Raw genomic sequence first — 72089 nt, 5'->3', positions numbered from 1 at the left:
TCTGAAGAACTCAGGAATAGATTTTGTTGTTGCATGTACTACAATGAGGGCAAAGATGAAATGATCCTGAATCAAATGTAACCTGCTACATATGTGGGGACTAGTGCTGTTTGCAAGCCATTGTAAACAATGTGAGCAACAAGTGTAAGGCACATGGGCAGAGCTGAACGCCTCCTTCCTCCAGGCCATCTCTATTATATGAGCAAGGCTGCTTTCAGGGAGAAGTCTGAGTTTTGGCTGAGAAATTTGGCTTTCCACTGTGATCTCCATCTCATTTTCCTAAATTTATGTAGTTTAATCTCAGATAAAGTGAAGTGTGAGAGAAATAACTTGTTTCCGATGCAGATGTGCACTGTGTTTGTCACGAAGGAATTTCACTTGTTCTTGTTCTGCCAGCTATCCCATCTTTGTAGGTTGGAGTAGAACGTGTACATATTATTCTATTGCTATTTTTAATTAAAAATTCTAAAAGATAAATATATCTCCTAGATATAGATTTTCATATATATAGATTCTTGTTTAAGTAGTTATTAAATACCACATATAATGGTATATATGTCTATGAGATATATATCCATGAGATATATATGCCGTTATATGTGGTATTTAATAACTATTTAGCCAAGAATAAAATACGAAAATGACTTAGGTAAGATTTCTGTGAGAGCTGAGGATGGCAGGTGTAAGCGAGTAGAAAGGCCTGCTCACAGTACTTTAATTATGGATCATTCAAGAGAAGAAGAATCAAGCTTGACAGTTTATTACTGTTCTCTTGGTAACGTGCCTGCATAATACACCAGGTAGAAATGTGAGGATTATTGAGTTAATATGGAAATTAAGAAATCTTGACAGTTTACTCAATTTCCGTGTTCCTGATTTCTAATGGAAGTGATTTTTCTTTTCTTTTTTTTATGACACCAGAGGGCAGCAAATGACAGTGCTGTTCAAATAAGGGCACGCTATTACTTGAATAGAATTGCATGTTATCTTGCAAAGTTCCTCTGAAAGGAATAGATGGGTACTTTAAAAAATGGCTAAAACTTACCAGTAAGCAGAAATACTGAGCTTTTTCCTAAGGTTCAGAAATTATATCCTACCTTTTATTCCAAATAGGTAAATAGAACAGTATGAAAAACCTAGTACAGTACTACAGCTCTATAGTTTTTAGTACTTGTTTTCTGATTTATTGGAATGACAGCAGGGCCTTAGTTAACACTTGCAGTGTTACAATTGCACTGGTGAGTTATTTCCTCCACAGGGTCCACCTTAGATCACTTCTCTCACTTCTTTCTCCTTTGTTATATTCAGCATATGACTCACATTTGTTTTTTTCGGGTTCATTTAAATAAACATTCCTGGGTGATAACAGTTTGTAAACATCACACAAAGTCAGGAGGTGGCGTTTAAACAGGCTTAAAGCCTGACTGTGCATGATGTTGGCAGAGCTGAATCACGTGAGCTGCTGTCAACAGGCTGAGATTAACCAGCTGGAAGCAAAACCATTTGAAAGCCACTTTTGCTAAAAGGAAAAAAAACCATAACATGTTTCATTTTGAGCCAGAAGTTGTTACAGACTGTGTGGAAATGTTGAGGTAATGGCCTGCTGACTGCTGTGCAATTGGATGCATGCATTGCTAAGCAAACATGTGTAAGGCTTGGAAAACTAGAGTGCTGCTATTAAACTGGGAGCAGTGTTTGAGAATAGGCTCTTGTTCAATCTATAGAGTAGTAAAAGCTGTAATAACGAGGGAAATGTTTCTTTAGTATTGTTTCCTTCTGTTACAGAATCACAGAATCACCAAGGTTGGAAAAGACCTTAAAGATCATCCAGTCCAGCCATTCATCTATTACCAATAGCTCCCACTAAACCATGTCCCTCAATACAACATCCAAACGTTCCTTGAACACCCCAAGGGTCGGTGACTCCACTACCTTCCTATTAAGTCTGTAAAGCATCAGACTTATGAAAAACAAACTGTGAGACATCACTGGCTGGACCTGTGGAGCTGGACCTCCACCAGCTGCCCTGAGAGTGTGACAGGTCCATCCACAGGCTGGGAAAGTGGCTTACACCCACACCAGGGCATGGTGGCATTGCTGAGTGGGTGCAGCAGGCCTTCACACAAGTGGCACTAAAGCCGATTGTTTAAGGAGTTGTATCCTACTTTTCATTGCTTGTTAAAATGTTTTCCTTCTAAGTGATTGGTTCTGAAGCAGCTATGTACAGACAAATCTGTGAGCAATTTAACTTGTTGTGTCGCAGAGCTAACTCCAGCTGTCCTGGGATGACCTGGGAGAGCTAGAGTGAGCCCTTTGGCAGACAGCTCCCTCCAGACTCTGCTTCATGATTGCATTCCCAGTATTCTGACCAGTTGTTTATGAGGAGGCTTTAAGAGAAAGAAATGATCCATATGCTCATCAAGCAAGCTGCAGAAAGCAATGAGGCCTGTTGTATCCCAGCAGCAGTGTAGGATGACTGACTTGGAGCAATGTCAAGACATGGGGCAATGCAGGCCACAGGCTGGCCCTGCAACACTGCGTACTTTCAGTTTAGGACTTCCCAACCTGAGCAGAGCACTTGGGGTGTTCAGTCTATTGGGCATCTGGACCCAGATTGTACCCAGATTTCAGCATCTCACCTGGAGCTTCCCACTGAATTCTAGAGTGGGTTTCAAGTCCTCATCATCAGTTTGGGTTGGGTCTTCATGTGGCCTCTCATCTCTGCTCATGAAGTCTTGTATCCTGTTGCTGAGCTCCAGTCTGTGGCACCTGAAAGACCTTGTGAAATTTTGCAGTTGGGAAGAACTTCACACTTCAGAGAGTAACTGTAGCCTTTTCTGGCCTATTTCTTTCCCCTGCCATATGAGCCCTCTCTGATTTGCTTCCCAATGAGCTACTATTGGGTGCATGAGGTAAGTCAAATGACTGACTGTTTTTTCTCCACATTTCCTTCTTTCTGCTTTGCCTAGGTATAATTTTCATGTAATCCCTTCTCTTACACTGTCTTTTGCCTGTGTTTTTCATTTTTTTTTTTTTTTTTTTTTTTCTGTTAGCAGTCAGTTAGCATAGCATTCCAGGCATTAGTAGTGTTATGCTACTGCTTGATGTCTCAGCCTAGCAACAGCTCCTGGTGCTGATACCTCTGTTTCCGTCTTTCAGTGATGTTAGAAAAGAAAGAAGAAAAACAAAGCAAACTTGCTTTGGCCAAGCCTGTTAGCCTATGATTAATTGCTCTACTTTGAGCTGTCAGCGAGCAACTGTTTTGTATCAGATGCCCAGAGGAATAATCTGGGGAAGACTGCAGTTCCAGGCGAATTCCCTGTATATGTTTTGAGATACACATGCACAAGAATCACAGAATCAGACTGGAGACTCCAGAGCTGAATTTTACTCCGTAGTCACTTGATGAACAATGTGCAGCTCTAATTGCTTTTTGTGTTTGTGCTGTCCCTGGAGATCATCCCAAATCCTCCAGTCAGCCCCCCCAGTCCCACAGAGCTAAATGCAGATTCCACGATGGCAGGACTATCTGTCCGATCCTCCCAGAGTCATGACTCATTTGCCCACACCTCCCATCTTCTCCAGCAAGGAAAGCATGATTTCACAGAGAAAGGTGGCCTTCCCTTGAGACTGGAGCAGTTAGAAGATGTCAGTATGAGAACCACTGAGGCTGGTTAGCCAGAAGGAAATATTTCTCCTCAACATGGGTCTGCTGTGACTAGGAGAAGGAGTGCTAAGTGAAGGAGTGCTGAGGGCAAAGCCCATTCCCATGACACCAGGCCGTGTAGCCTGTGCAATGTAATGGAAGACAGGCCCAATGTCCCACAGGGTGACTGGATTCATCCCTTCTCCTACTTCCCCCCCCCCCCCCCCCCCCCCAAAAAAAAAACACATCCAAATTGCTCTTTGTATCAGTCTAACTTTCATTATTTTCTCTCTCACAGCATAAAATAAAAACAAAAACAGAGCTCTTGGCCTTGGAGAAACAGCAGGAAAAAAATCCTCATGGTGAACTGACACTGTGTGTATCTACATGTACATTATACACAGACTGGGCCAACAGTTGGATAATGTATTTTTAAGTGCTACTTCTTCCAAGCGTCATCTTGGCACACCTCAGATATTCATCTTTCATTTGCTAACTGAAGGAAAACTGGTTTGCCTTGAAAATCTGTTTTCTAGATACTATAAATTGTGGCTCGTGAAAACATGCTGTTCCCAAGGATGCAGCTTTGTTTGTCATTTCACACTGTGTGGATGTTCTGTGGATGTGAAGAGCCTACAAACAACCCCCCTCACCTTCTTTAAGAGCACTGCAGCAGCATGTTAGATGTGCCAGGAGCAAGCGTGTGCCAAAAGCCAAACTTGAAAAGGACAAGGATCAGCACTGCAGACAGCAGAACTCAAGAACTCTTAAGCAACTGTAGCTCTTGTCATGCTGTTTTTTACCCTGGTTTTCCAACCAGCCAATATAACACATTAAGATTGCTGTACCCACTGGGAAGGCTCCTTTGTTGTCCTGTGCACCTAGAGGAAAACCCTGTCATATTAATGTCTGCTTTCTGACTCCAATCCCTCCTTAACATATTCATTTGCTATAACGTGAAAAAGAGCTGCACAGTTCCTGCTTTCACAAGCTTTCTTCCCTGTACATATGCACAGCCCCTTTCTGGGACCTGTGGAGTAAGACCACCTCACTGATGTTTACTGTTTGTTTGCTGATGAGCCAGAAAACACCACTTAGGGCTTGGGGCTATGGAGTGTTGACTGGGAAGCATTCACTCTCCTTGGAGAAACTTTTAACATTTCAATGTGTATTTTTATTCACTTTAACAAAATAGAAAGACAACATACTGAGAGGTTTTGTGCAGCAGGGCATTTCAAATCGTTTTGTTTAAAATAGTTGAAACATAAAGTTTGTTTTATAGCATGATAGTTTATACCAAGTGATGAACATGGAATGTAAGGCATTAAAACCTCTTGAAAGAAAACACTGTGATGTTTTTTAAAGCCTTCTTGTTAACATTTTGGTGGAAATCAGTGTATTTACTTAAGGCATTTTATTACTTGAATACTATAGTCTTGTAAAAATTCCCTTATTTTATTTAACCTAGAGCCATATCTCATCCTGCTATTTAGCTATGCACCAGAAGGTGGGGCTTAATGTCTTTTAAGTGTTCTAGAATTTTAATTCTTTTTACTAAGTCCTTTGGATATGAGGGCTTGAAATCTGTCTTCTCTCCACCCTGTTTTACAGAGGAAATCCTTCTGGATCATCATTTCACTGAATCATTAAACCTCAGACTCAGGAATCTTAAGTAGTCCCAGTTTGTCTAATCCTAATACAATCTGTTTAAGCAAAGATATTATCACCTAGGATATATTGAAGTCCAGAATCTTTGTAGCAAGAGCACAAACAATTGTGTTGCAGGAGATGTTACCAATTTTCTTCAGGTTTTCTGGGAAACTAATGAATGGAAAGAGAGGAGGTTTGCCTCATGTTTGTGCACCAGTGTTAGCAGGCACTGGGCACACTGTGGTTCTGTGGATCAGGAACTGGTTGGCCTGATCCCCACATGGCCAACTGTTACGTTATATTTTGCATGAATCTTGGTGGCACATGAACTCTCAAGAAAGCCCTGTCTAGTGCTCACTGCTGACTAGCAGTGGGAAGAGCTCCTGTACCAAGGCATTAACTCATCAACTTCAGTCACACTGCAGCAGTGGAAAGTCTGTTGTTTAGCATAGATCCAGATCCCTCAGTGCCTCAGGGGTAAGTGTCTCAGGCATTGAATGTGAATCAGTTCTCTGTGGGGCTATCACAGAGCAACAGAGGATGGGTGAGCGTATCTACAGTGAGCTGTGTTACTAGGATACTGAACAGCAACAGTCTGTGCAAGAAGGAGCTTTCTCTGTGCTTTCTCCTTACTTTTTAACTCCTTTTGTTAACCACCAAAGTACTGGTTAGTAAATTGATTAGTAAAGATCTAGTTTTTCCAGTTTTCATCATTCATCAACCACTCACTTAAGACAGCAAAAGCCAGAAATTCAATACATTGAATCAGAATCAATGCTTCAGCATCCTCTCATGAAAAAGAAAAGAGCAATCGTTTTCTGCACATTTTATTTCCAAAGTTCTGGTCGACCACAGTCTTATCTCTGTTACAATTAGTGTGTAGTTGTTAAAATGTGAAATCCTATTGGATATTTAAAACACTGCTCTGTTTTTCAGCAATCAATAAACTCCTAGCAGTTCTGGCACTTAGCAAAGTAACCCACAACTAAGACTGAAGTTAACACACCAATGAACTTGCCCAGGAAGTTCTTGAGACAAATCTGAAATGCAGTGTTCCTGTCTGGCAGTAGAGGACAAATTAAGCATGTATCTTTGCTTTTAAAATGCATTTAATTGCCAACATTCTCATGGGGGAAATGGGTTTATGAGAAGAATTTACGTCAAAATCATCTTTGTACCTATTTCCTTAGAAGAGAGTTGATTGTCCTTTATTTTCATAACTTCTGTGCCAAACATTCCAAGTATGAGGAAATATTGAGTTTTGTATCCCTCTTGCAACAACAGTTTCCCTTCAGGCAGTCTCTTCTCCTCCTCCCAGAAAATTTATGCCAATTGCCTTTGCAGTGCTGTTTGGATGGAGCACTGCCACCCAGTTCTGGTGCTGCCAGAGCCCTGCTGAGAGCGAGGTTGTGTTCTTCTGGCTGTTGTACAGCAGGAGAAATGAGATGAGCCCTGCCAAGAAGAGCCTACAGGCAGAAAAGAGAAAGACATACAATAGCTGGGCACCAGAAACTGCTAAGAATCAACCATCATGTAGTCTTTTTATTTTTAAACTTGGATGCATGCAGAAGTATTTTAGATTACCTGGAAGTATAAATGCTGTGGAAGTATAAATACTTAAATCCCATCTCCATCCATCTGCATAGGTGTTCTCCATCAAGGTGAGGATGACTTAGCTGTTGTTATCAAGCCAGTTTCACTTCACTGGCTGTAATGCAATTCTGTTTCCCAAGCGGGTGCTGGAGGTGGGAAGGAATAGGAGTTATTCTGCTTAGACAAGGTGAGAAACAAGATAGTTGAGTTCCTTCTTCAAGAGATGAGGCTTACACAGGGAACAGCTCTTCACAGCAAATTTTCACATGCAGAAGTTTTATATGGCAGAAAGCAAGGAAATGTCAAAGGCTCAGGGATGAAAGAGACTAAAAATGGTCACCTAGGGAAGAGTCTGAAAGGTGAAAAGAGGAGCTACTGTTTGATGAGATGGAGGTACTGGGAAGCTAAAGGTTAGAAATGGAGAGAAAATGATTTAGAGAAGCATTCTGAAGGGAGTACACAAAACTGGGAAGGAAGAGGGCTGTGAAACGATGGGAGTTAAGGAAGATTTTAGAGATACTGCAGAAGGTGTAGAAAACTGGGACACAGAAGCAGTTTTATAAAGAGGTAGAAGCACTCATTTCATGTAAAGGAGTGAGGGGAGTTAGTGAAATCTTTTACTGACCTGCCAGACACAGGAGGTAGTGCTAAAGCAGGTGTCATCATCTCAGCCAAGCAGACCAACAGCAAAGTAGTCCATGGCAAAGATCTGTTTCAGGGAGTCTAAAACATGCAGATGCAGGGCAAACCAGAGGAAAAGGGCAAAGGTGCCAGGTAATCAAATGGGCATCAGTGTGAAGGTGAGAGTTGGTGAGTTAGGAGGTAATGAGGTAAGGGAAAGTCAGAGCTCAAGAGAGAACATCAAAGGGCTATCAGGGCACAGCAGTGCCAGGATAGGGCCCAAAGAAGTATTCAGTGAGTGGTGATTATGGGAAAAGGGTGAAGAAGAGAGAGCAGGAGCTGCAATCAGCTATAATGAGAATAAAAGTCCAGCAGCTTTGGTCTCCCTGGGGTAGAGTATTGAACCTGGTTGCTGAGAAGGATGTAAGAGGGAAAAGGAAGAAGTAGAAGGAAAAAGTGATATAGTATAATCTGAGAAAGAGAGATGAAAACCAAAAAGTAAGAACATTTGATTAAGCAAAGGAAAAATGAGATATGACAGAATCACAGTGATGGAGAAGAGCCTCTGAAACTGCAGTGTCATCACTGGCTCCTGTTACTAGGCTGAACTTCAACTCCCTTTACAGTACCTGGATACCAATAGTGTGCAGTCCACACTCCCAGCCCAGGTTTCTTAATAAAAATACCTAATTCCTGAAGCAGAGAAAGAATTTGATCCATGCAAAGCTGAAGGATAAAGCACCCTGAATAAGATAAATGCTGCAGAAGAGTTTTGTCAGGGTGACCCTGTGTCCTGTTTCCAAACCAGCCCTTAAATCATGTGGAGGTATTGCTTGTTAGGAATATCTTTCTCCAAAGACAGTAACAGCGGGGATGTCTCCAGTGAGCTCAGGGAACTTCACATGCCTGCCAAACATCCCTCTTCTTCCTGTGACATGGGCAGAGCCAGAGCCTGTGGCAGTGCTCTCCAGACCCACCCTGCATCTCCAGCTGTGCCTCTGGGGTGTGCTGCCCTCCCAGCTGTGGATCCCATGGTGACAGCACCTCTTGGCCAAAGAAACCTTAAGCAGTGCTGAGCTCTAACAGATGAACGCCTGCAGTGCTTGCTGCCTAGCACTTTAGTCAAACACCCAGCTATTGTAGGGTGGTAGCCAGGGCTGGGAGTGGGAATCTGGCCTTCCTCATCGCCCTGGTGACAGAGAGACCATTCATGAAGGAATCGGACACAACTTGTCAATGTTTGGGGGGTTGGCTTATGCAATAGCAGCATTGTTTCCAGTCTCTGACACAAAGATTTAGGCAATGGAGCTTCTTATTGTTTGCCCAGGGGGACTCTTTCTGAAGAATAAAGGAAGGCACAATCATCTTACTGCTGCAGAAGATTTGCCTGAATTGTGTGAAGAATCAGGGGCACTATGGCTAAGTCCCATGCACAAACTACATGGAAGTGAGAAGCCTTGGCCAGGATCCTCCTTTAAAACAAGTGATACTCCTTATAGAGCTAGCTCCTACATAGCTCCTTCTGTAGGACTTAGGGGGAGCTCCCTTGGAGCTGTGATGGAAACCATTTTATTTTGGCAAAGTGGCTCATCACAGAATCACAGAATTGTAGGGGTTGGAAGGGACCTCTAGAGATCATCGAGTCCAACTCCCCTGACAAAGCAGGCTCTCTACACCATGTCACACAGGAAGGCGTCCAGGCGGGTCTTAAATATCTCCAGAGAAGGAGACTCCACCACCTCCCTGGGCAGCCTGTTCCAGTGCTCCGTCACCCTCACTGTAAAGAAGTTCTTCCTCACATTTGTGCGGAACTTCCTATGCTGTACTTTCATCCCATTACCCCTAGTCCTATCCCCATGCACTACTGAAAAGAGACCAGACTCACCACTATGGCTCCCACACCTCAGGTATTTATATACCTGGATCAAGTCCCCTCTCAGCCTTCTTTTCTCAAGGCTAAACAGACCCAGTTCCCTAAGTCTCTCCTCATAGGGGAGATGCTCCAGGCCCTTCACCATCTTAGTGGCCCTCCGCTGGACTCTTTCCAAGAGATCCCTGTCTTTTTTGTACTGGGGAGCCCAGAACTGGACACAATATTCCAGATGAGGCCTCACCAGGGCAGAGTAGAGGGGGAGGATCACCTCTTTCGACCTGCTGGACACGCTCTTTTTAATACACCCCAGTATGCCATTGGCTTTTTTGGCTACAAAGGCACACTGCTGGCTCATGGTTAATCTGTCGTCCACCAGGACGCCCAGGTCCCTCTCAGCAGAGCTCCTCTCCAGCTCATGTTGGGGTTATGTGTAGAGCCCTAAACTCTGTCTCTCCTTGAGGTTTTTCTTCAGAGTGTTGTCTCAGTGTCACCACCAGCTTCATTGTGGAGATATGAAAGCCATTCTAGAACCACAGCCTTGAAAACTGGAGTGCCTCTCCAGTTAAGTGATCTTCTGTTGCTGAGGGTTCAGTGGAGAAGTACAAGGCATCTTTCCCCATTTTAGCAGCAGCTACCATTGTGTTTAATTTGGAAGAACACACAGTAAGAGTGGCCAAGGTGACACATTTTTGTTAGACTGCGGCTTGCCAAGACGATGCTTACCAGACTCAATGCTTCTTTGTGCTGACTGTGAGTTTCAGCAGTTTAAATAACCTTAAACCCAGTTAGCCAAGTTTGATTCTCTCATGGTGCCTGTCATTGGATATCAAGTCAGTTAGCTTTTCTCCTGATAGTCCCCAAGTTGTGAACATTCCTCCCCAGGCATCACTCTGGCATAGGCCCTATACCACTGAGCATTGCATACTCCAGGCTAGGAACAGCATTGCTCAGGTTTGATGAAATTTAGGGCTTGCTGCATTTACCCACTTCGTTTTTGACTGAGCTGTCAGTCCCAGAGCTAGACTTGGGTTTTGTAAAACCTTGCCAGAGCAAAGGAAATGTGTTCTTGAGGCCATAAGCATAAATTTTGCCAACACTTTCAGAAACAGATCTTGTGTATTTTACTGCTGACTGTAGTGCTGAAAGGTGTCTGGTGAAGTAGTAAAGATTACAACTCTATATCATTGAATTACATTAACAAAATCTCGTAAAGAAAATCACCAAGAAATGAGGAATAGAGAACCATGTCATCACATTACGCTCACTGTTATGACAAATCACATTTTAGAATAATACAGTGCTATCTCCATACTGTCCATAAACACTCAAAGGAAACCAATCAATTATTCTAGGAGCAGAAGCTGTTTAATAGAGAGGAGCAGCATGCTCTTAGCACCACTCACACTCATCGTGCTGGATAATGAGTCTCTGTGCAGATAGAGCACTAGGAGGGGAAGGAGAAGAATTGGGATTTGGGAGCAGCTGCAGCAGTAACAGATACGTCTCCTTAGGAGGGTTGATAAAAAGGACCAAATGAAAGAACCTTAGAATAAACAGACTGATATAATGAACTTCAGGAAATATACTGAAGGCAGAGTTGTTTTAGACCCGTGACTGGAGTTTGGGCTGGGTCTATGGCAATAACTAATTTTTCAGTTTCTTTGTCAATGCAGTAAATTGGAATTTGTTCAGATCAGCTACAGAGACACACTTTCTGGATCTCTCTTTCCTGGAAGAAAAAGACAAAAAAGGCTGAAAGGAGATGCTGCAAGAAAGTGCTTTAGGAAGGCAAGACGAGAGTCAGGGTAGAGCTGTAAGCTGTGGGAAGGAAGAGCGTCCAGTGGAGCATAACTGCAGCAGTGCCAGGCATTTGAGCCCTGCATAAAAACATCGGGGTTTCCATGATCAGAACAGCATGGAAAAGACACAGTTTCAGACACAAACAACCTAAAGAACAAGAAATGCCAGCTCCACTGCTGTCTGAAAAGCCTTGCATGCTGTGTGTCCATGTGCAGACACTGTGTAACACAACCACCTCTTCTTTCTTCTTGGAAGAGTCTACCTGATGGGCACAGGAACCCCGACTACACTGACATTCCACTGATCACTTTAACATTTTGCTTTTCAGTCTCTTTGGACAGCTTTTCTTCTTGAATGTATCTACAAACCTCATGAACATCACCTGAGCCAGTTCATTATTAAAACAGGGAGAATCTTTATTTTGGTTCAGGTGAGAGCACACAAATTGGGGTAAGCATATAAATGGAAGCAATTAACAAACACATTAAGAAGCTGTTAGCAAACATTGATCACCAGAAGAAGAGACAAAGTTCAGCAAATTAATTATTATTATATTATGGATTATTATGTGTTCCACATTGCCATCTTTTTCATAGTTCTAACTCAAAATGAACATAAAATGCATTTTATGTGATGCAGCTGCCTGTGCTTCTACCACCTGTGTGTACACTGATGCTGAAGGAAGACAATCTGCAGGGAAGGATGTGGTTACCAGGTGCTCACAGGAGTGTTATGTGGCTGGAAGGCAATACCTGGCTCTCTTTCATCCTGTTTCTCTCTGCTGCAGCTGCTGGCCTCCAACACAACTGTACACTGCAACTGAAAAGCATAAGTGATTAACATCAGTTTTCTATTCATCTTGAAGTGAAATAGGTGCTTAGGCTTCATACGTACAGGTAATTCTTGCATTTCTTGCAGGTTTCAAACAATTTTCTCAATGCTGTGATGAAAACCATTAGCAAAACTGTTCAGAAACTCCTTTATTGTAGCAGTCATACTTTCATGTGTGTAAGTAAAGGAAACGTTACTGCATTTCATGAAAGCTTCTGTGTTCTTACCTGCATCGAGAGATGAGACTGCAGCTTGTGTGGAAGCCAGCTCTCAGACAATTGCCACAAGCCAGCTGCCCATCCCACAGCCCACACTTCCACCTCCATATCCACACCAATGCTGGGGCTGAAGCCTGCTTGGTTGTTTCCAAGTCCATGCTCTGGATTGCACAGGAGATAAACTGTCCAGAACCCTGCTTGATGCAGGAGTTATTCACCGTCTCAGTGCAATTCTGCCTTTTAAGAGAAAGACTTCTCTGATGCACGGCACATGCAGGTGGGCTGGAAGGGCACTTCCTTTGGGGATGGGTGGCTGTGCTGCTCCATGCCTCAGCCCTCTGTCTGTGCTGGATGCACTTGCACTGGGCAGGCACTGAAGAAAGATGGGAGAGAAATGCAAAGCCTTTCAGTGGGTATGTGGGTGCTTGAGGAAGTGCTGAGGCTGTATGCCTGCCTTGCCAAGTCCTGAGGGTGAGTATCTGCCTATCCATGCTACCCATACCCATAGATCTGTGGGGCCATGACATTCATAGTGGGTCCTCTGCTGGTGGAAATAAGGAGAAAAGATAAACCCAACCAAAAGGAAAATGGGGGAGAGGGGTGTGGGTGTCACAGTCCTTGTCTGCTAAGCACAAAGCAAAGCAAAGCAAAGGCTCAGTTCTGTGCAGCAATCCAGCAGGTGCAACTCCCAGATGACTGCCTTCTCCAACAACACCTTCACAGACAAACGTTTTTGATGCAGGTCTCAGGCAGGATCTGGTCTTTTCCAATGCTGAGATCCCAAACTCTGGAATCTGGATGGGAGTTAGTACTTGTGTCTTACCTCCAGCCACCTGAACCCTGTCATCTGGAGGCTCCTTTCCTCTTTGGTAGGCAGTTTTGCTTCTAAAAGTCTCTTCTATGTTGAAGCAGTGAGGTTCTGAAGTGTTTCAATACTCCAGGAGTGTTGAAAGGTGTTTTTCTGAAGACCCCCACAGCTGAGGGCTAGGATCAGGTCCCTTGGCTGGTCAGTACTGCTGTGCCTACACTGCCACACAGTCTGGGACTCCAGTTTACTTTTCAGCTACAGCCCCCACTTCACCATGGCCGCATCAGGGCACATGAGTCACTTTGCTGGGAAGCAAACTGGTACGTTTCCTTGGGGGGGTGCCCCCAAACCCAGCAAGGATGAGTGGGCATCACCCCCAGTACGGCAGTGCAGCGTCAGCAGGGCATACAGCCCGCAGTGCTCTGCCATAGAACCACAAGCTGCTGTCTGGACTTACTTTCTGGCATCTGGGGCTTAAGGAGAATAGAGCTCTGCTGTCGGCCGCACACACCGCGCCGGGGCGCTTCCGTGGGCAAGGGCTGCGAGTAGCTCGGCACTGAGCAGCGAGCAGAGCGGGGCCCTGGAGCAGTACCCCAAACAGCAGAGGTGCGGGTGCGCTTTGGCAGCGTGGTCCCCGCAGCCGCCTCTACGCCCGTCTCGCACACGCTGCAATAGTAGTGGCACTCGGGGCGAGTGGCTGCACAGGAGCAGGTGCGAAGTTGGGCGTTTGGTTTGGTTTGCTTTGATTTGTGCTTAGCAGACAAGGACTGTGATGTCCGCATCCCTCTCAACCATTTTTGTTCTGGTTGCTTTATTTCTTTTCTTCCTTAGTTCCCCCCAGTAGACGACCTATTACGAGTGCCACGGCACTACAGACCTCCTCCGGGCGCAGGCGGGAGGGATGAGCACCAACCTGCGGGTGGGAGAAGAAGGGGTTGGGCAGCCCGCACTCACCAGGGCGGGACGGGACGGACCGAGGGCCGGGGCTGGGGCTGGGGCTAGGGCCGTCGGGGGGCGGAGGGCAGAAGCCCGCCTCCGTGAGGCCGCCCCGCTGCAGTGTCCCGGCAGCCCGGGAGGAGGAGACGGCGGGGCGCGCAGGAAGGAGCGGGGCAGCCCCGCGGAGACGGACGCCGGGCGGGCGGCAGCTCCGCGCCCCGCCGCTCCCCGGCCCCATGGCTGCGCCCCCCGCGGCCCCGCCGCATCCCCGGGCCGCGCTGCTGCCGATGCTGCTGCTGCTCGCCGCGCTGCTCCCCGCCGCCACAGGTAGGCAGCATCCGGGGGCGGCCCGGGCACGGGCGAGGCGGTGCCCCGCGTGGAGCCGCACCTGTCGCCGCCCCGCACTTCTCTCGCTCCTCGGCCAGGTCGCGTTGTCGCAGTCCCGTAACTGTGCGAGGGAGCCGCGGGTGAGCGGCCCCGCGCTGAACGACCCTCCGGGTGGAGAGGCGAAGGAAACGCGGTGCGTTCCCTCGGCCCCGCGGGTCGCATCTTCGGGCAGTGAGCGCGGCTGGGAGCATTGCCGCGACCCTCGGGCTCCTGGTGTGTGACCGGCCGCGCTCCGGAGGTGCGCGCTGCGGATCCCCTCCAGCCTTCCCCCGGGGGTGCGCACAGCGCTGCGGCTCTGCCGGCACCGTCGGCCCCGCGGAGCTCCTCATCCCGTGCCCGAAGCGGGTGCAGGGGTCCTCAGGGGCGATCCGTCACCAGGCTTTAGCCGCTGGGTTCCCGGGGCGGAGCGGGGACGGACGCTACTCTTCGGCCCTGCTCCCTTCCCTGTCCTAGCTCGGTGCGGCTGCAGGGAGCCGGAGAGCTCTATGTGACCCGAGCCAGGGTGAGGGTCCCTGATGGGAGCCCAGTGTGCCGTCCCCGGGACTCCTGAACGTGAGGAGAAGGGGATGGAGTGGGGAGTTGGTGTGCTGGGACACGGGCGATGTCTGCAAGAAGTGTCACAGCCCGGGAGGGGAGGCAGCCAGCTGCGAACTCTGACTTCTGTTCGTCCGACTACAACGTCTGAAGTGGTTCTAGGGGAGGCTGAAGACTGTGGAAATAAATCCATCCCTGTTCCCCTTTCCTCGCCTTGGTGCTCCCCTGCTGGGAGCTGGTCCCAAATTCTCTCTACGTTTGGGAGCCTTGAGATGTGCCCGGGGGGCGGGGAGGCTGGCTGAGCTTAGCGAGGGGGGACGGTGGCAAAGGGAGGGAAGGAGCCCTGCGTTTTTGTCTGGATAGAAAGAAAAGGCTTTCTCCTATGAGCTCTGGCCTTGCGCTGGCGCCGCAGTCCAATTCGGGCAGCCCCTCGGGCCAAGGAGGCGACAGAGAGGGGCGTTGTGGCAGAGCCGGGCTGCGGGAGATGCGGCTGTGCGCTGCCCAGAGAGACCCCTCGCTGTCAGCTGCCGAGTCCCGTGTGTGGAAGGGTGGCCAGCTCTTACTGATAGGCGGATGGAAAGCTGTCCTCCTGTGGGAACAACTCCTCCTTAGTTGCTCTCATACAAAGAACGCTGAAGCACCGTCTGTGGTGGACGGCGAGAGAAAACTGGGAGGAACCTTACGAAGCTGAACTCAGACTGAGAGTCTTACTGACAGCAGAAGCAGCTCTCGTGCTCCCTCCTTGTCCAGACTGTGTGACACACACACAGAGCTGTGGGGTCCCCAAGGGAACTTTCCACCTCATTTGACTCTATGCAATGTACTTTCTCAGCTATTGAGGATGATGCTGTAATGTAATGAGGATGATGCTGTAACTGTGTAGCTCTGTACCAGCGTCTGTGTGTGCAGAGGTATGAAAGCCCTTGTGCTGCTGAAGTGTGTAATTCCAGCCCTGCAGACTGCACAAGGATCGTGGCTGTCTTGATGTGTGGAAATACTTGCAGAAGTTGGGCTACAGAGAAGGAGTAGATCATGGCACAAAAGAAAAAAGACATGTTGTACGCTGCCCGTGCCTGCAGAAGGAATGGGATCCTGTCTGTATGACCCAGTGTACTGAGTGTGCATTCTTATAGACAACTCCCTCTCGTACATGTGCAGTGCCTGACGTTGGCATTTCTCATGCAGAGCACTGAAGTGGTAAATGTGGCTTCTGAGCTCCTGAGGTTGGATTTATTGTCTGCTCCAGGTGGTACGGAGCTGCCTGCAGGTGCTCTGCTGTCTTCAGGTCACTGAAGCAGGGCATTATTCTTACCAGGCTCCATTCCTGGTGTTCTGGGGCAGTGGCTTCTCTGGCTGATAGCTGGTCCCAGTGTCACCCAGCTCTTGCTATTAGTGGGGACAGGAATGTGGCTGAGGTGGCATGCAGATGTGCTGCTACCAGGTGCCGTGTCCTTTAAGCTGGCACTGGTGCAATTCCCTCCCTGAAAGTCCCACTCATCTTTTCTACTTCAAGTGCTGTGAAGCAGCAACTGTTTTGCAGATATGTTAAACCACAAAGTGCTTTTACTCCCCTGAGGAGGAGTGTGGCTCATGTCTTCAGGGCTGGAAAGGAGCAGTGGGGCTCCTGAAGTAACAGGAGGTGGCCTGGGAGATTGTCTGCTGTGCATGACCAGCGTGAAGCTGCTGATCTCAGGTTTACATTTTTGTCTATGTGATTGCTATACTTTCTCTGTGCTGTTGGCTCAGCTTGTGTTGAATGTTCGCAGGCTGCAGTGCCAAGATAAGCATTGCCAAGATCAAGACAGTGGCTTAGAAAGCCCAAGATTTAAAATTGAGAAGGGCTGAGATGTTTTGCTTGCTGTCTGTTCTCTGGGTCTCAGGGACACACATTCCTGTGCTTTTCTCCACACCCTTGAATATTTGGGATCTAGAAGGCTGGCAGCTTAGCCTGCATCTCCACAGCCTGCCTCTGCACTAAAGGGGCATTTACACCAGCAAAGGGTTTTGCATTGGCTTGGTGTCTGTCTGAACTCCATGAAGCTCTGATCCCAGTCCTGATTTATTCCCAGCTGCAGTGCTTGTTGGCAGCACCCTGTCATAGGGTAGTAGGACTCAGGTGCTCTGGAGACAAACAGGAACCTGGGAAGTGCCAGACTTCCAAAGTAAACTTGAAAGTAGCCTATAATAAAGTAGACCATGTGCCTGAGCACTCAGCTGCTATCAAGGACAACCTCAAAGGTGTTTTCATGGTGACTACTTTGTTCTGTGGTATAGGCAGCCTGGGGACTGGGGAGGTTGTGGTAGCTGCCACCATATCCCCAGTGGAACCTGTGATGGTATCTGATGGTATCTCTACCCCTCCATGATGTGGGTCGTTTTCTCTCTGGCACACACATCTCTGTAGACCTCTCCTCCTGCATCCCTCTCTCCCATGGCAGGCAGCTGCTGGCTCTCTGACTCATGCAGTTGAGCCAGCTTCAGTTCCTCTTCCCCATCTTCCAGGGTTTGCTTTCAGAGATGTAACATGGGGCCCTCTCTCTGCTGTTCCTCCAAACTTCTGCAAATGTATGCCCAGGTTGTTGCTATGGCTTGTTGTGGGGATAACAATCATATGACAGTGGCAAGGATTCTCCAGTGCAGTGGCAGCAGGACATAAACAGCTACCACAAATGGAGGTGAATGATCCCTAAAAGCAAGAGCCTTTAGGATACCTGTTGGCTCTGTTTTTCTTGGATTTCCATGTTCTCTAAGTCTTTGTGGTAAAGGAGCCTGTGTAACCTGCAGTGCCTCTGCAATCAGTTTGTATACATAGCTCTTTTTCAGCACAGGGCTTGATTGGCAAAGTTGGTCTATACTGGGAGCAGGCATCAGCCCTGAGTAGTGGAGAAATGAAGAAAGGTGAAGGAATGACCCTAGTCATACAGAAACTGTATATCCTAAGTAAAGAGCTTTTCCTAAACTAATGGATTAGTATTGATTACCACAGATGAAATACTGAAATAGTGCTAAAAGGAAGTTAATCCATGCTTCTCCTTGCTCTGGAAGGAGATCTAACATGTGCATTCAAATTACATATGAACCTGTTTGTTAGAATGGAGTCTGGAGAGGTAAGCATTTTACATCACCCCAATTCAATGAGTAACTTGATCATCAAATCAGTTCTTCATCAAACAGAGCAAATCACCCTTAGAGGACTATGGAGTGTGTTCCTACTTCATCGTTCCAGCATAGTTATTTCACTGTTACTCATCAAGTCTTTTTGGGCATCTCACATCAGTCTCTGTTCCAGCAAATCTTTCCGACTGCTGTATTCTTTTGGCCTTTTACTGATTGTTTTTCCAGTGGAGAAATCAGTTATTCTTAATATATATGTCTGCTGTAAAGTAAGAGGCAACTCTTCAAATGGATATTTGTCGTCATGTTTACTGTATAGTTGGCTGCAATATTTTTGGCTGAAATTCTTGTTTGGAAGAAAGTACAGAATTGCTGGAGCTGGAATGTTGGTTTTCCCATTCGTTTGTCTCGAAAAAGAAGGAAAAATAAAAAAGACAAAAGTAAGAGAAACTGAATAGTCGACATCATTTATCTGGGTGTTCTGTTAGGGCATGCTCCCTTTCTCTGTCCAGGTAGATGGAGGGCTGGATTTGGATGCTGCTATCCCTGCTGGATAGTGTCTTGCTTCATGTGGCAGCTGCACTGAAATACATCACAGTACCGGTAATCATGCCCTGCATGAACAACTGAGCTGTGCCTTCACATAGTCTGAATGTCTTTCCCTTTCATCACCTTTTGAAGCCGTGCTGAGTTTGGTGACATAATTGTGTGGGGTTTTTAGTGCTGGATCCTTTGCAGATGGCCCCTTAGCTCAAGAACAGAGGGACCGCAGCAGCTTGAAGCCGACTTGGCAGAGGGCACTCAGCACTCACAGGAGTAGGTGCTCTGGGTCATGTGTTTGCTGTGCTGTGATCAGCATCAGAAAAGCTCTGCACCAGCTTCTCTCAGAGCTGTGCCATCAGCTTGTTGTTTCTGGTCTCCCAAAGTAAATGTATTATAAACAACTAAAGAGCAAATGGCAGTGATAGAAAGGCTCCATCTGGCTCAGATGGACTGGGGCTTTAATGTGATTTTGAGTTGCATATGTTTTTAATACATGTATTTGCTAAGTGTCTGAGATCTTATTGCAGGGACAGAGGGCTGGACCACAGACTTGGCTCTATTTATGTCAGAGACAAACTTTCAGGGTGATATCTCCTATTTCCTCAGCTCCGCTTTCCCTGTTCTAAAGACCTGGTGCCTGAGTGATGCTCAGCCTCTGTTCTCTTCCACTTGGAACTCTCCCTAGAGGACAATATGCAGGATCCCCTCCGCTTCTCAGGATGCAGATTGTGATTTTTGTCCCTACTGTAGACTCCCTCTGTTTGATGCTGTGATTTACTCTGTGCTTGCACGCAAGCGTAACTGCTTAAGTGGAAGTTCTAGGCACAGCTGAAAGACAAGGATCCGGTTGCAAGTTTGTATCCAGAGAGTGGTGGTCAATTGCTCAATGTTTGGATGGAGATGAGTGATGGGTGGTGTCCCTCAGGGATTAGACCTAGGACCACTATGTAACGTCTTTATCAGTGACACTGACATTGGGATTGAGTGCACCCTCATCAAATTTGCAGATGACACCAAGCTACATAGTGCAGTCAATACAATGCTGCTATTCAGAGGCATCTAGACAGGCTTGAGGAGTGAGCCCAGGTGAAACTCATGGTGTTCAACAAAGCCAAGTGCAATGTCTTGCACCTGGGTCATGGCAACCCCCACTACCAGTACATGCTGGGGAGTGGAAGGATTGAGCACAGGACTTAGGAGTGGATGGGAAGCTGGACGTGAGCCAGCAGTGTGCCCTTGCAGCCCAAAAAGCCAACTGTATCCTGGGCTGCATCAAAAGAAGCATGTCCAGCAGGTCAAGGGAGGTGATCCCGCTCCTCTGCTCTGTGTGGAGGCCTCACTCCAGGGTTGTCTAGATATGGAGTCATTAGAACAGGAGAGACATGGACCTGTTGGAGCACATCCCAGGGCCACAAAAATGATCCAAGGTTTGGAACACCTCCTCTACGAGGACAGGCTGAGAGAGCTGGAGCTGTTCAGCCTTGAGAAGAGAAGGCTCTGGGGGGGCTCTTTAATTGTTTGGTTTGTGAGTGAGATGGTTTACTGTTGATCTACGTACTGGTAGTGTTGTAGGATCTTAAAGATCTCGGTGATGCTAGAGCCCTCTCCTCAGTTACAGGGTGTATGTATGCACCAGATGAGAGAGGAAGAGCTACCTGAATATCTTCAACTCTGTGGTGGTCCACCAAGGGGGTTCTGAATGGCATCCACCCCTTAAAGAAATGGGTCAGTTCCCCCAGAAAAAAAAACAGAAAATGAAATACAACAACAACAAAAAAATAGTCTCTTCTGTGGCTGCACAGCTACAGCAATGAAAACCTAGAAAGTGTGAACAGTCTTAGGAAGCCAAATATTCTCGTTGGCTGTGCGATGCAATGTAGTGTTTTGTCTGCAGTGTAGTGTTGCCCATGGCAGAGCTCTGGGCTCCTGCTGTTTGCTCCTCCTGGCTGCCATCACTCGAGGCAGCCTTGGGATGTGCCACGTCAGGAATGCAGTGGGCATGGTGTGCATCTCAGTGACAGCCTTTCCAGACCAGCATCAGAGCAGCTATGCTGATGGTGTGAGGTAGATGGGAATGAACATGAAACGCTGGAGAAGTGGAAACAGATTGGATTGAAAAAGGTTTTGGGATGGCTTTGTTTAGAAGTCTTATTAGTCTGTGATCAGAGAGGATAGGATGGAAGCAGAAAAGCAGATCCTAAATTAGAGTGTGTGATAGATATGGGTGTCCTGAGCCAGGGGCATATGGAGAGCAAAGCATGTTGATGCCTCAAGACAGTGAGAGATTTGTGTGGATCTGAAGAGTGCACTTACTTTGAGAGCTGGCATCATGGAGAAATGGCCTTACTGAGAGCACTGCAGGGCGCTTGTCTGTTTGGGCTCAGCTGGCTTACCTAAAGGAGAGGGGAGATCACTTGAGTGTACATTTTAAGACAAAGAAGGAAAAAAGGATGATTTTTGAACAAAAAATGTTTGGCATTGGTACTAACATTTGCATTCTGATAGCTTTTGTAGTGCTGTCTCTACTTTCCCATCAGGACTCAGGATTGCCATTTCCTGGAGATGCTCTGTGATTAGGTGCGTTTAGACTCTTTTGGGGTGCTTGTCCCCCACTGCAGAGATATCCCAGGTGTGAGGATGGCTCTGGGCTGGGATTCCATCAGGACTTTTTGGTAAGAAGGGTGAAGATCTTTATTTTTTTCTTATTTTATGTATTTATTTATTTATTTATTTGATGCAGGCAGGCACACAACTTCAGCGTACATACAAGCATCTTGATAGGCAGTCATACACAAACCATGGGCTCATTTCTTAGCATCCAGAAGTAAGGATGTCAGTGCAGTCAAGAGTGCTGGAGCAAGAGCTCAGATACTTGAAGGACCTCCTGTTCTGGTGAGGACAAGCATCAGAGTAGCTGCTGAGTAGCATAATGTTTCTGAAAGACAGGATGCTTGAAGAGAGTGGTGAGTCATGTCAGCACACTGCCACCATTCAACCTGTTGCTGTCTTTGGAGAGAAGGAAGACTTTTTCCTAAGGCCACTGTCTTGCAGAACATGCTGCTAAGAACTGTAGTGAGAGTGGCAGAAACAGACTCCAGTCAAGATCTAAGAGCCCCTGTGAAATTAGCCATAGGTTTTGCAAAATTTTTTGGTGATCATAAAGTACCTGTTTGGCTCTTAGAGGGGCCTCCAGAATGTATATCTTAAGCTGTTTGTGCCGTATACATATTTTTTAGATTTTATTTTTATTTTTATTTTTATTTTTATGTTCTTTTTAATCTTTTACTATTTCTACAAGCACTCCTTGTAAAAATAGAGAGGGCAAATATTAAAACTTTGAACTGTCTGCAGGAGCCTTTATGTATTTCGGTCTGTGAAAACTGTGTTTTCAGGCTTCTGAATGGTAGCAGATGGCAAATCCAGATGACAGTTGCAAATTGCTTAAGCTATGTGTAGAGCAGTGCAAACTTTGGTGCCTTGCCAGTAGGGTGCAGTCTCGGTTAGAGGGACCCGAGGTAAGGTTCTGTCTGCTGTCCCTGCAGAGCTGCTTCCTCAGTGTTGAGCGTACAGAGCTTAAAAGATTCAGGCTGCCTCTAACTGCATTGAACAGCACCTTGCATTCTGTGCAGGTTAAGTCAAAGCCCTGTGATAGTGGATGTTCCTGACATGGAATTTTGGGGATGGTTTTCAGCAGGAGCTCATTTTGGGAACTGGCTAGTGCTCGTGAAGGGATGTTCACAGCTCACAAGCAGCAGGCAATACCTGATGAACACTTTGATATCTGAAAACTTTTTTGTCCCTAAACTTTGCTGGTTCCGGTTCGATGTCAGAGGGCCATCAACCAGCGGTCAGAGAGCAGCTCTTGGGCTGTGCTCATCCAAGCTGGATTTCAAGAACTGCTTTTTAAAGCAAGATCTCTGGGCCTGGTATTTTCATTTAGTGTGTGCAGGTGGTAGGATGACCCTTGCACTCTGGGGGGCTCTGCTTCGTGCTGATAACAAAGGATTAAGCTTTTAGGACTCTCAAGCTGAGGATTTACTTCAGAGCTCTGCACCACTGACTTGGGTTTATATTCCACTTATCCACTGCTTTCTTTTTGACACAAATAACAGTGATTTAAAAAAAAAAAAAACAACAAAAGCACTGGTAGTAGTAAAATCGTGCCTCCTGTTGCTGGTCCCTGTCACTTGGAAGAAAAAAGGCCAGGTCATTGGGTATCTTGCTATTGAGCTGGTTGTTCTGTATTTGCAGTTCTGGCCACTCAGAGCTGTGTTCTCGCTGTGCCTGTCCCAGGCCAATGCCATACCTGATCCCAGTCACAATGCCAAATGAGCAAGTGCACTGCTTCTTTACGTATCAGAGTGCAGTGAAATACTTCTTCCTTTCTGCAGTTCAAGATGATTGTGAGTTCTCAGATGGGGCCTAGGCAGGGATTTTTGTTTTCTAGTTTGACACTGGAGTAAGACCAGCTATTAATTCCCATTTTATTTTTTTCTGTTTTCTAACCTCAGTTGTTCTTTTCCCTCTTCCTTACTCCTTTTGTTCAGTTTTCCTTTCCCAGAATTTTGGCTTGGATTTTCCTGCCTTCAGGGTGATTTCATTTAACCAACAATTACTGTAGTACTCCTTGAAGACCATAGTCAAAGTTCACAAACAAAAACAAAGAGCAGATTCTACTGCATTTGCTCATGCATATTGATAGTTATTCTGTTAGTAGATTCCCTGAAGTTAATGTTGGTACATGCAACAAGGCACAGTCTTACTATGACTGAGTAGATATAATCTGAAACAAGATATAAAAAAGACAATCGTGAAGAGCTCTAAGATTAATTATCTTTTGGAGTATTTTAAACTCTCTATGTCTTTGCAAAGTCTCAAACCCCCCATGGGAAGGCTGCTGTAGTATCCTAAAAGCCAACTTCTGTCCTACTTCCCTTCCAATCAGCGTGGCCAGTGACTGTTTTACTGAGGACAATGGTAGGAAATTGTGCTGTAGGCAAGATCTTGCTGGATGCTGTTAGACAGCCACAGCATTTCTGTGCTTAGGATGCAGTGATGCTGTCAGAGCTCCATGTCCTGGAAATAGAAAACAGCTGATGCTGGCTGGCAGACCTGTTGGTGGTGATTACTGCAATGAATGGAGAGGACTTTCTTCATTACAAAAGCAAATACAAAAGAAGATTTTTATGAAGGGCATTTATGTCAAGGAAAACAAAAAATGTATCTTCTGTCCTGTACATCTATTTTCTTCTTTGTAGCATCAGTAACTCCTTTCCTTCTACTCCTACCAAATCTCCCACATTGGCAGCTCAGACATGGGAGCTGCAGGCTGTGCAGATTGATAATGTACCAGTCAACAAATGGCTTTGTAGGAATCTGTGTATAGAGTTGTAGATATCCCTAGGATAAACCAAGGGAGATGTCCATGGATTCTCTTTCAAAAACCCTCAGAGATGTGTGTCTTTTTGTGTCTTTTCACTATGTTCAGCTGCTCTTCAAGGGTTTTAATTGGGTAAAATCTTTGCTGATCCACCCCAACTAATAGTTGGTAGACCACAGTGCATAAACTGATGTGACTGCAGGGAGCTGTTGCCATTTGCCTTGATTGTACGTGCTCAGATATTATAGGGCTGGATATAGAGAAATGTGAAGTACAACCCTGGGCTTTTCACGAAGACATTACTTTGGATCACACTAATGGTGTTTTCTTTCTGAAAATGAAATGAAACAGGAAGGTTATCACTTAGGAAAATCTGTGCTTATCCATTTCTTCTCTGAGACCAAGCTAGTGTAGAGTTCAGAAAGACAATGGTAAAATTTTTCTGCCTTTTTTCCAGTATCTATGAGTTTTGAACTTTTGGAGACTTGGACTGTGCACAGTCAGCTTCCTGTTTCAGGGTACATACCCGCGTATCTATTTTTTGAAAGATCTTTTACAATAAATAACATGTAATAAAGTTATTTAGAAGAATCAGAGCCGGTATTAATTCAAGATGTGAATTGTGAGCAGTTGTATATTACAGGTCATTAAATAATGTTTTAAGGCTTTTTATTTTCATTTCCTTTGTGAATAGGAAGAAGCAAGTTTGATTGTGTTATTTTCGGATGTACTTTTTCTAATCTTTTTTGAAGAAACTTAATCTCTAAAAGCTTCTAATGAAAGAGTAGAGATTAGTGCAGAGGCAGTTTTTTGTTCTTAGCAAACCTGTGCTTTGGGAAACTCAAACTTTTCTGATTTATGACGGTTTGTAATATGAAAAAAATATATGGATAGTTTTAACTTATTTTCCTTCAGTGCACGATGAAGCTTGAATTCCTACTTTCTGACTTTGCGAGCCTGAGGAATTTTGGCAGTTTCTAGTGGAAAGTTAGACGTGCACTTCAACTAGAGATGGAATGGAAAAACTTTACATAAACATGTGAATCTCTGGTAGATTAAAAAATTTATGCTACTTCACAGGGTAAGGGAGCAAGCAGGTTTAGCATGTATGGAGGTGGCTTTAGGGAAAGGAGTAAACCAGCCCTTCCATATGCAAGTTCTCCAGAGCTCTTAGGGAGGGCAATTTTGGTGAAGTCTGTGATATACATAAGGAAATGAGACAATTGACAAGACTTTGGGTCCCAATCTAGTCTTTGCTTCAGAAATGCCTCACTGACCTTTTTGGGGGGATGGGTCAAAACTGTGGCTTAGGTACCTGACTTGCAGTTAAAGCTATGAGTTTTTGGCTAGTTACAGCTTAGTTAGCACTTGGTATTGTTTCCACAAGTGACTAAGGTAATCCAGTTAGTGGGTGTAAAGGTACCTAAGATGAACTCTTTATTCAAAGGCTCTGAATAATGGCATAAAGAGGTGAATGTGGCAGAGAGGTGTTAATTCCCACTTAACATGGCATCCCAAACCAGTACAAAGGGGAGCAGCATTTGTCTCCTGCTTTGTGGATCTGCCATAAAACATCCCAGAAGCCATGAGCTGAGGAAAGTTTGGAAGGAGATTAGGTGTTTGAATGGGTGTATTTCATTGAATGAAACTAGGCGTAGAAAATGAGTAATGTGAACTAAGGGTATAAAGCCTTGTGCTTTATGTGTGTGAGCAGCCACTGTGTGGTGGGGATGGAGTGAAAGCTGGTGTAGACAGAGGACTGTACTGCCTGCAGTGAGTTTCCATAAGCCTTGTCCATATCTCGCATCAAGATAATTATGTACAATGTTTCTTTCAGCCTTTGAAGGAGCAGGGCCATGTTCTTCACTCCACTGCCTCTGTAATGTGCCAGTGATTTTAATGAAATTGCACTAATGTGAAAGCAGAGCAATGGAATGGAGATTTAAGTTCATGAGAAATGATCCAGGTGCACAACACAAAGATGCTTCTATGGTTTAGTTGGCCTCTTAACGAGCAATGCAATTTTCATGGGTGTGTTTTCCTGCTTGGAGATCGATGGCCATAGCTGCAGGCAGCAGGATGGGGGTTTGGCTCATAAAAGTACATGCTCAAGCTCTGTCCCCTGCCAACCCACTTCAAAGCTAACTGCTGGGACATGGGATGGGGAGGGAATGCATGACAGCCTAGAAACAATAAGCTCTCTCTTTTGTTACCTGGCCTGCAGGTATTTTTGGAGGCCCACTCCAGGGGAAGAGCCTGACTCACCTGCAGACAAGGATAAAGACTTGAAGACAGGCTGTGATGAAATGATGCCCAGACGAAGGGTCAGATTGGGCAAAACAGCATCAGTGCTGGGGAGAGCATCTGTGTAATAGGATTGTTAGCTCTGTGGAAAATTTGATTTCTTGGCAGTTTTTTAGGTTTTTGATGGTTGTAGCCACAGAGTTGTTAACAGCTCTGTATCCAGATGGAGGCTGGTCATGAGTGGTGTTCCCCTGGGTCCATCTTGGGTCCAGTGCTCTTCAGTATCTTTATCTTTATTAATGACATAGTGGGGTCATATCCTCAGCAGGTTTGCTGGTTACACCAAGCTGAGTGATGCAGTTGACACAGCAGAAAAGAAATTTGGGTTCTGGGGAATCTAATGAGGATTAACAAGGCCAAGTGCAAGGTGTTCATACACTCCACAGTGTAGAATGACACAAGCTTTGAAGCAACTCTTTTTGTTCCAGACAGTGTCCTGCCATACCATGAGGAGCTTGATGTTGATTCATGTTCTGATTTTCTCCAGCAGGTCTCTCAGCTGTCAGTGAATTTATGACTAGAGCTAGGAGACATCTTGTGAAAGGATTATCTAGAGGAAAACAAATTCTATTATCTTTTTTTCTTTGCTTCTGACATGTTTCTTATTGCTGTCAGATTAAATTCAGACCTCACCACTTAGAGCACCTTTAGGCTCTAATTTATCTCAGAAACTGAGCCTGTAAGTTGATATTTGTGCTCTTTCTGCAGTTGGATGTACACTGAAGCCTAGAATTCCTTGCCCATCTGGTTGGGTCTGAGAGTCATCGGAACCCCCAGCTGAAGCAGCCAGGAGTCCTGAGGAGCAGTGTAGGGTCATTACTAGGAAACCTCAGGTGCCTGGCAGATAAGAAGCACAGAATTGGGAAAGTGAAAGGATATGCTTGGGTGAATCAGGTGGAATTGATGGCTTTATCAGATCCATTGCCAGCTTTTCTTCTATTCAGCAAATTCCACTTTTTGTAAACCTAATTTCCTGTGATAAGGTGTGATAAAGGAGAGGTTCCCTCCCTGAGGTCAGAGGACGTTGAGTCAAACTTGGAGTACCACAGAGTCCAGAAACTCCTTACCTGCTTCTCATTTAAAGCCTGAGAACGTGTAACTAAGCCAGTAAACAAAGATTGAAAGGATACTTGCATACACAATTGAAACTCACTTGGCTATTAAAGATTTGAAATTTAATTGCTATAAAAACTGTGAAGGCCATAAGCTTAATTTTGTTGATACTAACACCTATTACATTTGTACTCCTCCTGGGATGGTTCACCAGACTCACATAGAACAGCTGATGTTGAGTTTGTGGCACTGTCCTGTATGGGAAAAGGAATTCTTACCTTCTTAGTCATTCTGATAGCACTTCTGGCTGAATGGTTGAACCACATCAAAGAGAATGATTTACTATAAATAAAGATTACTTTTGCCAAGTGAGGAACTTCAAATGTAAGAAAGTTAATAATATTACTGCTGTGAAAGATGCATTGAAGAGAATCCGTAGTCAAACTTAGAAAGAAAGGTTCTAGCATGGGAAGCAGAATAATACCAATGGGAGTTAAACAGCAGGTGGAGGGGATGGATCTAGACAAAGAAAGGACTTGAGTGGTGGATTTAAATGCCACTTTCTGGTAATGCTTTTGAAGTAACTGGTTTTAAAAACACTTCTGAAATGGCTCTGCCAAATGTTCAGCTTTTTCCATTTCTTGTTTATTAGGGAGTTGAGAATAATTAAAGTTTTTATGACATACATTATTTTCTAAGTGTTACTCCATTTTCTCTTCACGATTGAAGATTTTACTGTGGATGTGTTTCAGATCTATGTATCATGCCTGATTTTATAGTCTGTGCTATATCCATCTCCATCTCATGCTCTGCACCTGGAAATTTTCAGTAGGCCTGGTACTGGAATGGGTTTCATTTTTGATACTCCTAGACATGTCTGCTGAGTCAAGCAGTTGCCATAGTTCTCCAGGAGCTGAAACGGTGGCTTGATGTAAACCATATGCTCTAAAGCCCAGGCAGTGTGCTCTGTGTGGGCTGCAGCAGGGAGTCCTGAGGCCTGAGCCGTGCAGCCAAGAGAGCCCAGGACCCTCCTGCTCATCTTTGCTGGACTGTGAAGTTTTTTTTGATCTTCACCACAAATGGGAAGAAGCAATGATTTGCTGCCTCCTCCTCTCCCTCTAGAGTGGGAGTAGCTTACAAAAGGTGGGTACAGTGTGCTACCAAGGTCTCAGCTTGAAGAGCACCAAAGAGCTTTGGATAAAGTCTTGCATCCAAGAATTCAAAGAGAGATACTTTTAAGTGTTTGTTGTCAATGCCTTTTGTAATTATCATTCTTCAGGTAATCCGAGGTTAGCTTTAATCCATCCCCGTGTTTGTGTGCTTGATATATCACTGATTTTGTCTTAGGGTCTTTGCGGGTAGTCCTTTCCCAAAGGTGTTGTATGGAACAGAGGTCTACTGATATATCCTCAGAAAATAATGATGTTCAATAGGAAGTGCCCCTTGCAGAGGTTTTGCAAATGCTCTTAATGGGAATTCCAGCTGCAATTTGGCCCATCGTTTTCAGAGACAGTGCTTAATGCCTCAGTCCCCAGGCACTGAGATGTTTCTCATCTCTTCTAGCTCTGAGGTCACATGTTTTAGATCTCTTAGCATCTTCACGTTTCTTTGGTGGGCCTGTATCCTTCTTAAAAACATAGCAACTGGCTGTAGAACATAGTTCTTACAGCAGCAAGGCTTCATTGCACTGCAGATTAGAATAATCTCCAGCCAATACAGCCGGAGTTACACTGTTGGGTGTTTTTTCTTTTTTTTGGAGGGATGGTTTTGTGTTGTTACTATGGTCAATATGGGAGCAACAGCAATGCTGCTGCTTTGCATGGTGTTCTTTGTTTCATGTTTACTTCTTAGTGATGTCTTTTTTAATCTTCCAGTGTGTATTATAAATTTTGTTAGCGCATCACATAGATATATATGCAGTTTATATCCACGTACATATAACCACAGGGAAATGTTAATCTTGTGAACACACACTTATTACTAGAATGTCTTTATTATTCTATGCGTACCTCATTTTTCATGAATGTTGGTGTTGAAAGCTTTGAATTCAGGAAACTCCAAGTTAAAGTTGCATTCTTATCAGCACAGCAGTGCTGAAGTCTGTCCCAGAGGAGCTGGCAATCTTGAGTCTTCACCCTGTATCAGAACAGCTTAGCACTTCTCTTACATCAGAACTTGTGAAAGTCTGCTTATGTGGTAGGTTAGTTCAGTAAAAAGTCGGCTCAGAATAAACGTTAATAATAAGATTTATGGACTTGGCTCTTTTTCATAGTCTGGAACAGCATTTGGAAAGATTTTTGCTGGTGGATGCTACCATAGTAAAAGTATGTACATCTATCATTTTGGATTCCTTGGAAAAAGCAGGAATGAAGCTGTCATCTAAGTGGATGTCATGGTGTCCCACAGAAACTATGGCACTCACAGATCTTCTGCCTTTTCTTCCAAACTCACTGGTTGGTAGAGAGCCAAGGAGATAATGTCTCACTATAGTACATCTTTTTGATAAGGGAGATGTGAAGCTTGCAGAGTTGGACACAGACTGTGATTCTGAACGTGACTGCTCACATAAGTGAATGGACCAATGAATGGATATGGTCAGAATGTGGAAAGGGGATCCAAAATGGAAAGTATTTTGAAATAAACTTGCAGCCTCTTTTCTTTCCTGCTCCCATGATAGAAGTGCTGTTCATTCTCTTAAACCCTTCTGCTCTGAATACAGTGTAGGGTGTGTGTGCATGTATCCCCCTTTCTGTCCAGACCTTCCCTCCGTTCTCCCAGCCTTCACTACTGGGGCTGCCGAGGAAGAGGCCCTGCCTGGTGGCAGGGTGGTGAACAGCACCTGGGATGGGCACCTGCAACCCATGTCAGGGCTGTGGTGTGATTTTGCAACCCCTGCAGGGTTTTGGGGACTTGCTTTCTGCTGTTCTTAAGTTGTAATTTGTCTGTTAGAAGTATGTTGTTGAGTTTGCAAATTGCTGTAGTCCTACTCTACTTGGCATTCAGAGGGCTCTTCGGAGGGAGCCCTGGAAACTTCTGTTAATGCTGTCAATTTAAGGAATGTCTCCTGGAAGCTAGGTAACTCTTCTACGGATGTATAAAGAATAGCTCTGCATAAATCAAACATTAGTGTTGGATACCGGTTTTCTGACCAAAACTCCTCACTGGAGCCTGGTGAATTATGGCACACTTTGTATTGTGCTTTGCAGGAACTAAAGTGTTCCAGTCTCTGCTTTCCATGGCCAAGCTTAAGTGTGTGGAAACGTGTTGAATGAATTTTCTGTGTGAAACAAAGCATTTGTGTGTCACTTGCCTCTGCTGCTTTAACTGATTGGCTTATTTCCAGGAGGAGATCTGATGCCAAGCATGTGAATTAGCAGCATTAAAAAAGCTAATCGGTCCATGTAGGGTCAAGGTTGACAGTGCCTACTATCCAGTAAGCCTGAGGCTGGATTTGGGCTCCCATTTCAATCCTACTTTCTCTAATTGGATGCTTCCCACTTTTCTACACATTAAGAGCCTCAGTGCTAGGAAGAGCCCTGCTAGAGTTAGCACCACGCTCTGTGATGTGGCTGAGCTGAAGTAAGTCAAGGACAGGGTCTTGTGCAGTTGGAGCAGGCAGTGCATCTCGATTTAGAGGGCCACATCAGCACTGTATGAGCTGGCTAACTGACTGCAGGAAATATCTTTGAGGAGTGAACTCCTCTCAGGATGGCCCCAGTCCAGCCCTCGATGAAACTAATGGAATTGCTCCCACTTTCTCAATGAACCTTGGATCAGGCTATCAGCTAAAAAAAAAAAAAAAAAGGAAAAATCCATTAGTATTTTGCCAAAGTGACACGGTGCATTAATTTTTGGGTAGGAAACAAGTATCTTCCTGTGTTATTTTGTCTGCTCTCTTTCTTCATTTCTGCTGATGTGGCTTTGGGATAGCTGCGTGAAGATAAGTAACACTGAGAATATGTGAAAGCAGGGAACAAAGCTGCCCCTGCACAGATTGCTGGATGAGGAAGGTAGCTGTGCTTTCCATGCTGCCTCTCAGTGATGATAAAATGTGGCTTTTCTTTTGCTGCTGGATAGAAAACCTTGAGCTGGACAAAGAATTGCAGAGCTTCAGATACTTGGCTCTGCTACTGAAGTTTTGCTTTCTCCTTTTTCGGATTCATATTCTTATTTTAAATTGGAAGGAAAAATGAAATGATGTGTCCAAATCGTCCCAACCCTTAAAACCAGTGCAATAAGCGGTTTACCTGCTGGAGGACTATGGAGAGCCACATGGAAAACAACACTCGTTGCGGGCATGAAGAAATGATAGGAGATCATGTTGCAAAGCATTTTTGAAAACAAGAAGCTATTTTCCTGGTAGAGGTCTGGCTGTGATACAGGCCTTGGTGCCTGAACACTCTTTGGCTTTCTTCATGCCTTCTGTGGCTGCATTTGCCACACACTACAGACTTAAGCGTCACCAAATGTTCATTTCTCAGCAGCTGTATTTAGGGGAGGTTGATATAATAAGCTATAGAGTGCTGATGTTTTATGAAGAGTCTTGCCTCACAAATGGAATTCATTTTAGCATTGCCAACTAAAGAATCAAAATATAGTGCCTCTCTTTTCTGTTCAATTTCTGTCAATTTTTTTTTTAATACAACTGATGTATTTATGATTCCTCCTCCACAATGGCTTGAACACTTAGTAGAGTGCATGGTATACAACAGTGTTATATCCTAAAGAATTATCTCAGAGATGTAGTAACCATAGCTGATTTCTAGCCTTGGTGGTGGGTCGTGGGAGAGAAGCTGCAGGGTGTTCATAAACTTCATTGCTGAGCTCTGAATCTGGATAGCTCTTGTGATTTGGCAGAGATGCAATGTTATTATCTCAGAGGACAATTGATTGTGATAAGGGAGCAGTCAAGGACTTAAGACAAGGATCTGCTCTTTCAGGAGAGTGAATGAACTGAGCAGTTTGGCACATTTTGTTTAGTCTTCCATGTTTTATTTTGTATTTTTTGGGAAAGGAGCACTGGTCTCAAAGCCAGGGTACATAATCAATTGATCTTATCTGAAAACCTAACATACTACATATCTTTTAATCTATAAAAAATTCCACCAGCATACCACTGCAGTGTAGACATGATGACTTTTAGCAGAGCTGTCCACATCAGGATTTTCTTCCCAGCTTGCATTATTGGTCTTTGCTAATATGTGCATTTGATCACTTTCTGATGAGTTCATTATCTCCAAGCAATGTCTCCAATCTGCTAGTTTGGGTCATTGTGTTTAGCCTCCCAAACTTCTGCCTGGAGTGGAAAGACTGGTAGATGTTTATAGACTGTATGAATGTTGTCTGCCATCTCTGCCAAATACGTGTTCTCTCTGTAGCGGAACACATTTTATAGGTCCAGTTTTCCAGGGCTGAAAGTAATGACATATGGAAAGAAAATGCAGAAAATTTCTTGCTGACTGCGAAAGGCAAAAGCAAACATTTTGCACTTAGACTTGTGGTGGTAAACTAACAGCGCTCAATTATTTTTTTAAATTATTTTGGTGGTTTTTTGTTTTGGTTTTTTTTTTTTTTGGTGGCCTAAGATTTCATCTACTTTTTACGTTAATATTCTAATAGGTTTGAATTTCTTGGGATATTTTTGCCCCGCAGTTACAGATTGGTTACTAGGGGTCAGTACTTTCCTTTTCATCTGGAGCTAATCTGTTTTTCCATTGCTCGATAATTGATGAGGCCTTCTGAAGAATCTGTGTGATTTGGCAAGTGCAAGCTGCCTCCTTGTGTGGTTGTTTAGAGGATGTTTTATCCTCAGCTTAGACCTCAAACTCTGGGCTTACATCATTTGTAAAGCGTTCTCCCACAATCCTGACACACACACAAACTTTGGCAATACTGGTGGATGCTTCAACTATGATAAGTCACTACAAGGGCTTTAATCAGCCCTGCATTTTTGGGTCCATGATACAATATACAAATTCCTGCAGCTGTAGCTAATGTTTGATCTCTACACTAAAGAGAGCACACAAGGGAGTCACTCATTCTTATTTTACTGAATTTAGAAAAGGACATGATTTTATTTTAATTGCAGGTGGCACTTTAGATGAAATCTTAAGATGGCTAGTAGTTCATCTTTGTAGTTTGCCCAGAATAGAGGTCCACAAAACTGTTAAATCAGGCAAAAAGCCTGGTCCTACTTACATTCCTTACCATTACCATTTCTTGCACCTGTTCTTGTCTCAGTCTATGATTAAAAACAATGCCTTGATTTTTTTTCTTTCTAAGAGGTTTTGCTTTCTTTTGTTTTCTTTAGCTCAACAAGGCAAATAAATAAACTGCACACTCTCATAAATCCAAGCCTTGACATTTCCATGTGCACATCTAGCACCTGGATGTGCAGTGAATGGGATCCTATTGACAGAAGGTCATGGGATTTGACTGTTGTAATGCTTACTTTTTTCATGAACTGTTTTTCCTGAGGAGTTCAGGTTCCCCACAGGAATCACAACTTTGGGAACTGAATTACTTTAAATGATGAACCAAATTTATTTCTTCCTCCTACTCAGTGTTTAGGAAAATATTATTAAATTACAGTCTGACCATCAGGAAATCATCCTGAACAGAGCAATCAAAGAAGAGTGCACAGATGCAGGGGATGTGACAGCAGGAAGCAGTGACTTGCTGCCTATGAGGAACTTACTGAGTGGGAAATGTCCTGACTGGTGGAGGGTGGAGTGTCCAGCTTTGTGGTGCAATTGAGCCCTTTGGGACAGCAAGCTTGCAGGTCCTTATATGAGATGAAGCAGTCTTTTTCTGTGTCCAATTGGCCTATGTGGCCTTCAGCCATGTTCTGGATGAGGCCAACGGCTCCCAGGCCATGGGATGCAGCATCATGAACAAGTTTCATTCTGCTTCTCTTCGTTCCTAATAAGAAAGAATTTCCTTGCCTAACTGGACACATACTTCACATAAAAATACTGGTTTTTGGTGGTTCTACAATTACCATCAGCTCTATCTGAACAATTCTTTGATTGCTCTGTCCAGGATGATTTCCTGTTGGTCAAACTGTAATGAGAGAAGATAAATGAGTGAAGATAACTAGCAAACTAGAAACAGTGGGCAGTAAATGTTGTGCTACAGTGCAGAAAGTAACTGAACCCTTAGGAAGCATTGGTTTTAAAACCTCAGCTGATCTCCTTCACACAGCATCAGTGCCGGTAAAATTCTCATTGCCTAAAGCCACATTTGTTTTAAATTGAACTCTTGCCATATAGCTTTCTGGCTAGGCTAGTTTCTTTTGTATCCTTTGTCACTTAGAGTTCTCTGTTTTAATTCCAGTTGGAAGCCATGGCTTTCACTGGTGAAGCAGAGCTGATGGGCTGCAGTGCACTCCCTGCTCCCCACACCAAGCTGGCTCTTAGCACTCAGCAGCGTTCAGGACTGCTGAGAAGAAACTTGGGCTTTTATCACTGCCTTCTGGCTAGAGCTGGGCAGCCACAGCAGTGTCCTAGGTTCTGCTGTTGAATGGGACCCCGCTCATTGAATCATAGAATGGCTCAGGTTGGAAGGGACCTTAAAGATCATCATGCTCTAACCACCTGCCATGGGCAGGGCTGCGACCAACCAGATCAGGCTGCCCAGGGTCCCATCCAACCTTGGCTGAATGCCTCTAAGGATGGGGCTCAGGAGGGATGTTGAGATGTGAGGAGGTTGTGGTTGCCAGTTGCATGTGTGATGCTGGTAGAGTCTGTGGGAGTGTGGCTTGCCTGGTCTGGCCAAGAAGAGGGTGAGGGGATATCCCCCAGCAGCCAGCTACTGCTTGAACCAGAAAGCTGTTGCTTGGTATTGTTAGGCTGCTGCAAGCACTCACAAGTTGCAGTTTGGGAGGTTTGGGTGGGACATTTGGGAAGACTTTCCCTCTAGGCAGCTGATGCAGCACAGGAGCAGGACCACAGGGACACTGTGTGAGCTCTGTCTGTGGGGTTTTGAAGACTGAGCCGGCCTTGCTTAGTGTTGGGGGTGGTCTGGCTCCTGTCAGACAGGAGAACTCTGGGGCTTCCTTCCAACTTGGATTTTGCTGTCTTTTGTTTTTTGTGGTGATGCTGCAATGAAGACTTCTGCCTGCGTGATTAGTGACTGGTGAGCTTCTGGAGTCTGTGCTCAGCAACTGCTCAGGAGAGCAAGAAGAGACTCTGTGGGAGCAGGTGTTTAACAGCACGTGTGACTGAACATTCCTTGAAAAGTGATTGGGGAGCCTTGTGAAAGCAATTCTCTTCATTGTACTGATTTAATTGGCTGATTAATCTGGGTTTATAGCTGCTTCATTTTGTTGGACTGGTGAGAAGCAGCCACCAGGGAGGCACAGTTAAGTCTATGTGTTTAAAATGGTGATGTTGTCTTTCTGTAGGTGAAATAAAAGTTTCAGCAAAGTTTACCGTGCTGAGCTGCTGCCCAGTGTTTCAGTGCAATAGCATAGTTCACTGGGAGTGTGCTTTTCTCTGCGTGTGTTATATACCTGTTTAGCACTGAAACCTTGCATTTCTTGGAGACTTCAAAGGGAGCTCTGCAAAAAACTTTGAGAGTCACTGTGGTCCTTTCCAACGAATAAATTAATAGGATAAAAGTTTATTTGTAGACTGTGAGAAGATGAAGCTTTGTCAGCAGGTCAGGACCCAGTGCAAAGCTTGTTTATAGATGTATCACTGAGCAGGAACATTGCGAAGAATCTGCTTTTGGTGTATGTGGGGACATGGGGGCATTGATACACAGTTCAGGTGTCATAACTGGAAATAAGTAGGAGCTCCCAAGCTGGTGCTGGACAGAGGATCTCACTGCTGCTCTGGCAGGGGGTACTTCAGTGTACTGATGTCTGCCCAGGTCTCTGCAGCTGGCTGTTGGTACAGTCCCAGGCTCTTGTTCTCCTGACATTTCTGCAGTTGCAGTAGCTGGCTTAGCCAATATGTGAGAAGATTTGAGTACGAGCAGTCTAGATGGTTGAGGAATCATTGCTTTATTGCTGCTTCTTGGAAGAGCACTGCTAACTTGCCAAATGGCTTGCACGAGGTACCTATTACAATGCAGAATGCTCAAGCGTCTTGTAGCGGGAGTTCATGAAGTCAAGTGGAGGCATTTGTAGAACAGACCTGTTAAATGCGAGGCTGTCAGTGAGCAGAATCATTAGTGAAGGATTTAGGAGAACCTGCTTTTAATGTATATTTCTTTCTAAAATAAAGTCTAAAAATAGTGAAATTGTTCCGTGCTTCGTTTTAGACTGACCTTTAGCACTTGCCAGAAGAATAATGTTCTTGTGTGCCTGAACTATGGAAAGGGGATTTATAAAAAATGGGGAAAGATTAAACAGGAAAGCTGCAAGACAATCCTGGTTTCTGGCAGCAGCTCTTGTACTACAGTGTGTTTTCACTTTGGGTGTGCTGCACCACTCTGTCTGAAGTGCCTGAGAAATGACATTGTGGAGTATTGTGCATCCTACCAGGAAAGCTTCTATCTGCAGTTGGGTTGTAGAGAAAAATTAAAAAACTACAGAATTATATTCTTTGTTCTGATGTTATTTGTGTGCTTGCAACAGATGTACGTGGGCTGCTGTATATGTCATATGCTTTATAATAACTGTGGTGGGGTTTGTTTGTGTTTGCTTATTTTTTTGAAGAGAAGGACATGCCAAGCAGACCTCTGCGAGCTCGTGCCCAGTCTCCAGATGGCCGGTTTCCTTTTCGGTGGAGGCCACCTTATGGAGCAGGCTTCAGGGGTCCACGCGGCAGATCACAGATCCGTGGGTATGGAGAGAGCAGCCGAAGGATGAGCTATGCTCCACTGCCGCAAGAACGGCAAAACCAGGAAGCAAGAAAACTTGGTAAGCCAGATTCCTATCATATCACCTGGGGGAGAACTGCTGCCAGACTGCCCTTGGCAGTTGCCCCACTGATTTGTTTGGTGTCTTTGGTTTCACTTGCCATATCTGACAAGGCCGTTCCCCAGGCAAAAAGCAATCTTCTGTAATTGCCTGTTGCTGCTACGTGGCCATAGATCATGTTATTGTAGCCATCAGAATGATCTCCTCTTATAAATGAAAATGTTTGCTATAAGTGTGTTTGGTGTTGCATGAAATTATGATTACCAAGCTGGAAAGCAAAGTAAAATGTATTAAAGAGAGACCATATGCAAGTTGCCTGTGTATGAACGTCAGAGAAGAGGCATAGCTCAGTCTCCTGGCATGTGGTGGGGCACCTCTCAAATCCATTGTTCCTTCTCCTCTTCTTAAAAATCATGCCCCTGCATTATTTCAGACTAGTGGGTAGAAAACTAACTCTAATCAAAGGTATCCATGTTTACCAGTAAAACTGTTTCATGGTCTCCGTACTGGAGTGTTACCCTCATGTTCCCATGTTCTTTCCTGATCCTGTCCGCTATTGTGTGTCAGGTTGGCCTCTGCTGTGCTTCCAGTCCTGCCATACTGTGATGATTTGTATTCCTTCATTAGATCACATGCTCTTGATCTAAAGGACTTGAGATATCTGTAACAATAGGGTTTGCAGCAATTTTGTTTCTCTTGAGGCAGAGCATTTGTTTCTGTGTTGTTTGTGTCATTGTCCTCTCACCTGTCTTTGTCCTGTGAGCTCCTCTACCTTGAGTGGGCTCAAGGTCTACACTCTTACTTTAACCTTCTTCATGGAAGTTTTAGTTGCTCTTTACTGCTTGGATGCATTTGCTTAAGGTTAAAATTCTTAATCTCTCCTGTCTATTGGAAGCCGATCCCACAGACAGTTTGGTCTTGGATTACAAGACTGGTGATGTTTCAAAAATCACACACAGCTGCCAGAATTCCTGGCATTGTAATCTAAATATCTATTTCCTCTTTTATTTTGTAGGCTTTGTACAAAAGGAACGTATTTATCTTGCTTTGTCCAAGGAGAGAGAACTCCTAGTTCGCCTTTATCAGTTATTCCAGGGTTTCACAGCCTTTCCTAGCAGAGATCTCCTAATTATTCTCATCCCTTCTCTTCACTTTTCATCTTTCTGCCAAGACCAGCTCTGGAAAGAGACTCACTGTAGCTGACAGTGCTTCCACATCTGTGCAAATGTTGCGTTAGCAATCCAGTTCTCTTCTGGTCCGAGTTTCTCTGTAGTGCTTGGCTGCTGTGTTTGCTGCTGCTGCTTCTGCTTCTGAGGCTTTCATCCTTACTCTAAGTTTCTTCAGGCTGAGATTGTCTCTAGGTGTTATGTATTGTGGGTTTTGAGTTTATCTTTTCCAAATAAAGTTCTTATTCTTTTGTATCTTGAGAAAGAATAAAATTAATTTTTACCTGTAAAGACTAATGTTTGTTGTTTTTTTATAACGATAAAGCTTACAGATAAGTCTTTATTCTCTCCCACCATGTGCAGCCTCCGAATCAGTTCATGTGGTTTCTTTGCCATCACGAAGTAACCCAGGACGCAGTCAACCTGTCTATAGGTCATCTTTAACTAAAAGGAAAGTCATAGGTATGTTTCTTTCACATCAGCTGTCAATTCCTTGAGGTATCTGAATGAAATGAGGTAGCTTTGTGTTTCTTGATCGCAAATGCTAGAGATGGGTTTTTCTATGTGGGTTAAAGAGCCTGATGGTTGTCTTTGCTTCTGTGTCTCAAGTAGTACTAATAAAAGAATAGAATCTTACAATATGGTTGAAATTTTGTTGTTGTTTTTGTTTTTTTTTCTTCTTTATTTTTTAATCTCCTCTGCTGTAGCTATTGGCAAACATTACAAACTGCAACAACCCCATAAGAAGGCTTGATTAAATGGAAGCCAGCACCTCCACAACTCAATGCCTTCTTGTCACACCTCTGCCTTTTTTGATGCAGAGTTGATTTCCAGTCAACCCAGTCAGCAAAGTCCTAGTAAAGTGTTCACTTTCTTTTGGAGGGAAGAAGCTACATACTGTAGTTGTGGTCAAAAAGGATGAGTGAATTTCTGAGTCACCTCATTGCCTGTTTCACCTTCTTGCACTCTCTCATTATAACAGTGCAGGGTGGATGGATTTGTTTCAACTATTTGAAACAAATGCAAAATACCTCTGTCAAAACTGGGAGCTGTGTCATTAAAATCCCAACATGCATCTTCACTGTGGAGGTGTTGCTGTCCACTTCTCATGCTTACTTCCTCCCTTCACGTGCTCCCATTGCAAGCAACCACTTTCAGGAGGAAGGCAGAGATTCCCGCTTCTGTGGCGCATTTATGAAATACTGCCGTCATGAAAGGTGGTGAAAAATGTGTGTTCTTTGTGGATAGGTTGCCTAAGTCGCTTTTAGAGTAGTAGATGAGACCTCTTTGCTACTGTGCAGGAGGTTTTGTTTACATTGGAAAATCTTGTATTGCCTGAGAACCACCCGCATAAAAAACCCATTTGGAATAAGTGAAATGTGCTTTGCAGCCACTTGCTTGAGCAAAATATTACAGGACTACGGAATATATGAGTACTCAAGTCCTACTAGCAAATGCATGTGCATTTCCACTACTGTTGTCTTTGCTACGCATCCATGCTATCTGCCTATTATAGCATAAATTACTGTTGTTTTTTTTTTTTGTTTTTTTTGTTTTTTTTTTAAAATGAGTTCTCCACTATTCTTGTTGTTTATGTGCCATTTTATTTTCTCATTTCAGAGGAGGAAGAGGTGGAGGTGGTGCAGGACATAACTGTTCGAGTGATGTCCTCACAGTCTGTGCTCGTTGCTTGGACGGACCCACAGCATGAAAAGCAGAAGGCTGCAGCAAATAGGTAATTAGCCCACGTGTCCTTTTCTGAATAGATACTGGAGGTGAAATGCTGACAGTGCGGTACTGATTAGTTCTATGTTTACTTTACAGTTGGTAGTGGGAGCAGTTTTGCTTAGGGCACAGGAGCTTGCATGTCTCTGTGATGGTGGCTGGTAGGGGGTGCTTCACCATCTGGAGGCAAAAGTGAGCACAGACAGCACTGTGGGATGGGGCTGGGACCTCGGGGGCTGTTGCTTTCACTCTGCTAATGTGCTTTGTGTTTGAACTATTGTCTAATCCCAGGCAGTACAATGTTCGTTATCGGGAAAAGGGAGAATCAGCAAGGTGGGATTACAAGCAGGTGTCAAACAGACGGGCGCTGGTGGAGAACTTGGCACCAGACACCATGTATGAGTTTGCTGTCCAAATCTTGGAGGGAGAAAAGGAAGGCAAATGGAGTGTGTCTGTTTTCCAGCGAACCCCAGAGGCGGGTATGTATGAAAAAGATCTAGTGCTGCTGCAGTGGAATGTGAGTGGGAGAAGTGGTTTGGGTATGTTGGGGAACAGCACCACAGCTTGGACTTGCCTATTCCTTTGGGTGCATTAGCCTGACACAAAGGTGTAATATGGGCTTGCATGGACCCAAGCTCTGTATGTACTTTGTATTTGTCTTTGAAATGACCATATAGGCACTTCTGCCACAAGAAGAAGACGCAAAAAGCATGTACAATGTAGGTCATGCTTTATTAATTGCTTTTTCTACTGTTTGTCTGTTTCACAGCTCCTACGAGTGCACCCGAAAATTTAGATGTTTGGCCCTTGAAGGGTAAACCAACTTCAGTAGCAGCATCCTGGGATGCTCTCCCAGAGAGCGAAGGAAAAGTCAAAGGTAAGTCATCATTCTCTGTAACTCTGGATAGGACCTGGTCATCTCAAAAGCAGATTGCCACTACACAGCAAACTGAAACCGCTGACTGTGCTGGGACTTCCATGGTTGTTAGTGGCTCACATCCAAGCAAGATTTCCTTGTTCCAAGCCCAGATTTTCTACTGCACTGTTGGGAAGCCATCACCTTGTTCCCAGGATATCACAGACCTTCCTGAGGTATCCCACATGCATACTTACCTCTTCTTCATCATTAAGCAGGTTGAACTGGAGCTCAGGAAGGAGTTTTCCCAAAGGATTTGTAACAGTTAGACAAAACAAACAAACAAACAAACAAACAAAATCCCACACAAAAAAACACCCAAGAAACAAACAAACAAAAAACAAAACAAAACTAAGGAAGAGTGGCTGCCAAGAATGCGAGTTTGTACTGTGTTTTATCTCTAGTTTATTGTGGAAGGAAAGCCTCTGCTTATAAAGCAAGCACAAACAGAGATTTCAACAGATTTCACACAAAAGGCTTATGCCGTGTAGCAGTGTAGTATGTGGGTGGAAAACTCATTTGTCAGTGGCCATTAATTTGCATAGGATGTTTTTTGTATGTGTGTGTGTTTTTTTTTTTTAAAAGCTTTCTTGGATTTTTTCCTCCTTTTTTCCTTCAAAAAGAAATAGGAAGGATTTTTGGTCTCTCTCATTCCCACCGATGGGATTGTGTTCTCCAGTTATACAGGTTTCTGGAAGTGCCTCATCACCACTGTAGCATCTCAGGGTTTAAAAAGTCCCAGTCCTGGAGGGAAGTGTGCTGTGTCCCTGTAAAAGATCTACTGTATGCATTCTTCAAGGCAGTGCTGGAATTCTTTCCTCTCTGAAGTTAGAAGGAGTTCCGTCAGTTCCTTCAATAGAACTGCAATTGTGTCTAAGAATTGTTATTTCGTAAAATGAGATAATGCAGGGACATTATCTGAAATTTAAAATCTGCTTATCATTTGGAGCAGCCTGTAACCCTTCTTCCATATCTGCTCATCTTTAGCCAGTGCACCCAGATGAACTATTTTGAAGATATCTGTATATTGAAGAGCTGAACGCTTACATGCACTTAGTATACATTTTGCTTGGCTATGAAGTATTACAAGAGAGGCCTTATATTTAAACTAAATAAGCAGTGTACATGATATTTACACTGGCTAAGTGAAACCACTGAATTAGCACTTCTTAGTCATTTTGATAGCAAATGGTAATAAGGAATTATTGTCTTTCTGTCCTTTTGTTTTGCAGTCTTTCCCTTTTACATATTTATACCATTATTTTTATTTATTATTATTTACATGTTTATACTATTATTAAAGAACTGTCCTCTGGTAGCCATTTGAAAGCTCTTACAGAGGCTTCAAAAGACAAGGAAATCTGCATATGGCTAAGATCTCTTCATGCCCACAGTAATCCCTTCCTACAGACAACTAGCAGGGTGCGTGTGTACCACTGTAATCCTAATCTGAAAGATGAGGACAAGACAAATTTCTTAAGTCATCTCAGTCATTAGATCATTGCAATGATTTGTTTTTATCTTTCTATTAAGATGAACAAATATCGATGTAACTTACCTATCTGTAGATATATCATATCTTTGTACTCCAGCTGTTGACTCGACGTGCATTGCTAGTGTATTAATTTTAGTAATGCACGTTCTAATTCATCCTACCCATACAGTCTGTCCGCTGGAAACAGGACTGTTTTCAGTTTCCTCCTTCCAACCGTCTGCCAAATCATTTCAGAATACATTCTTTCATACGCCCCTGCTCTCAAGCCTTTTGGAGCAAAGTCCATCACCTACTCTGGAGCTACAACATCAGCCATCATAGATGGTCTGCAGGCTGGAGAGCGCTATATTTTCAAAATTCGTGCAGCAAACAGGAGGGGACCCGGTCCTCAGTCTAAAGCCTTCAGTGTTGCCATCCCAGCAGGTAAGCAACAAGCCAGTCACTGATTGCTTAGTTTGCCTGTTCTTGGTTTGATTCCAGTTGTGTTCATTCTCTCACTTTTCTTAGCTTCTCCCTTTCTCCATCTATCTAACCCATGGGATTTTACTTCTTCAACATTGTTTCTGCTAGCTCTTTTCATCATTACATTGTCCAAAGAGATGCTTGCAGATAAGCAGATAAGCTTAGTAGTTAAGCTTATAGATGAGCATTCATTGCCCTGCCACATGTAACATTATGAACGTTGTAATATTTTAAATAAAGGCACATCATACTCTATTTCCTGTTATGCTGCATGAATATATGTGCTCTTGTTATGCAAAGGCCAAATAAAACCATACTTGGCTCTTTGGTTGCACTATTCCTGACATCTCCTTCTCTTTGAAGTCAGCTAAACTAGCCAACTTTCATACAACTCCATGTTTGCCTCCTTGTCAAAGAGGTGCTGTTGTGGGACTTTGCATAATCCTAATCTAAAAATGTGTCCTGCCTCAGACAGAACAGTACTGTCATAGTCGTGAATAAGTTCTGCTAAATATCTGGTTCTGCTGACCGAATGTTTCAGTCCCCACTTTTAGATACTTGATTTTAATTGCTTGAAGTTTTACTCAAGTTACAAAAAATTCTACGTAGGTGGATTAGTACAGAAATAAATACCGTCTCACATTCTCCCAAGTAGTCTTGTTCTTGTACCTGACTGGTTTCTCTTATTGTATTTTGTTCTGCTATTGTTATGAATAAACACTTTTTTTTTTTTTCTTCCAGCTCCTAATGAGGATTCAGTTGCTAAGCAACAAACAAAGATTCAAGACAATTCAGAGGTTAAAAAACCTGTGAATGCTGGTTCATCTCCTTCTGAAAGTTCCTCTGTTTCTTCACACATGCAGATGTCACTTTCCTCTAAGCAGTCATCTGTTCATTCACCTGGTGTTGGTGATAAAAAGAGTCTTCTTTCTGAATATAAGAATAAAATCTTGAGTCGAGGAGGTGTTCCAAGTAAATCTCAGTTACCTTCCAGAAAGACAGGAGAGCTGGAACGTAATCTCCAATCTACTGAAGTGACAGAGGATCATAATTCATCTGAAGAAGCTCCGGTGACACTACCAAAAGCCCAGGATCACAGGAGGATTGTTAGACCCCCGTCTTCCAGCCGGACAATCCACCCAGTTCTTGCCTCAGGGAGAACCCCAGTTCGAACCCACACATCAGAGGTGTCACGGCAGACTACCACAGAGAAACGTGAGCCATCAGCATTGTCACCATCCCAGGCACAGCGCTCTTCTGCCTCATCTGTTCCTAAGTACTCAGATAATGAAACAAAGCACCTAAGGCAAAGTAACACTAATGTGCCTTCTCCTAAAGCCTCTTCCCAGTCTCTGCCTGCTAAAAATAATGATCTCTCTAGCAGTATGGAAGAAAAGCCAGATCCCTTGCTGGTGAAAGTGCCTTCTAAAACTTCAGAACCTGGTCTCCTGGGTTTGCCATCAAATCGGCAAGCTGTTGTAACTCATGAGGTGGACCCAAGCCATCCAAGTATATCTTTGCCTAAAAAGACATTCTCTTCTCATCTTCCATCACAACAGACCCAGAAGACTTCCCGCTCAGAACCTCTGCAGAAGGTACTGCATTCCAGGGGCCGGCGGCTGCCATCTCCTGTCTCATCCCATAGTAATGAAGAAGATGATGAGGATGTAACAGAAGACAGTGACAGAGCCAGCAGCCGCTCTGGGTTTCCTAAGGAGGTGTCCACTTCTAGAGGATTACCTACATCTTTCTCTCAGGGAAGCTCAAGTTCATCTCTATCAAAGCAACAGCAGCCAGGTTCTCAGGTACCTTCCTACAAATCAAAGCTTACTCAGCCAGACTCTAGTTCTGCCAGTGGTAAAGCAAAAGACAACCAGTATAATTCAAAGTTGTCATCCACTTCTTCAAGACAAACTCGTCCCTCATTACCTAGTCAGTCAAGGGCTGCTACAAGAATGGTGTCCCATACAGAGAAAAAAATTGACCTGTTACCATCTAAAATGTCTCAAACGGAACTTCCTCGAAAAGTTCCTTCCTCCTCCTCTTCTAAATCTCATCAGTCAGTTTCTGATGAAGAGGATGATTATAACAGTGAGTATGATCAGAAAGAGATGGAAGAGAAACCTACATCTTTGGCAGCAAAGTGGTCTCCTTCTCTTTCTAGAGGTAATAAAAACACATTTGATGACACTGTTAGCAATAAGAGGAAATCTATGGACACTCTTCTACCTCACAAACTAGGATCCGAAGAGGAAGATAAGGAAGAAACTCCAACATTAAAAATGTCTTCTCCTGAATCACCAGGCAGTTCTGCTGTAGCATCGCGAATTATTCATTCCTCTAACAAACATACCCCATCTAAACCAAGCTTCATCTGGCCACGTTATTCTCAATCGACAACGACGCACACTGTTCCTCCAACAGTTTCCTCTTCCACTTTGTCCCCTCGCCAGCGACTACTGAATTCCAGGCTACGGAGCCCTTCCCAGCGGCAGTTTGTTAGACCTCCTTATAGGCAAGGTACCTTGTCTTTCTTCTATTAATTTTACCGAATTGAGGTTTTTGAAAGTTCAACAATCCTGTGAAAAGTTCTGTATCAGAATGCAAACTCAGTTGTTTAGTATAACATTCTGCTTTCTATTTTGGATGTTCTTAGGGAGCCCAGTTTTTGAGGACATTGTCTAGTCCGTGTGATGTGGTGCCCTAGGACTTTGGTCCTGAAGTCTGATCTGCACAGGATCCCATCATCCGTAGTGATTTCTGGGTGTTCAGTTTTGTGTAAGGATAGATTAGGAAAGTTATTCTGTTTGATAAGATTTCTTCTCTCAACACACTCCGCAGATGTTTACAAAGCTCAAAAGTATCTTGATCGCTATGTTTCCACCTCTGCTGCAATGCACGGCTGCTGAATTGGGTCTTATATGGCTTCTCAGAACCAGCAATGATATTACACATTGGTTCAATTGCTTACTTCTTGAATGTTGATTGCAGATTCTGAGATGTATCATAATGAGAATGTCCTGAATATCTTTATCTGTTAAACAAAGTTAAGGGTTGCTAGTGGGAGATATCTTAGAACCTTCACCAGTAAAGCACCTATACAGGATTTGCATTTAACAGTATAGTCTTAAGAGGTTTTGTATTTCTTTGCATTTTAGACTGCATTTTAAATTACATTATAAACTACTGTGCTTTGAAGTATACACAGTTTTCTTCTGAACAGTGTATTTCCTTCTCTTGTTTCAGGTTACAATGGCCGACCTAATCTTACAACAAAGAATGGAAATGGAAAAATATTAACTGGTAATAATGAAAAACCAAGTGGACAGAGAGTAATCAATGGCCCACAAGGAACAAAGTGGGTAGGGTGACCTCTGCAAATTTGAGATGCTTTGGACTCTTGTTTTACTTACTTTTTCTTTGAGAAATAGAGGAGAAGCAGTGCCCCTAGTCAAAGAAGCTGTAAAATGAGGTGATGTTTAATGGTGTAATTCCACTGTTTCATTTAAATCTAAATACTCCATTTTATTATTCATACATTTCAAACATTTGATTTAAAACCTTGAATTCTTATCTGCATCATTACTCCCATAGACTTAGCAAAACATTTTTCCTCGTGATCAGTGGAACTTTTGCTTCCCAGTGACTCAGGACACTGCTGCGCAGTGTGAACGGAAACTGTCCAGAACAGTTCCCATGAAAGATGGGCTCTGTGATGATGCTTCTTCCAGATGCTCCAGAGAGAAGTTCATGAACAAGACCGTCAGCATGAGAAGTTGTTCCATAAATGGCATGGTGCTCTAAAAACAAGTCACAGTAGGTTTTATGGGGTGAAAAGCAAATCCAAAACTCAGATAGACTTCAGAAAGTGGACTAGAAAGGTCCTAAGGAAGCTGTGGAGCAACTGTCCCAGCTGCAGAAGAGGAGGGCACTGCTACAAGTAGAATTTTCTAAATATCTTGTAAAACAAGAAGACCTATGTCATTATCTGTCATCATCTGGGGCCTGGAGGGCTTTGCAAATCTCATGATTTACTGTTCCTCCTGCAACAGTCTTTTCTGTAACACCAAGTTCAAATTTTTCTTGCCAACTTGAAAGTGCTGCTCTTGTCTTCTTCCCAGTTCTCAGTAGCTAGCAGCTTTTGTATTTTTGTGTTCTGTGCCACTGCATGTAATAACCCAGGTTAAAACAGCACACAGTTCAGCTGTTTTGGGTTGAAATAGCAACGAGGACTGGATTTTAACTGAAGTAACCTCTTAAATTCAGTCCAGACTCTCAGACAGATTTGTTTTATGAGACAGAGGCTTTTCTTCAGTCTCCTACCTCAATTAAAATCTTAGTTACTTTGTTTTCACTACTATTTCAATCTAAATTAACTAATTTCTCTCTCTCTCTCTCTTTTTATTTTTTATTTTTTTTTATTTTTTAAATTAGTGGGCATACTTTTAAATACTGTTTTTAAAAGGATCATACTCAAATAAGCGTTACATGAATCCACCTTAGGAGTAGTGCAGCAAGTCAAGGGAGTAGCTCCTGTATATGCCAGCACTATAGAGGCCAATATGAATATGGTTCTTGTGCAACATTGAAGCCTAGCTCATGGGGATTTGCTTTCTTCAGCAGTAATTTGTCAGCAATACTTATGCTCACTTTTAAAAGTCTTTCTGGAGCTGTTGTACCTATTCTTCATCACACTTAATATCTGAATTTCCCCAGGATTTCTGTTGCTGTGAAATTTCCTTTCATATTGTCTCATGTTGGCTAAATTTAAGTCCATCTATTGCTTTTAGATTGTAGATCTTGACCGAGGACTAGTGTTAAATGTTGAAGGAAAATACCTCCAAGATTCCCAAGGCAACCCACTTCGAGTGAAATTAGGAGGGGACGGACGTACAATTGTTGGTAAGTTGCAGCTTCCATTTTACAGAAAATAAAATCTAAAGTTTTTATTGCACGTGGTACAAATCTTTGAGCTGCTTGGTGCTCTAAGCATTCCTAAGTCCTGAGCAAGCCATTTAGGATTACTATACTTCAGGTCACCTTCAGACAGTCAGCACATCACAGGATTTGGGGATGCTGGGGGGCACACTGCAAGGTTCTTGAGTATGAGGCAAAAAGAATCACCCAATGTGTCTTTCCTAGATAATAGAGTTCTTTTCTGCCAGATTAATTATAGCAGGTTGTAGTTACGCTCAGCATTCTTGTTGTTCTTACTGTTGCTAAACACCACACTGTAAGCCTGCAACAGATTATAAATGAGATATTTTGATTTTGTTCTCTCCTAGATGAAAAGGGTGCCCCAATGGTGAGTCCTGATGGAATACCTTTGTTTGGACATGGCAGATTTAGTAAGCCTGTAGCAAGTGCACAAGATAAACCAATAATAAGCCTTGGAGGGAAACCTCTAATTGGTCTTGAAATGATTAAGAAAACAACCACTCCCTCAACTACAACTACAACAACACCTACAACAACTACAACTACAACTACTACAACTACAACAACTACTACTACAACTACCACTCCTGAACCAACTACAACTGAACCTCCCACTGAGAAACCACCCCCAACCTGTCCTCCAGGCACCTATGCACAGTATGATGATGAGGGCAACTTGCTGTTAGGGTTCGATGGCTTGCCAGAGTGCAATGCAGAAGGTAACTTCATTTTTTGCTGTTTGAACTTGTTTGGTTGTGCTTTTTGTACGCCACACTTGCATAAATGTGAAGCAGAAAAGAATCTGCCTCTGAAAATTTTGGCCCGCATGATAAAGTAAGGAGCTAAAAGTACAGCAGCTAGGGTTTGCTTATTAAGTGGTTTTCCACTAGAAAATGCCAGCTTGCCCCAAAGCTGAAGTTTATAATGAAAATATGTTGATTTCAGAAAAAAACTCACATTCTGTTGAATCCAGTCTTCTGACATATGTTCATGCATGTGTGCACAAACATAGGCAGCAGTTTTGCAGCTAAAACAGCCGCCACCTAGAATCAAATCCTCACTCCAGGCCAGGGGAGGACCCAAAAGAGTCCCTACAGTTTATCCATTTTGCATTTATTTCTCATAGTAAGTTCTGAAAAGTCTCTCTTTTGGGCTATGGTGGGATGAATGTTCAAAAGATGGGATTCTTGTTATCTTTCCAGACCTCAGAGGTAGCAATTTTCAAGCAGAAATGCAGCATAGCATGGATGAACTTGGGGAAAGACAACCTTGACTCTGCACAGATAATACAAAGATTTGTACATTAATTTCTGTCTCATCTAAAGATAGAAAATGGTGTTGGTGGATGCCATTATTTCTCTCATGCAGTTATAGAAGCTTCGGATGTTGTGCAAATCTAAAATCCAAAATAAACAAATCTAAGTTCACTGGAGTTATGGAGCGTTGAGCCTGTTCTTATCAGGTTTTATCCTTTCACCACCTGAATGCTGCACTGAAAATCAGTTAGCTACTTATTGTATGAAACTGGATCAAGGAGCACCACGGCAGTCTTTATTCTTTCCTCTTATAGGTAGTCCCCTGCTCAGTCTAACCAGGGGCAGCAGAAGCATGGCTGTAACCTAAAGAAAGAGTTGGCAGTCAGACTTCTGCCATCTGGAGTAGCTAGTTTCAGTGGGTAACTGAGCCCATTTACATTACCTTATATACGTATATCTCTGAAGCCAAAGTAGATTTACTAGTAGGTCATGTAAGCATGGCCTGAAAAACTTGGTTAGAGCCAAGAATGAGAAACAGTACTTTTGTACAGACTGCGTGTTCAGTCAGAATGAGCGACTCTCAAAGTCGCTCCTAAACTGTCTGGTGTTTCAACAGAAAATCTGCAAATGGATTGAGGTGTACAAGTACAAGGTGATGCTGGATTTCCACTCTTTACCTGTTATATAACTTGAGCAACCTAACAAGCACGAAAATTTGTCTGAAGGGTGATTATTAGGATTTTCTTGCATCATTTTTCTTCATCCCGTTGGTCAGCAATTTATGAATGCAGCAAGACAACCTGCCTGTTCAAAGAGGAGCTTCCTTGGAGAGAAAGCATGATGATAGTATTTACTTAATGGTTGCTGTTTGTTTGTTTAACAAGTGCTGTATCTGTTTCAAGAGGGATAAACAACTACTACTTGAACTATCAAAACATTTCATGCTGTTCTCCATTGATGGTTTCCAAATCATATTTCTACTTTGCCTTTCCTTGTAATCTGTATCTGGAATGCACTTCAGTTAATTTAATGAAATGCTTATTCCTCCAAAGCTTGATGTTTTGTTGCTAAGAGCTTTACTTCTAAACAGCCAGGGTCTGCAAGTGCCAAAAAACACCGACACGTGTTCTACTTAAGCTTTGGCAAATTCACTTACTCTCTGGCAGAATTTTTGCCTAACCCAGCAGAATTTATTATCAACTAGATTCAAAAGTCTTGAACTTTCAGGAAGGGGATTGACGGCACTGGAATGATTTGCCAGTGCAATCAGTTAGGTTTTTTTTTTTTGTGATCTCATGTGGAATAAAGCCTCAACTATAAAATCAAGTGGTTGTTGAACAATCTGCTGTCTTCACAGATAGCAAAAGACCATGGCAAACAAGACTTAGCCTTACTTTGCACAGGCAGGGTTGACTGAAAAGATGCAGCAAGAGTGATTGGAGCAAGCAGGAGGAATGCAACTGATATATGGGGAGAAAATAATAGACGGGTCTTTTGGGGACAACCCCACTCTCTTCATGCCATAGCTAATGCAACAAAACACAGAAAGGGAAGTAGAATAGGCTGCACAGGCACAAAAATAGAAAACAGAATTCAGCATAAATAAATACTTTATAAATGAATGAAAGCTGATTAGCTAATAGGTGTGAATGAGTTGAAATCTATTGTACAATAGACTTCAAATTTTTGAGCCTTCCTGATGACTCTGGGGTCAAAGAGAATGGTGTGCATTGCAGATACTGACTGACACCAGTGTGGTAGAAGATCTGCAGAATTCCACAGGAAATCTAGCCTGTCAAAAGTGGCTTTCAAGTAGCTGATCTTCTGAAGAGCGCAGCCTAAACATACCATTAGAAAGTGTCAGAATTGCTATAAAAGTCTGGCAAGAATTAACAAAGAAACTTCATATAGTAGGAAAAAAAAAATCCATCATTTTTTACAATAATTGTTAGGTTTAAATTTTAAAAAAGAAATACAAAACATATCACTCACACTTGTAATTTATTTAATGGTGGCAGTTGAAAAATTCCAATATTCATAGTACTGGCCTAGTGAAAATCACTTTCTCTCACATTAAGTGCTATATGAACTTCCCTAATTTAGCATAGTTACCCTGAGGTCACTGCTGCCTGTCTCTTCTATTTGCATACTGCCTTCCTCTCAAACCCAGAGTTTCATTGAAGACTTCTCATTTTACCTGCTGTGGATTTCAGCACTATGCTTCTGATTTCTTTGCATTGCTTTTCATGGCTAGTCTGAGCCTCGTGTCCTTAGAATACTGTGGAGGAATTTCTCCAAGCATGCTGGGAAGCCCTCAGAATTCACAAGTTGAGCTACCGGGCAGTTGAAGTATCAGGTGCTGAATACCTAATGTACAGAGTGATTAAGATTTACATGAGCGGGAATTCAGGAAGCATTTGCATTAGTCTTTGGGCTGAATGGGAGGGTTTTGATGTGCACCTCCCAGTCATCTCTACTTGCTATGCTTTTATCTGTATTATGGAGCAATCTCTGCGTGAACAATTTCAATTCCTTTTGGATGAAAACAAGGCACATGTATGTGCCCCAACATGTAAAGGGCATTCAGTCTCTTGGATCAGACTAGAGCAAGTGCAGAAGAGATCTGGGTGCTGGACCCTGGGAGACCCAGCACAAACTGCATCATTGCACAAATCCATGCCTTTTGGAATGAATTGGTATGGATCTATGGATTGCTTGATTTTTCATACCTTGCAAAAGATATCTGAATTGAAGTTTTTAGTTTTGTGAATTGCTTTGAATTCATCTTTTATTTTCTTTAATATAGATTTCTTATATTTGCAACTCTTGAGACTATAGAATATTTTTAAATCCTGACATGAGTGCCATGTGGTTGTAGATAGTCTGCCTCTGCTCCAAGAGCCCTGGAGCCCAGGGCAGAGCCCCTGGAAGGTGTATTGCTCTCAGTTTTCAGCAGCAGCTTTCAAACGATTTTCCTCCAGCAAAACTCCTGTCTGTTGCAGTTAGCTACTCACTTGTTATTCAAAGTATGTGGAATGGACTGTCAGTGTGTTATCTGGCAAACTTGGCGGTTGTCTTTATTTCTTTATAAATCAACAAGATAAAGATTTTTATTTTAAACTTTAATATTTTAATGGGATGGTGACCAGTGAATTTTTATGTTTTTTTTTCTTCTTTTTTTTTGTTTTTTTTTTTTTTTTTTTTTTTTTTTTCTTTTTCCTGCAGTAGATACATTCTCAGGACTGGATTCAGAAGTGACAGCGACTCCAGAGGCATATGTGATATACGATGATGGTACTGTTTAACTATAAGTATCTATTGCAAATGACATGTCTTGTAGCATGGTGGCTTTTCAAAGAGCACTGGAATTAATGGCACTGAATATCAAGGACAACGGAATATCAGGAGGCTCATATGTACCAATTTGCTTTCCCTTAATGGGACTGCAAATGGCAAGTACAAGACACTATGTCTGAAAGTTACTGGAGGGTTTAAAAGCAGTAGGAACCTGCTCCAAGATTTTATATTAGTAACATGGAGGTTGCTTGAAAAAGTCTTATTTTCTACTCTTTTATCTCTCTCCTTTGGCATTTGAAGGCTTTGGCTGTGGATTCAACTACTGTGCTGTCTTCCTTTGGGGTGGAAAGGGGAAGTGGCAAATAGAGCACGTTCAGAATATAGATTTTATAAAAATATAGTATATACATTTGTTTATTGTCACCCTTTTTACCTGTGTGAATGAGGTCCTAGTCAGCAGTGCCATTAGTTTTCTAAGGCTTTGTGCTTGCTGTCCATCAGTTTGGAAGGAAACCCTTGCGAGGCTGAAGTGTGATTAACTGTGATTTAGAAGCCCATAAGAAATGTGCAGTAGCTGTAGTAGGGCTTCCTTGGGCACTTCTTTGGGATTGATCATAGAAATTTTTTTCTTCTCATAATTAAGCCAAAATAATGTGAAAATAGGGTATAACGTTTTCATTTTGTGTTTCCTTTGAAGATTATGAGTTTTTGGAGAGCACTTTGCTACCAACCACCACTACTGTCACTACCACTACAACAACAGAATCAGAAATTGACTTTCCAGAGACTAGTGTTGTTGGTACTGGCCCTGTATCAGAATATGACATTGCTGGGAAGAAACGGTTCACTGGTAAGGATATCCTTTGCATTATGTAGCTTGATGCTAGTGCTGCAAGTAATTCTTGTTCTGGGAAGATCAGCCATTAAGCCAAGACTGTTGCATGAATATGACCAACAGACTAGGGTGGAGTCCTTGTAAGGACTGGCACCAGGGAAACCTACTCTACAGTACTTTGCTCATTGCTTTCACGTTTGCACATCTGCATGTGGACTTACACCAGTACTGTTGAAGCAGTGCAAACCTGTCTCTATTTTACTGTGCTTTATATTCTGCATCACATTCAGTTTACTTGAAGTCAGTGAGAAAGTCAGAGTATTTGCTTTGGTGCTCCGGTAAGCTCAGCTGCATCACTTCAAATTCACACCTGTAGTTCAGGCAGTACAAGTCTCCACGTAGATGTATCATCCTCTGGAAGACCTAGTTCTTTTCGCTGCCCTGTGTGATGCCTGTAATTTCACCATGTACATCAAAGGTGTGCTTCACGTAGGACATATGGGAAAGTCAATAAATGAATGACATTTGGATATGAACTTTCCAAAAAGTAAAGCCTGCAGACATAAATTTGACTTTGCTATTTCTTTGCTCTGCAGAAGGAACTTAGGGAATGAACCCACAGTATGCTGTCAGGAGGAGTGAGCATTGCTCCAGCATATGTGAGTGTGTAGATAGGCACTCTTCTCAGAGCTGCTCTGCTTCAGTGTCAGAGAAGCAGCTTGAGGACAGACTGAAGGGATGTTGAGGTGCAAGGGCATTGTGTTCCAGCCTCCAGCCAACACTGCTCAACCCCTAACACTCTTTTGAAAATGTCTGGACTTTGAACTGAGGTCAGATCACGTGCTAGCTTGCCTAGTGTTTCAGATGTGAGTTCAGGGGATGGAGAGTCATCTTTGAATCATGTCTTGCTTTCCATTCCAACATCTGCAGGCTTCACATGGCTTACAGTGGAACTCTGCTGCTGGAGCGAAATATTTGTTTTTATATTTGCCAAGACTTTTTCCAGTGCATCTTCAGTTTTGCTGTCCAAACAATTTCATGATGTTTCTGTTTAGTTCTCTCACTGACAGTTCTTCTTGATTCATTTAGCTAGAGGGGCTAAAATTAGCTTCATTGCAAGATCTGGAAAAAATTCCTAAGGGGGCATGAAATCCAATAAGGTAAACCAAGAAACGTTAGTTTATGAGCATTTAAAGGCACTGGAGAAAAAAAACATTACAATTTCAATGGGTTTTATTATTGCAACAGAATAAACATTTCCAAAAGCAAGTGTTATAGTCTTTATTTTGAATGTTATTATTGCATTTAAATAAATAACAAGATGGTCTAGTCTATTTACTGAGCCAAAGTGGAATTCCAGTCAATATAAGTATTTTAAAAATAGAAATTACAGACTGTGTTCCTGGAAGGTGAAGACTTGTGACTGCCAATCCCTTAATACCCAGTGGACCACTGTGTTAATTGCTTTAAGTTTTCAGACTTCACTTTGGAATTATTCTTGCTCATCCTGTTGTTTCAGCCTAGTTTCAGAATGTTTGTGTAGGACCTGGTAAAGTCTTAGATATTAATCAAAGGCTGGCAGGGTCTGTTCTCCTGTATAAAATGCCAAGAGTCTGTGTGATGTTTCCACACAACATCCCAGAGCAGCTGTAGGTAGCGTGTAGAGGGTCTTGCAGCCAGACTGCTCTCCTCTGCATCTTGCAGTAAAAACGGACCTCCTTTCTTTAGGTAATTGGGTACAGTTGTGAGTGTGGGGTAGCCCTGAATGTTGGCATCCCACCTTCCCCTGCTTATGAATCAAATTGAATAGGAGCCATGCTTTGTTGCTGCAGTGGCTTCTGATTACAAAGACCAGTAAATGGTTCCTTGCATATCTCCCTTGTGCAGATGATTTCTGTATGGAGAGAGAGAACATGCAAGAGAAGATTCCTGGCTACCAAGCAAGGGCAAGGCTATAATCTAAAGCTGTTGTGATGTGAACATTGGTTGCTTACCTGGAGATCACCAAAAGCTTAGTTTTCCTTTCTAAATTCCTTTGGCAAAGTGCAAGAGACTGGTCTGAGGGGTGTAAGCTAAGGAAAGGCTAAAGAGGGCACAAGCAGCACCAATCATTTCTCTACCACGGTATTTTTCATGTTGATCCTTTAGATCAGGTTTACTGCTATAGCAAAAGGAAGCCTGCAGAACTTGGCTGAGACCAGTTCACCTTGAAGTACAAAGAAATGTGTAGAGGTTGGACAGCCAGAGTTGCCCAAGTCAAACTGGCTAGAAAGATTAGGCAGAAATGCGGGAAGCCACTGGAGCCATGAAAGTGAGGAAAGGTTTGGAGCATCTGATGAATGAGAAGAAGCTAAGAGAGCTGGAGTTCTTCAATGTGAAGAAGAGGAAAGTGGGGAACCTTGCCAATGTGCATAAAATAGCTGATGGGGACTGTAAAGATGAGAGAGTCAGGCTCTACTCATTTGGTGTCCACTGAAAAGAGAAAGCAATGGGCACAAACTGAAACAGAGGAAATCCTGATGTGATCCCAAGCTGGCCTAGGCCACAGATGTCCTTGTCTATTACTCAGAGCTGTAGGAATCATACAGAGTATTGTCAGCCTGCATGTTACTGTGGAATCTACAAAGTACTAACTAAATGTCACCCTTCCCTGTCTCTTTCAGCACCTTATGTGACCTATCTAAATAAAGATCCAGCAGCCCCCTGCTCCTTGACAGAGGCCCTGGAGCACTTCCAAGTGGAAAGCCTTGATGAGATCATCCCTAATGATCTTAAAGAGAAAGACATTCGTCCCCTTAGAGCCCCTCATAACATCACTGTTGTGGCAGTAGAAGGCTGTCACTCCTTTGTCATCGTGGACTGGGCCAAGCCTGCCCAAGGAGACATGGTAACAGGTACTGCAGAACTGATGTCCCCAGCGCATGGGTAGGCAGGGCTGTTCTCCTGAGGGAGGAGAGTTTTGCTGGTTGACCATTGTAATCAAATTGAGCTAACTGCTCATGAAATTCTCTCTATATTACATTTCTCTGAGGGAGAAAAGAAAGACTGCTTTCTTAGGAGTGAGAAGGTCCTTTTGTCATCCTTTAGTGCCAGAGTTATCCATTTATGCTGGTCCAGATATTTCAGATTTTTGTTCTGCTTCTGTGGCAGCAGTTCTGAAGGCATCACTTCTCATCAGTGCAGTGTTTACAATAGCAATTAGTTTGACTACTTCTGCTCCTGGGTAGCACACTCAGCATCACTGCAAGCACTTCCCCGATTTGCCTTTTTCTTTCACATTTGCATTTAGTCTCCTCTGAGCTAAGGCAACTTCAGACTTTTTAAGAGCCACATAAAAGCACAAACTGACTTCAGAAATGAATCTCTAAATTGATAGAAAGCACTGAAATGGATAAATAGCTGAAATATTTTTAGAAGAAAATCAAAGTCTATTTGCCATTGGACCCAAAATATCTGAATATACATATAATATATGCCATGGAAAAGGCCTCTGCTTTGGTGCTGCTTGTTATTGGCCAATGACAGGACATTCTTGTAGCCTGGGTGGTTCCAGGAGAGCTAGGCATTCACTCACAAATTCAAAGATGCTTACATTCCTTCTAACTCGTGAAATTGAACATGGCACCTAAGGCTTGGAATACCTCTTAAGTTTAAAATGCTCCCAGCTTTTTGTCTTTCCTTTTTACAGGCTATCTGGTTTACAGTGCATCCTACGATGACTTTTTGAAAAACAAGTGGTCAACCAGAACTGCAGGTACTACTCATCTGCCAATTGAGAACCTGAAGCCAAACACACGGTAAGGATTTGATCCATTTTTATCAGTTCTGGAAGGTAATTAAACACATTCGATGATTTAAAATCTTTTTTTTTTTTTTTCCTTGGCCTTGGTATAACTATTTATGCCTGATCTAGATTTTAATCATTCTGTGTGGCAGAAAATTGTTTTATGAACCGTATGACTGTTTATGTGATATGCTTACCATGTTAATACTGGAGTAGATGACTGTGTGTACAAGAATATGTGTTTGTATATATAAAAACACTTATCAATATGGGAAAATTTTATTTAAAAACTTCTAGTTTTTATATGTTCTAGTCGTATGCATAACTTAATCAATTTTTGTGGGAAGAGTATATTAAATTATACTCTTGTTGTAATTTAATGTGGCCATTCCAACATACCAGCATACTCAAAATTTAGCAGCTATGGGATGGCGGGAAAAGGTGCCAGCTCTCTGTGGCCTGTTTTTGCTGTTTGCTTACGTTAGTTGTGCCAGTAGAGGAGGCTTCATGGTATAAAGAGACCAGGACACTTGCTTGGAAGTCTGTTTGGCAGGAACTCTTTATCTTGCAAAAAATCTCACAGAAGTTGCAAAACAAGAATGTGTGCTGTGCATGATGTTGGAATAGTTTATAGTGATTGGGTGGGAAGTGAATAGGCACAGAGGGAACATGTTAAAATCACCGACATACTCAGTGTCTCTCAATCCTGTTCTCTCAGATGCTGAGTCTGCCGTTTACTAGATGTTGGTTCTTCACTTTATAATGACTACAGTCTCTTAAGGTGTTGTGTGCTGCTCATGTATTTGATAGTGTGGGAGATGCACTGGGATTGATCCTGGGGACTAGCATGCCTCACTTGATGAGAATGTATAAATCAGACCAGTCATTCCTAGAACAACCACAGCAGCACAGAAGAGAGAAACAGTGTTCCTTAAAGGATCTTTTTGTTCCAAAATGGTTTATGCATGAGGGTTAAAAGCTGTTGGGAGTATGGTTTTACATCCCACTTGTTTTAATTGCTGTATAACTTCTCATATTATTCAAGGGTTTGGTTGATTGCTAAAACCATAAACCTCAACTTTGAAAATATAGAAGAGCTATCTGAACATTTATCTGAACAATTTTATTTAAGAAAAGTCAGTGCAGTGTAGTATTTGGGTCTCAGAAGTGAGAGGGCATATTTTTTCTGACCATGGAGTGCTTTTCAGAGTGATTTTGCTCAGCTATTGTCAATTCTCTTATTATAGCTCCCAGTGACAATATTAAGGTGCAGGATTCTTTGTTAGCAATAGACTAATGCTGAGCAGGAACCAGCTGTGAAATGTGCCGTGAGGATTTTGCAATATCCTTGTTGACTGTTGCAGGAACATGTTCAAGAAATAAAGGTCTATCTAAATCACTTGAATATGTTACACCTATATTAAGGATTATTTATCTAGAACTCTTAATCGAGTCCTTATGAGTTGTGCATGGTGCATTAAAACAGGGTTATTTGTACAGCAGAGAACTACAACTGTATGTCCTGTATCTGCTAGTGCCCTTATTATAAAATGTCATTGTCATAAAAATATTGAGAAAGTTGTGGGGCACAGCTTACCTCTGGATGTCTCCTGTTAGAACAAGACAGATGACATCTGATATCCCCTAAACTCTTTTCCTAGATAGTGAGAGAAGCAGATGCAGACCCTCCTGCCTTTATGTGTACATCTTTGTTCCCTGAGGACATCACTTCCCTAAATCTCTCTCTTCTTGCCTCTAGTACCAGTTCCTGCCTCCACATCCCAGACTCCTTTATGTCCCCAGCCCTTTTACTTATCACTAATTTTCCATAGTTTCTCCTCACTCCCCAACTCTCACCATGCCTTGTGCAGGCCAGGAAGGCACTGCCGCCGTGCCCCAGCTTCCCCTGTGAAGGTTCTTCCATCACTTGTTTCTCTGGCCTTTCTGCCTTCTAGCCCCAGCTCCTCATCCTCTTAATGTCTTTCATTGAAGCCTCCTTCTCCTGCTGCCCCAAGAACAGTATCAAGTGTCTACTATAGGTCTTTCTTGTGGCCAAAACCTCAAAGGTTTTCTGTCACCTGGATGAGCAATTGCAGTGAAAATCCCCTGGAGACTTGGCAATGCTCTGTGCAGAGGAATCAATGGGAATTGAGCTTCCAACCAGCAATAGGTCTGCTGAGACATATATGAACTCCAGGCTTCAGAAGATCATAGTAATGGAGTGAATTTTTATAGAAACAGCAAGGTTTTTGCGTATCCACAAATCTACTGACTCCTTTGTTAAACATGAAGGCTTTTTCAAAGCAGAGAGATTCAAACAAAATGAACCTATTCTTTCTGAAGAGGAGTGTAATCCATTGGCCTCTGTTGTATAGTCTGAAAGAAGGAAAGGCATCATGTGGGGTCTGTGGTGAAGTAGGGTTCTTTATAACAGAAAATTTGTGTGTATCAGTGAATCTCATTCACATTCTCCACATCCAAAGGCTGAACTGAGTGCATATTTTTAGTCTTAAAAATAACTCCCTTAACCATTGGGAAAGAACCCCATCCTAATTAAGAAAACATGGTGTGGTATCTGAAGTTGGTCTAAAAATGTTATGTTTGCCTTAGGAATGAATAGTGTGAGTTATCTCTGATAAGTCAGATTGCTGTATGCAGATGCTATGGAGTGATGGGTGTTCCTTGTGGGATTACTGGTGGTGCAATCTGTGGTGCGCACAGAATACCAGAAAGGGGTTGGTGTTGTGTCAGAAATCAGCTCCAGAGAAGACTTGAAGCTGTTGACATGTCTGGGAAAATGTCTTCCTGGTGTTCAGGAAAAACAAAAACTGAAGTCTAAGTTTAGCCTGTGTGATAAGGTTTCTTAGGAGGCCTTGCCTGGCCTCCAGTTGAGAAGTGGAAGTTTTTCCATTTGCAAATCACTGGTCAGCTTTGGTGGGTACAGGAGTTGCTTCCTCATGACAGAGGAATATAGGTGCTAAAATTACTTCAAACCTTAAATCTTTGAAGTGGCAGTCTTGACAATATTGCTTTTCTAAGCTTAATTCTCAGCTATCACAGAAGAAGGGCAATGAAGAGGGCTGGAGAGCTTGCCACTAAATCCAATCTCTTGCAATCATGTTATTCTCTTCATAAACATTTCAAACTCCTTCTTGAATACCGCTAGGCTTTTCTCTGTTTATGCAGGAAAGCTGTGGCAGTGCCTTACAGTAGGAATTAGATAGCCCTGTGATTTCGAACAACCTCTTTTGCTGCTATATCTTCAAACCTTCCCTTTCTGCATGGTTTCTATTCCCTTCAGGGCTGTTTTGACCCCAGAATGTCTGCTACCACTTCTGGTGTTGTGCAGAGCATGTCACAGGAGGCTCTCAGACTCAGGCCTCACAATTGCAAACAGCAATTGCGAGACCTTCTGGCTCTGAGTGCCAAACGGACTAGAAAGGCTTTGGCAATTTCTTTTTTATTTGTCATGTCTGACATATCCTGACTTCGTTATTTTATTGATGCACTTAATACAGCAAGCATAGCATGGTCTATGCTTAAATCACAGGTCAGCAAGTCATTAGTCCTGGCTTTCTTTCTGGCACTATGAAAGTCTTCCTGTATATTTAAAGGCTTAGGAACTAATTTTCCAATTTAGTGAAGAGAAACATCCTCATAACTTCATTGCTGTTTTTCCAGATAGTGATTCAGGCTACCCCAACAATCTTGTATCTCGGATAGGCTTTTTATGTGCACACTAGGACACCTGAGAGTACAATTGCCCTGATTAGTTAGGTAATCAATTATTGCACTGAGCACTAAATACAAAGCTGCATGCTTTTCTCTGCTTAAGTGGATGCATTTTGTATAGGAGATTCTTGGGTTGCTTTCTCCTATTCTAAATACGGATCATGGCAGCAATGTGTCTACCAGAAGTGTTTTCACCCTAATATTAATACACATTAAATAAGGCTATTGAAAGGCTCACACTTTTTGGCTAGCAAACATTTCCTCCTGCTTTTCTAAAGTAGTATAAACAAGAGCTGGCTGCTGCATTGCCACCATTTCAGAGGAAGCACTGCCTGAATCCCATCCTTGAGGTCAGCCTGGTGCCACATGGTGCTCCCTGCCCCTATCACAGAGGTGTAAGTGGCAAAGGAGGTGTGAATGGAGTGTGGTCTCTGGTGCAACTATCCTTTGGGAACACTGGTGACTTGGTAGTTAAAGCAGTCCTCTGCTTCATGCCCTGGTCTGGGGCACAGGGGCATGCAGGAGGATTTTGCCTCTCTGTCTTCCTTCCCCGGCCACACTGAACACTCACAATCTGTTGTCAGGAAATCAAGGCCAACAGCTGAAACCACAGGACAAGACTTTTGCCAGGATTATGCTAGGAATGATCAAAAAACACAGCCTTGCTAACTTTCACTATTTAATGTGGTTTCATTTTGCCATGGTGTGTATGTCTTTTAAAAGAAAACTGCAAGCCCTTTTATGCACATTCAGGAAGGTTCCTGAATACTCCCACTCCTGCTGCCCACTTACTCCTTGCTAGAATAAGCAGGGTTCCTGCAGCTGGATGCTGTTGAATTTGCTTGCACCCTGCTAGCTTGCAAGGCATCAGCGTCTTACTCGTCACTGAGCCACATGCTGCACACTTACATTGCAGGGACTATTGCTATTGTGCACAGAAGTAAAGGAAGGGGAGCAAAGCTTTTGATGTAGATGGTGTCTGTACTTCATACACAGATGATGGCTGGTGGCAAAAGCTTCCAGGGGATAGCAGACCACATTTGCTATGAAGCTTTCTGTCTTAGCCCAGTGCACCTCACTGCTGGGCCATGCAAGCACAGCAGTGCTGAAGGGTTTCTGTGCAGGATGGGGTGAGCTTTGCCACAGTGAGCAGGCTGATGCTTTTCATGGGGCTTGCTTTAATACCTGCCACTTGGATGGGACATTGCCCATCAGTGGTTGGTGGCACCTATCCTTGTGAGTAAGTGCTCACAAGGAGTCACACAGTATGGTTTTGAAACTGTCTGCTTTTGGATTAAAAGCTAGCTCTATGCTGTTGAATATTACAGATATATCTAATTTATTTACAAGAGCATAACTGAGCAAGCATGCAAGAAAGGAAAACCTAAACACAGGCACTTAAAAAACGCTGTGCTGGAACTTTCTCCAGTAATCTTCCATTCTTGTTTGTTTCTTCTGGACTGAATAAAAACATAAAAATAAATGTCAGGGTAGACAGCAAATAAAAATCAGAGTATTTGGAAATGAAGTAAAAAGATATGCTTACACATTCTCCTCCCTGAGACAGAATAATTTTGTTTCTGTCAGGCAAGGAATGGAGTTCTAGTGGCTGGTCATGTGCTTTAATTTAAGCACATGATTTAAATAATCTTGCTGTTGCTAGAGTTCATGAAGAAAGGTCAAAAGCTTACCTTCTGATCTTGTATAAATCTGATACAGCTTTAGTTTTGCTGCTTATACCACTACTTTACTAGGAATTAATCTGGATAAAGCTTCCCAAGGTCAGAATTTATTTCCTCCCAACTTTTTTTCATGTAGCCTACTGCTATTGGTTGTTTCTTATAAAGTGGATGTAATTGTGAGGATGATAAAAATAAAAGAGAATTACATAAAGATGAAATTCGTGTGTAACAGCCAGCTCATAGCCTGGCTGAGTATCGAAGTCCAGAGTGGTAAGGGGCTGGAATGGGATGACTGAAGAGGTTATGGATGCCCCATCTCTGCAGGCATTCAAGACCAGGTTGGATGGGGCCCTGGGCGGACTGAACTGGCAGGTGGCAGCCCTGCCCATGGCAGAAGGTTGGAATTAAATGTTCTTCAATGTTCTTTCTAACCCAAGCCATTCTACAATTCTATGATACAAGAGAACAGGCACTCAGACTCACTGGAATTGTATTGGTTTCATTGTCTCCCTCTTTTAATATTATTTCTGATTTAGTCACTGCAGTGAAATCAATGGTTTAATCTTATTTTTCTTCTCATTGTGTTTCAGATATTACTTTAAAGTCCAAGCAAAGAACCCCTTTGGTTATGGACCTGTTAGCTCTTCAGTCTCATTTATCACAGAATCTGGTATGTTCTGCTTTTTATTTTCATCACATAACTGAATTCATAATGAAAGATGTGGGAGGGCAGTTACTGAAACAAACATGATAGTAATTGTGATTATCCTGAAATTACTACTTTGAGAGTTTTTAAGGTTAATTATTTGTTTTCACTAAAGCTAAGAACATTATACAGTCATAATGCCACTAAGAAAATATAAGTGATGTGAAAGTTTTGAGGGAAAAGGAAGTTAAATTTAAAATACAAAAGACGTCTAGTGTTCCAAAATACAGAAGCAATGGGAAGTTTAATGTCATTAATAGATTGACCAAAGATTTGGTAAATTGGTTTCCTAATTGTGAACAGCTGAGCAGTTGGAATTGGCTGTCTCTGGAAGAAATATAGGAAACAATTGTTCCATCAGATGGGCAAAGAAAGTTCTCTGTTCCTTTTTTGACAAAGCACGCTTCTCTTTCACAGGGCTAACAGTGTGCTCAAGAGTAACACCCCCTCCTAAAAATAGTGTGTTAAGTGAGCTATTTTTACACATTTCCATTGAGCCAAAGGTCAGTGATTCCACCAAAAAATAAAGGGCAAAGCCTTTAATCTTTACTTGAGCAATAGGTCAGTTGTCTCTTATGAATTTTGCCCTTTTGACGACATGGGGTTTATGTAGTCTTTGTATTTGCACATTTAGCTTCAACCTGTAGTGGTCACTTCAGAAGAGCCATTAAGAACCATTAAGAAAGTAAGCCTGCACAGAAGGGAGACAAAGGTGGAGGAAAAGCAAATGGTCCTGCAGAACATGTTCAGAAGTTTCTTTTTTTTTTTTTTTTTCTTTTTTCTTTTTCTTTTTTTAGAGGAGTCAGAGAAGCTCAGATATAAATCCCAAGAAGTCTGGCAATGGGCAAATGCAACATGCTGGACCTTCTGGGGAGTTCTGCTGATTAGCTAACTGCCACTATGCAGTTCTGAATGCCTAGTTTTTCCAACCAAAATCAACCCTGTTATGAACTTTATGTAACAAGTTAATTCCATTGAAGTTAAAGTTTTATTTGCAGCACTGTTCCTGCACTTGTCATGTGGCCAAAGATGGCTTTCCAGCTGGCACAAATGCAAAAGCAGTTGCTAAAACTAAAGCCAAGTGGTATAGTTACAGTGATTGAATAGATCAAAAGAGAGAGAAAAAAACTGAGTGCTGTTTGAGCACAATTGGAAGGTTTGAGCTGATGAGAGTATTCCATAAAGAATGCTATCACGGGATCAAGTAGCTTACCAAAAATACCACATCTTACCCTCAGTCATTTGCTGAAGAGAAAAGAAAACCATTGTTTTCTTTAATCAAACTGTAAAAACTCCCTGGAATTTATTTTCCCCATCAGTGTATAAGCACCGTACTTTTTCTTCAGGTACTTTGTGCATAATAAGACCCAGTTGAGACAACAGAAGTAGCATTGTAATGAATATGAAGAAGTTCACTCATTAGATACTGTTGATATGTTATCTTTATTTCACACCTATTCCATCCTCCTTATGTTTAGAAAAGTATTTCAAGCAAGCAGAAGCTCCTGATGTGTTGGACAGAGCTCCTGGCACTGTCTAGTTGGCTCTTGAAAATCTTCCACTGTGACATGAGGAGTTAAAATGATGACTTTCACATGTTAATGAATACCACTAAACAACAGTGCTAAACACGATGAATATCTGAGACTAAGGTTTACATGCCAAAGGCAGGCTACCTTTCCCTTTTTTAAGTTAGGCCTGTATGTGTTAGTCACACAGCTCAGCTCTGCAAATCAATGAGACGTAAATCCCACATTCACAGCATCACTAATGGCAGTTAATCTTTGTTTTCTTGGGAGATACTATACATTTCATTTGATAAAACAAGACTTGGAATAAAATACTGAGATTCCTTCTGTATTTGTTTCATTCTTCTAGATAATCCCCTCCTTATTGTCAGACCACCTGGTAAGTCTTTTTCCATTTTTTTTTTAATTAAGAGCATAACATTTGTGAAAAACAGTTATATATATTAGAAGCATTGCAACAGACAGTTGAATTAGCAGTTTTAGGCAGGAGAGGGAAATAGTTCACTGCGCTAGTTTTAGGATCCCATACTCCTTGAAAAGAAACACATTCTAAGTTTTGTTAGATTATGAGCTTTACTTGGGCCCACCTTCTGCCTGGTATGTCAGCCTTCATTGCTTAGTAAAAAGCACTAAACTGTATTGCTTTTTTGTGTCCTCCAGTTGCCTGAGCATAGCTTATACAGCACAACCAGTTTTTTTAATATCTAGCTGTTATGATCATCTGCACTGTTTGTCATACTCTTATAAATAATAAAAAATTCCAGAACTTATAACAGAACTGTATGACAGGGATATGCCATGAAGTTGCTGAGCTTGCTTTCTGTTTTCAATCTTATCACTTTGCATCTTTTGCGGCGTATTGCACACTCAGCCTATCATCAGAAGAGCTTGTATCCTGGTGCTAGGAACAATATTGCTGGTATGAAGTGGGAAAAAGGCCTTAATGGCTGTTACACTTAGTCAGCTTTCCTAAGCAGTTTAAATGGATAGTCCAGGGACTTTTCAACGATGTTGTTTATATTTTGATATGCTTGATTATGCTTGTTAGCCTGTTTTTTACATGTCCTCTCAGGTGTCTCTGATGCTGTATAGATATACTGTGTCTCTGGCAGCCAGTATGGGAGACCTCTAAGAATAGTGGTCTTCCCATACTCCTGGTCACCTCCAGGTTTTTTTGCTGTCAGTTATTCTGTGGGTCTGTTAATGGGAAGGAGGTTGGTACAGTAGAAACAGGACCCTGTTCTGTAGGTAGAGAGAATACCAATTACCACACTGGAAGTTCTATATCTCATTCTATACCCATTAGTGCAAGAAACATTTCAATAAAGCAAAGATATAAGCAAGCCAGTAGAATATTTAATCTTTTGTGATATAATTAGATTGTCACTTCTGCTGCAGTGCTTTAGGCAGAGTTCCCCATGAAAGGACTCACTTGTCTCTTATAGGAACCTCCACTGTTTCGGTCTAATGTGAGAAAACAACATAGAAAAGTAGGTTTTTAATTTCAACTTTTTAACACAATAGCAAGAAAAGACTTTCCTTCACATCACTAGCTGTATCACTAGGTAGAGAAGTCTCTTAATAAAATCAGTGAGAATGTTTACTTAAGACAGATGATGTCTGTCCTTAATGGTGATTTTTTTTTCTCCAAGGTGGTGAGCCTATCTGGATCCCATTCACTTTCAAATATGATCCCACCTATTCAGACTGCAGTGGCAAGCAGTATGTGAAGCGAACTTGGTATCGCAAGTTTGTAGGGGTGGTTCTTTGTAACTCCTTAAGGTACAAGATTTACCTCAGTGATGACCTGAAAGGTAGGCACTGAGATTATTTTCCTCCTATATGATTACTTGATGTTGTCTCTGCCTTCTCACTTTCTTTACGTCTCACTGAGTCTTTTGTGGTGATTATCTGAGTCCTTTCAAGAAGGTCCAGTATGATAGCCAGGCTGCCTCTGCATTTTGTTCCTAAAGTAGCATTAGCTTTTAAGCGGAGCTCTTGAGACAGAGGATAGAGAACAGGAGAAAGTTTCACTTGAAAAATGTATGCACATTTGTATCCTGAGGGACACATTGTGCTTTGTCCCTTGAAAGCAATGTTCTGCTCCCCACGCATCTTCCTGGGAAGATCCATGCCTGCCCCATAGGCAGGTGATTGCTGGATGCTCATGGCCAAACAGAGCAATGCACCCTTGAACTCTGCAGGGCAGATCCAGATGGGAACAGAGGAGGAGAAGGCAGGTGTTGCTGTGGCTGAGTAAGTGGTACTCCCAAGGGTTTACAGTATCTCTTGTATGGATCTGTTTGCAGAAAGATAATGAAATAACTTTCCCAGTTATTGATCTAGGGTACTGGGATCATTTCAGTGCCTGCTGTTGTGTTATATGTATTGCAATGATATTCTCTGTATCCATCATCTTTGTTGCAGTGGGTCCATAAACATGTAAAATGGAGGATGTTCCTTACTGAGTTATAAAACATTTCTATTTTTCATAATTTCTGTTTCTGTAATGTGAAAGTAGCATTTTCTCTCTTTTCAGCCGCTGTTTGTTCACAGGTGATTATGCGTTTTAACTATAATATATTTCTTTTACATCTGTTTCCACACTTGTAGAAGAGCATCCCAAACAAAAATAATGCTGAATCAAATAATGTGTCTCTATTACTCTTCAGATACTTTCTATAGCATTGGGGATAGCTGGGGAAGGGGTGAAGACCACTGCCAGTTTGTGGATTCACACCTGGATGGAAGAACAGGACCTCAGTCGTACATTGAAGCCCTGCCCACCATCCGAGGTATGGTAGTGTGGGAGTGGGATGCTGGCCAAGTGCCTGTCACTATCTGTAGGGTTCAGGTGTAGGGAGAAAGAGAAAGAAGGACATGTAATGCAAATAATTTACAGAAACAGAGTACAAAAGCAGAAAGAAAGAAATTGTATAGGCTTATGAAATCTTTTTGTTCCAATTTTAAGACACGCTTTATTGAATCAAAGAGCAGAAACTCTTCCACTTAAAACAATGGGCAGCTACAGCTCAACAGACTACTCTGGAAATGGTTTCTGACCAATTCATTCAGTACAAAACACATAGGAGTGCATCTAGTTCAGTCTGCAGCACTTTTATTCTGGCCTGGTAGAAACTTCTTTCCAAGTGAAAATTCTCACCTTGAAGGAGCTCCTCTGAGAGCTGCTCAACTAATACAGCTGACAGACTGATGTCTTACTCCACAAAAGAAAACCAGCCATGAAATTCAGCCAGTCTTTTCAAAAAAATCAGTTGATATAAACCATTCGTCTGGGTTTAATAGTTTCCATGTTATTTGTTGATATCCATGGTGGTGTTACCAAGAAGAAACTGAAGCACTCACTAATACTTATATATTCCTGAGAAGTATTGCATTTCTGTGTTCAGAAAAGGAATGGGGAATTGTGTATAACTAGGTCTAGGAGACTGAGATAAAGAACACACAGAAATTACATTATTGGCACAACATATCGGTGTTTCAGATGTTCCAGTGCACAAGCTATGCAGAGAAGAATGTTGAGCCTCTCCTAACGCATTAAGCAGTTGCATTCTTTCTACAGATGAAGAAGAAGTCTATCAGATGGGGCAGAAAGGGTTTAACTTCATATTTACTGCATGAAATGATACCTTTTTATTTTGTGAAAAGCTGATGTTTATTGATAGTCTCTTGAGCCTGATGAGATAATATGATCTGATGGTATTTTTTGCCCTAGAGTATTTCATATATTTAAACAGATCTGCAAACTTCATAAAAGCTGCTTAAATACAGCCACCTTTGGAGTGAAATGCAGAAGCTCTTTGGCAGACCGCAGCATTACACAATAGTTGAAAAGATTTTGAACAATAAAACCGATCAAAACGGCAGGAAATATAAAGGACCAGAGTTAAATAATTCAACAAAGACTTAGGCCAAATACCAGGGCTAACAAATAGCCTTTTGATAAAGCTTGCTAGCAGACAGCTTGTATGCTTCCATTTGGACTGTAGAATTGACTCCCACTGTGTCTGTCACTTTTGTCAGATTTCTGTGTCTTTTCCCAACAGGGTATTACCGGCAGTACCGCCAGGAGCCTGTATCATTTGGACGCATTGGATACACAACTCCCTACTACTATGTGGGCTGGTACGAGTGTGGCGTGCCTATCCCAGGGAAATGGTAGCAGTCTGCTTTTCCATCTTAGGCAGGACAGACTGACCACACTTTTCAGATGATTTCTACCAGAGGACTGTGAGCAGCTGAGTCAGAAAAAAAACAACACAAAAAACCACCACTAATTAAGCAAACCAGTGAAGACCATCTGCTCAAGAAACCCCTGTGAAACCAGACATGGTCCTGCCTTCACGAGCCCAGATCTTTGATACTGCTTGACTTCCACTTGGAAGCATGGACAGAATCTAGGTTTGGTGTCCTTCCTTCCTCCTCTGGGTCATTAAGGCAGAGAGAGGTGGTTGCAACATGCGCGACCTGTGAAAACTAGAACTGTGTTAGCCATGAAAATGTGGAAGTCTCTTATATCTTGCAGGAATGACCTAAGCATGCTGTGCTTGCTGAATGGAATGCTAAACTGTCCCTCGTTGCCAGCAGCGGGTGCTGCCAGGGCTCTTCTATGTAGTCATGCCTTGTAGCTGGCCACCCACCAAAAGCAATATATTTTCCTGAAGACTTATCTGTGAGTTCTTGTGGGTTCACTCGCTGCTGGACTAATCACCAGGTCACAGTGTAAATTCACTTTGATATATATATATATCTATGTATGTCTATATAAATACAGTACTGTACATCTGCAGAAGTACTGCTTAGAGATGCTGAGATTTTCTTGTTCACTAGATAAATATATTTGGAATTTTTATGTAAAAGGTGCTGTTAATTCTTTGAGATACTGCTATGCTCAATATATTAACCAAGGAAAGATCTATATTCTTGTGAGTACTCTTGGTCTGATATATGAATTATTGATCAAACACCCGTGTCCCATTTCTGTGGCAACCTACGGACTGGATGTTCAGTAGGAATCTACTCCTTTGTCCATATTAGAGTGGCAGTGTTTCCAGAAGAAACACTTATTCAGCAGTTTATCAGCATCAGTTAAACTTTCTGTCCTTTACAGTTGTGGTCATTTAACACCAACAGGTAGCTAAGCTTCACCACACCACTATTTTATTGAGATAAGGAAAGTGTAACAGGATAAGGGTTAGTGTAACCTTTCTTAAATCAGTTTTCATCAAGTGAGTATGTTATTTATTTCTTTGCTCCTTCCTTATCTTTCACTTCATGTTGTGGAGGCACGGGGCAGGTAACTTGCAAATGGGAAACTGCTCTTAACTTGTCTTCCAAAAGGAAGCCAAAGCCATCAAGCCTTTACAAGACTCCAATAGCAGGAAACTCCTCTGACTTTGATCCGTCCTAAGACAAATCAGGATGCACTTCCTTTAAAATGCTACCAAAATCTCTTCCATCCAGATCAGAAAGCAAAAGCTGACACGGCTGAAAGCTATAATGATTGTAGTAAACATTTGTAGGCTTGTAATAATATAAGATTTGGGGATTCCTGGGCAATCTAGCACTAATGGTTTACCAAGTAAATTTTATAGTCTACCATTTCCTTGTAACACTTCAGTACCTTTGCTAATATTACTAAGACTCCACTGTTCTTACAGCCCAGGTCTCCTTCCAGTTTACATTTCGTATAGTGCTAATACCTTTTGAGTTCCTTCCAGTAGTTACTGTAAATTGTACAGGGAGAAGAGGAACTGATTAGAGAACATTTTAATTTTCATGATGATTTGACTTTTAATATTTTAATTGTTCTCGGATACTTTTGCTTCCATACAGTGCCAAATATATGGTCTTGAAATATACCTTCTTTCCCTAATAAACCTATGATAAATCGTTCCATTTCTATTCCATCCTTTCTGGTCATCTGTGTCAAGCAACCTGACTATGTGACAAATTGTTCACTTCTTTGAAGTCTTCCTTGGGAGAAGATGTATTGATTTTTCCTAGGGGCTGAACTCAAAGTGTTGTGATAAAAAAGTCCAAATGACAGCTGATTATAGGCACAACCCCTTAGAAGCCAGTACTGTCTAATGACCTGTATGATAGGAAGGAATACACCATCAGCAAGCTTGCAGCTGATAATAAACTGGGGCTGGGAAGCAGATGACACATTGGAGAGCAGAATTGCTGTTCAGATAGACCTTAGCAGACTGGAGAAATGAGCTGACAGGAGTCTCAGTTCAGCAAAGGGAGATGAAGTCTGGTGTGTGGGATGGAATATCTCCTTGCAGAAGCATGGGCTGGGTCTTACTTTTTAGGCAGCAGCTTTGCTAAAGAGGACTTGGGGTCCTTGTGAACAACAGTTTGGATATGAGAATGGCAGAATTCCATTCCAATGTAAATTATTCAGTGACTTTTTGTGATTCTAGAGCAGAAATCCCATAATAAAACAGTTTTTCTGTTATTAAATCAAAATCATTCCTTGGCCTAGAGCCCAGTCTTCAGTATGAGTGAATGGAATGTGTCACTAACTTTGAAGAGCAGGGCCTGGTTTCACCGGTCAGGGTCTGGCTTACTGTTTGAAGATCTACGTTCCCTTCTACAGTCAGTGCATTCTGTATTTTCACCCTCACAGACCACAGGTAGGTTTTGATTTCCTCATCTACAGAGATCTGTTTCCTTCATCCCCTGCTGGAAATAATCCTGAGGTGTATTCCCATTGAAGGATGTCATTCAGGGATGTCCCACTCAAAATGAAGAGCTCAGAGCATAATTCCCCTCCCCCCCCCAACAGCCTCAGCTGAGGAAGAATTGGGAAATTCTAGGGAGGAGGGGTGGAGGGCATTGCCCATTATTACTCTCCAATGCAAATCTTTGATGAGGCTAAGCCAGCCAGGACAAACTCAGTGGGACACAAGATGCAATGGTATCATAGAATCACCAAGGCTGCAAAAGACTTGAGTCCCTTTTGGTGCCTCCATTCCCCACTGTCCCTGTGACACACTGGTCCTGCTGCTTCACAGAACAAGCAGTAGAACAAGCTCTGCCCATGTGCCAGGTAAAACCTTATACTATCAAAGTATCTGTTCAGCTTTGTGGCTACACTATCTGAAAGGGGACATTGTGCTGCTCTGGATGTTGCTAAAGGAAGAGGGATGTGTCTTTCCCTCCATCTCTCCCATGCCACTCCCACTGGCAAATCGACATCTGCATCTGGTCTCCAAGCCCTTGGCATCAGACTGGTGAATACTGAGTCCCTTCACAGGCTCCGAGTGGTATTGCACCAACCCTGTCTTCTCCTCTGAGCAATCCTTGAGGGAATGGAATGGAAAAGTGGGAAGATCCTTGCAGAGAGAATAATCACACAGATTCTTCTGGCGCTGTCTC

At 42.8% G+C, this 72089-nt stretch overlaps 1 protein-coding gene across 1 annotated transcript; it reads left to right on the top strand.

The window, feature by feature from the left end:
- Positions 1-13941: 13941 nt before the first annotated feature.
- On the top strand, positions 13942-70607 carry FNDC1 (fibronectin type III domain containing 1). Its single transcript, XM_015858070.1, is given in 21 exon segments — positions 13942-13991; positions 13993-14303; positions 36956-37159; positions 38689-38787; positions 39946-40060; positions 40342-40529; positions 40820-40927; positions 42696-42884; positions 43665-45443; positions 46170-46285; positions 47714-47825; positions 48209-48580; positions 52343-52411; positions 53112-53264; positions 55913-56143; positions 56938-57046; positions 63038-63117; positions 65032-65061; positions 66335-66496; positions 67355-67477; positions 68750-70607. Coding segments are annotated over 21 exon segments (4716 nt in total). The 3' UTR covers positions 68866-70607.
- Positions 70608-72089: the final 1482 nt, after the last annotated feature.

The sequence above is a fragment of the Coturnix japonica genome, chromosome 3, assembly GCF_001577835.2.
Source record: "Coturnix japonica isolate 7356 chromosome 3, Coturnix japonica 2.1, whole genome shotgun sequence".
NCBI lineage: Eukaryota > Metazoa > Chordata > Aves > Galliformes > Phasianidae > Coturnix > Coturnix japonica.
The sequence above is the reverse complement of the archived record's forward strand: the minus strand, read 5'-3'. Positions and strand labels throughout refer to the sequence as shown.